General features: G+C 41.5%; 3 protein-coding genes across 3 annotated transcripts; all 3 read left to right on the forward strand.

Moving 5' to 3' along the window:
* Positions 1–2,790: 2,790 nt before the first annotated feature.
* LOC145876081 (uncharacterized) lies at positions 2,791–14,587 on the forward strand. Its single transcript, XM_082971866.1, has 2 exons — positions 2,791–3,291; positions 11,948–14,587. Exons 1-2 carry the CDS (start codon positions 2,991–2,993, stop codon positions 13,168–13,170), a joined length of 1,524 nt encoding a protein of 507 aa, XP_082827992.1. The 5' UTR covers positions 2,791–2,990; the 3' UTR covers positions 13,171–14,587.
* Positions 14,588–18,499: 3,912 nt separating this feature from the next.
* On the forward strand, positions 18,500–29,822 carry LOC145876066 (uncharacterized). Its single transcript, XM_082971838.1, has 2 exons — positions 18,500–18,524; positions 27,846–29,822. Exons 1-2 carry the CDS (start codon positions 18,500–18,502, stop codon positions 28,556–28,558), a joined length of 738 nt encoding a protein of 245 aa, XP_082827964.1. The 3' UTR covers positions 28,559–29,822.
* An 8,519-nt stretch (positions 29,823–38,341) lies between these two features.
* On the forward strand, positions 38,342–44,098 carry LOC145876067 (uncharacterized). Its single transcript, XM_082971840.1, has 2 exons — positions 38,342–38,346; positions 42,474–44,098. The coding sequence occupies exons 1-2, from the start codon at positions 38,342–38,344 to the stop codon at positions 43,435–43,437; spliced, it is 969 nt and encodes a 322-aa protein (XP_082827966.1). The 3' UTR covers positions 43,438–44,098.
* Positions 44,099–54,709: the final 10,611 nt, after the last annotated feature.

The following is a 54,709-nucleotide window of genomic DNA, read 5'->3' on the forward strand; positions in this document are numbered from 1 at the left end:
CCAGGTGGACATTGGGTTTGATTCAGACCCTGTCAGTGTACCAGGTGGACATTGGATTTGATTCAGGCCCTGCCAGTGTACCAGGTGGATGTTGGGTTGATTCAGACCCTGTCAGTGTACCAGGTGGACATTGGGTTTGATTCAGACCCTGCCAGTGTACCAGGTGGACATTGGGTTTGATTCAGACCCTGCCAGCATGGCCAGAAATGTATTCCAAGGTTAGTAACTTATAACCACAGAACCACCCCAGACCTTTCATGCATGACTAAAAACACCTAAGTATTAGATTTACTACCATGGTCTAGAATGTCACTGCATTAGACACCATTCACAATGCTGGCTGATGTACGAGTAAAACATGACATATTATTTCCTAACCATTCACAATGCTGGCTGATGTACGAGTAAAACATGACATATTATTTCCTAACCATTCACAATGCTGGCTGAGGTACGTGTAAAACATGACATATTATTTCCTAACCATTCACAATGCTGGCTGAGGTACTAGTAAAACATGACATATTATTTCCTAACCATTCACAATGCTGGCTGAGGTACGAGTAAAACATGACATATTATTTCCTAACCATTCACAATGCTGGCTGAGGTACGAGTAAAACATGAAATATTATTTCCTAATTGTAAAAAATGTCAAGGCTTTAGTTCAGTGGGCTTTTCCATTGTTGAGGAAAGCAGGGGAAGTGTTGTGAGTAACAGAACTGCCTACGGTGTGGGGGAAGGGACGCTGCTCACTGATTGGCTGTCGTGACAAGGGTCCCTCCAAAAATCTATCACTATTCCAACTCAAATTCTCCCCCAAATCTACCACTAATAGGCCAAGCCTCCACAGGCCCTGTCTTGTATTGACAAACAGAACAAATCATTTGACATTCAAATATGTCATTTTAAATAGCTCAATTCAATCCAGCTGGGCCTTTTAACACAGACAGTTGTTCCTGCTGTAGATGTTATGCCTTTGTACAGATCTAAGATCAGTTCTCCTCCACAATGCATATTCAGTACCGGTCAATTGTTTGGACACACCTCCAAATTCAATGTTTTTTCTTTATTTTATCTATTGTCTACATTGTAGAGTAATAGTGGAGACATCAAAACTATGAAATAACTCATATGGAATCATGTAGTAACCAAAAAAAAGTGTTAAACAAATCAAAATATATTATATATTTTATATTCTCCAAGTTTATCATTTTAAAAGGCTAATTGATCATTAGAAAACCCTTTTGCAATTATGTTAGCACAGCTGAAAACTGTTGTTCTGATTAAAGAAGCAATACAACTGTCCTTCTTTAAACTAGTTGAGTATCTGGAGCATCAGCATTTGTGGGTTCGGTTACAGGCTCAAAATGGCCAGAAACAAATAACTTTCTTTTGAAAAACGTTAGTCTATTATTTTTCTGAGAAATGAAGGCTATTCCATGCGAGAAATTGCTAAGAAACTGAAGATCTCGTACAAAGCTATGTACTACTCACTTCACAGAACAGCGCAAACTGGCTCTAACCAGAATAGAAGTAGGCCCCAGTGCACAACTGAGCAAGAGGACAAGTACGTTAGTGTCTAATTTGAGAAACAGACGCCTCAGAAGTTTTCAACTGGAAGCTTTATCAAATTGTACCTGCAAAACACCAGTCTAAACGTCAACAGTGAAGAGGCGACTCCGGGATGTTGGCTTTCTAGGCAGAGTTGCAAAGAAAAATCCATATCTCAGACCGTTTTAAAAAAGGAAAAGATTAAGATGGGCAAACTAACACAGACATTGGGCAGAGGAAGATTGGAAAAAAGTGTTATGGACAGACGAATCTAAGTTTGATGTGTTCGGATCACAAACAAGAACATTCGTGAGTTCCAGAAAAAATGAAAAGATGCTGGAGGAGTGCTTGACGCCTTCTGTCAAGCATGGTGGAGGCAATGTGATGGTCTGGGGGTGCTTTGGTGGTGGTAAAGTGGGAGATTTGTACAGGGTAAAAGGGATCTTGAAGAAGGAAGGCTATCACTCCATTTTGCAAAGCCATGCCATATCCTGTGGACGGCGACTAATTGGAGCCAATTTCCTCCTACAACAGGACAATGACCCAAAGCACAGCTCCATTTAGGGAAGAAGCATTCAGCTGGTATTCTGTCTATAATGGAGTGGTCAGCACAGTCACCGGATCTCAACCCTATTGAGCTGTTGTGGGAGCAGCTTGACCGTATGATACGTAAGAAGTACCCATCAATCCAATCCAATTTGTGGGAGGTGCTTCAGGAAACATGGGTTAGGGTTTGGCAGGGGTTTGGCCGTCATTGTAAATAAGAATTTGTCCTTAGCTGGCTTGCCTGTTTAAATAAAGGTTAAATACATTTTTTTTTAAATGTAACTTCATTACACCGTTACACTGGCATACAAACTCGGTAGCATAGAGTTGATAATACATATGACGTTGGGAAATAGTGCATTGTGGGTAGTTTAGAAGATTTCCCGAAATAAGTTAATCAATTTGTAATAATGCAAAAACATAGCTGTTTGTACTTATAGGTAACCATATCGTGACTACAACTAGGCTACTAAGTCTTTAACCACACTGTGTTGTTACACTGGCGAGTAAAAACTCATGCTTCCTACACTTTAACTTTTTGTCTGACAATAAAATAATCATTTTACTCAACTGCGTTACCCACTCCAGTCAGCAGATGGCGGTGTGGGAATTTAAGGTAATGCTGTTGGTGTGACGTATAATGTAGTGGACGGAACGCTTCTTTCAACAGTAGCAACAGTGATTCAGCCTCCTCGGTAGCTTGCTAGACAAAATAGCCGAACAATAAAGCTCTTTAGATGCTTTAGTGTATATTAGCCACTGTGTTTTAAACCCACTTCTGTCGTCTAGTTAGTTATCCGATTTAATTTCATATTTACGGTGTTGTTGTTATTAGTCAGCTAGCGGGCTGGTTAAGTTAGCATTAGCCTAGCTAGCTAACATCTCCGACCATGAGTTCACTAAGCTACTCTCCTGTTAAAGAAGATGAGGCCTGCTGGACGGAGAAAGAAGCTCTCGTCAAAGAGGAGGAGGAAGAGGAGGCTGTTTCAATACAAAACCAAGTAGAGGGTGAAGCTGTTACAGTGAAAGAAGAAGAGAAAGACATTACAGTGAAAGAAGAGGAAGACGTGTTAAGAGTGAAGGAGGAGGAAGATGCAGTTTTTGGAGTGAAGAAGGAAGGAGAGATTACTGTCACATTGAAAGATGAAGATGAAGATGAAGAGGAGGAGATAGGAGATCTGATTAACACCAGTAAGTACCGCCTTCAATTAGTTTTTAACTTTGGATATTCGGAGTTGGCTCGTCAATACCTCTTCAACGGAGGGCCCTGGGATGATGACTGATATGTCTAGAATCAGACGACGTAGAGACAAGCTACCCCTTGTTTTCTCCGTTCCGTTTCCAAAAAGTGACTTAACATATATATTTGAGGAGGGTCTATCTGCTGACCGCAGACTGGGGGGCCACGGCATGTAGTGTTTTTAATGTAGTGATGTTTTACTACACACCGTGACCCCCAATAGAGCCATGTGAGAGTTGGGTTGGCTACACCAAACATTATGGATATACTGACAAGATGTCTCTCCGTCCTGACAAGGGGAGTCGTTGTCCACAAAGCTGCACTGTGGGTTGTCTATCTCCCACCTATCCTGTCTTTGGATTGGTGGATACATCTTATTATTGTAATCTATTGTTTATATTCTATGAGGGTTGTTGACGTCAACCGCCTGTATTCAATGGAGAGAGATTCATGCTAGTAGCTTAGCATATGCATAGCAATCTGGAGACAACTCCAATAGTGTTTTTATCAAAGTTGTCGGTATGTCACGTGTCCACGTAACAACTTAATCATTACGAAACTTCTGTTAGATCAAGTAAACCTCACGTAGCAAATAAGCCATTCATTTTGTTGTTGACCAAATTCAACACTTTCCACATTGGGTTGATAATTGTTTCCACTTGGATACAACCTACTGTAGCCTACTGGCATGACCTAGAGAGGTACAACCTACTGTAACCTACTGGCATGACCTAGAGAGTTACAACATACTGTAGCCTACTGGCATGACCTAGAGAGACCCAACCTACTGGAGCCTACTGGCATGACCTAGAGAGTTACAACCTACTGGCATGACCTAGAGAGGTACAACCTACTGTAACCTACTGGCATGACCTAGAGAGGTACAACCTACTGTAACCTACTGGCATGACCTAGAGAGATACAACCTACTGTAACCTACTGGCATGACCTAGAGAGTTACAACCTACTGTAACCTACTGGCATGACCTAGAGAGATACAACCTACTGTAGCCTACTGGCATGACCTAGAGAGATACAACCTACTGGCATGACCTAGAGAGATACAACCTACTGTAACCTACTGGCATGACCTAGAGAGATACAACCTACTGGAGCCTACTGGCATGACCTAGAGAGTTACAACCTACTGGCATGACCTAGAGAGATACAACCTACTGTAACCTACTGGCATGACCTAGAGAGTTACAACCTACTGTAACCTACTGGCATGACCTAGAGAGATACAACCTACTGGCATGACCTAGAGAGTTACAACCTACTGTAACCTACTGGCATGACCTAGAGAGATACAACCTACTGTAACCTACTGGCATGACCTAGAGAGTTACAACCTACTGTATCCTACTGGCATGACCTAGAGAGATACAACCTACTGGCATGACCTAGAGAGATACAACCTACTGTAACCTACTGGCATGACCTAGAGAGATACAACCTACTGTAACCTACTGGCATGACCTAGAGAGATACAACCTACTGGCATGACCTAGAGAGTTACAACCTACTGTAACCTACTGGCATGACCTAGAGAGATACAACCTACTGTAACCTACTGGCATGACCTAGAGAGATACAACCTACTGGCATGACCTAGAGAGATACAACCTACTGTAACCTACTGGCATGACCTAGGGAGATACAACCTACTGTAGCCTACTGGCATGACCTAGAGAGATACAACCTACTGTAGCCTACTGGCATGACCTACAGAGATACAACCTACTGTAACCTACTGGCATGACCTAGAGAGATACAACCTACTGGCATGACCTAGAGAGTTACAACCTACTGTAACCTACTGGCATGACCTAGAGAGTTACAACCTACTGTAACCTACTGGCATGACCTAGAGAGTTACAACTTACTGTAGCCTACTGGCATGACCTAGAGAGATACAACCTACTGTAGCCTACTGGCATGACCTAGAGAGATACAACCTACTGTAGCCTACTGGCATGACCTAGAGAGATACAACCTACTGTAGCCTACTGGCATGATCTAGAGAGATACAACCTACTGTAACCTACTGGCATGACCTAGAGAGATACAACCTACTGACATGACCTAGAGAGATACAACCTACTGGCATGACCTACAGAGATACAACCTACTGTAGCCTATTGGCATGACCTAGAGAGTTACAACCTACTGTAACCTACTGGCATGACCTAGAGAGATACAACCTACTGGCATGACCTAGAGAGATACAACCTACTGTAACCTACTGGCATGACCTAGGGAGATACAACCTACTGTAGCCTACTGGCATGACCTAGAGAGATACAACCTACTGTAGCCTACTGGCATGACCTACAGAGATACAACCTACTGTAACCTACTGGCATGACCTAGAGAGATACAACCTACTGGCATGACCTAGAGAGTTACAACCTACTGTAACCTACTGGCATGACCTAGAGAGTTACAACCTACTGTAACCTACTGGCATGACCTAGAGAGTTACAACTTACTGTAGCCTACTGGCATGACCTAGAGAGATACAACCTACTGTAGCCTACTGGCATGACCTAGAGAGATACAACCTACTGTAGCCTACTGGCATGACCTAGAGAGATACAACCTACTGTAGCCTACTGGCATGATCTAGAGAGATACAACCTACTGTAACCTACTGGCATGACCTAGAGAGATACAACCTACTGACATGACCTAGAGAGATACAACCTACTGGCATGACCTACAGAGATACAACCTACTGTAGCCTATTGGCATGACCTAGAGAGTTACAACCTACTGTAACCTACTGGCATGACCTAGAGAGATACAACCTACTGGCATGACCTAGAGAGATACAACCTACTGGCATGACCTAGACAGTTACAACCTACTGTAACCTACTGGCATGATCTAGAGAGGTACAACCTACTGTAACCTACTGGCATGATCTAGAGAGGTACAACCTACTGTAACCTACTGGCATGACCTAGAGAGGTACAACCTACTGTAACCTACTGGCATGACCTAGAGAGGTACAACCTACTGTAACCTACTGGCATGACCTAGAGAGATACAACCTACTGTAACCTACTGGCATGACCTAGAGAGATACAACCTACTGTAACCTACTGGCATGACCTAGAGAGGTTCAACCTACTGTAACCTACTGGCATGACCTAGAGAGTTACAACCTACTGTAACCTACTGGCATGACCTAGAGAGATACAACCTACTGTAACCTACTGGCATGACCTAGAGAGGTTCAACCTACTGTAACCTACTGGCATGACCTAGAGAGATACAACCTACTGTAGCCTACTGGCATGACCTAGAGAGATACAACCTACTGTAGCCTACTGGCATGACCTAGAGAGTTACAACCTACTGTAACCTACTGGCATGACCTAGAGCGTTACAACCTACTGTAACCTACTGGCATGACCTAGAGAGATACAACCTACTGTAACCTACTGGCATGACCTAGAGAGATACAACCTACTGTATTCTTTCTACCAATTGATTGGTTGAAATTTTATGACGTGTATTTGTTCATATAGACACACCCCATGTGTTTAATAAAATCAACTGTATGTGCAGAACTTGAATTGAACTGATGCTTCAAGCATTTGATTAAATAATTAACACAAACAAATTACTTGAGGAAGCCAGAGGTCAATATAACCAGAAGAAAATAACCAATTCCCCACCTGCTGCTGGCCTTCGTTAATTCTGACGTTATGCTCCTGAAGTTTCCGGTAAAATAGGCAAACTTTTTCCATTTCCGTTTGAAGTGCCAATTTATCTTACCATTTCTACCGATCTGCGTGCCAGTTATGAACGAGTTACAACACCTGTTTGGCTCCTCCACTTCCTGGGTCGGTGAAGTGAGGTATTACATTTAAGGATTAAATCATTTAACCTCTATGGGCTAGGTGGGACGCTACGTAACAGCCACTGGCAGCCTGTGGCGCGATTTTCAAAACCTTAAAAATCCTATTACTTCAATTTCTCAAACATATGACTATTTTACAGCTATTTAAAGACAAGACTCTCGTTAATCTAACCACACTGTCCGATTTCAAAAAGGCTTTACAACGAAAGCAAAACATTAGATTATGTCAGCAGAGTACCAAGCCAGAAATAATCAGACACCCATTTTTCAAGCCAGCATATAATGTCACCAAAACCCAGAAGACAGCTAAATGCAGCACTCACCTTTGATGATCGTCATCAGATGACAACCCTAGGACATTATGTTATACAATACATGCATGTTTTGTTCAATCAAGTTCATATTTATATCAAAAACCAGCTTTTTACATTAGCATGTGACGTTCAGAACTAGCATACCCCCCGCAAACTTCCGGGGAATTCGCTAACATTTTACTAAATTACTCACGATAAACGTTCACAAAAAGCATAACAATTATTTTAATAATTATAGATACAGACCTCCTCTATGCACTCGATATGTCCGATTTTAAAATAGCTTTTTGGTGAAAGCACATTTTGCAATATTCTAAGTACATAGCCCAGGCATCACGGGCTCGCTATTTAGACACCCGGCAAGTTTAGCACTCACCATAATCATATTTACTATTATAAAAGTTTGATTACCTTTTGTTGTCTTCGTCAGAATGCACACCCAGGACTGCTACTTCAATAACAAATGTTGGTTTGGTCCAAAATAATCCATCGTTATATCCGAATAGCGGCGTTTTGTTCGTGCGTTCCAGACACTATCCGAAATAGTAAAGAAGTGTCGCGCGCTTGGCGCAATTCCTGACAATAAAATTCAAAGTATTCCATTGCCGTACGTCGAAGCATGTCAACCGCTGTTTAAAATCAATTTTTACGTCATTTTTCTCGTAGAAAAGCGATAATATTCCGACAGGGAATCTCCTTTTCGGCAAACAGAGGAAAAAATCCCAAAGGCGGGGGCGGTCGGGTCACGCGCATAAGCCCAGTGTCCCTTGATCGGCCACTTGAGAAAGGCGATAATGTGTTTCAGCCTGGGGCTGGAATGACGACATTCTGTTTTTTCCCGGGCTCTGAGCGCCTATGGACGACGTGGGAAGTGTCACGTTAGAGCAGAGATCCTTAGTAAATGATAGAGATGGAAAAGAAGTTCAAGAAATGGTCAGACAGGCCACTTCCTGTAAAGGAATCTCTCAGGTTTTGACCTGCCATTTGAGTTCTGTTATACTCACAGACACCATTCAAACAGTTTTAGAAAATGTAGGGTGTTTTCTATCCATATGTAATAAGTATATGCATATTCTAGTTACTGGGTAGGAGTGGTAACCAGATTAAATCGGGTATGTTTTTTATCCAGCCGTGTCAATACTGCCCCCTAGCCCTAACAGGTTAAGGAATATATCCGAGTCTCACGCTCATCACCTGTGGAATGCGGGGCTTCCAGCGAGGTGTGGATTTAATAGTATGTTGTACCTAGTTTCCCTCCTTCAGGGAACAGTAATTATAGTCACAAATCAAATCAAATGTATTTCTTACATCAGCTGATATCACAAAGTGCTGTACAGAAACCCAGCCTAAAACCTCAAACAGCAAGCAATGCAGGTGTAGAAGCACGGTGGCTAGCAAAAACTCCAGAGAAAGGCCAAAACCTAGGAAGAAACCTAGAGAGGAACCAGGCTATGAGGGGTGGCCAGTCCTCTTCTGGCTGTGCCGGGTGGAGATTATAACAGCACATGGCCAAGATGTTCAAATGTTCATAAATGACCAGCATGGTCAAATAATAATAATCATAGTAGTTGTCGAGGGTGCAACAAGTCAGTAACACAAGAGTAAGTGTCAGTTGGCTTTTTCATAGCCGATCTTTGAGAGTATCTCTACCGCTCCTGCTCTCTAGAGTGTTGAAAACAACAGGTCTTTGACAGGTAGCACCTCCGGTGAACAGGTCAGGGTTCCATAGCTGCAGGCAGAATAGTTTGAACTGGAGCAGCAGCACGGCCAGGTGAACTGGGGACAGCAAGGAGTCATCAAGCCAGGTAGTCCTGAGGCATGGTCCTAGGGCTCAGGTCCTCTGAGAATTAGAGAGAGCATATTTAAATTCACACAGGACACCGGAAAAGACAAGAGAAATACTCCAGATGTGACAGACTGACCCTAGCCCCCCGACACATAAACTACTGCAGCATAAATACTGGAGGCTGAGACAGGAGGGGTCAGGAGACACTGTGGCCCCATCTGATGAAACCCCCGGACAGGGCCAAACAGGTAGGATATTACCCCACCCACTTTGCCAAAGCGCAGCCTCCACACCACTGGAGGGATATCTCCAACCACCAACATACCATCCCGGGACAAGGCCGAGTATAGCCCACAAAGATCTCCGCCACGGCACAGCCCAAGGGGGGGCGCCAACCCAGACAGGAAGACAACGTCAGTGACTCAACCCACTCAAGTGACGCACCCCTCCCATGGACGGCATGGAAGAACACCAGTAAGCCAGTGGATTTAATAGTATGTTGTACCTAGTTTCCCTCCTTCAGGGAACAGTAGTTATAGTCATAACGTGTGGATTTAATAGTATGTTGTACCTAGTTTCCCTCCTTCAGGGAACAGTAGTTATAGTCATAACGTTATGCTTGTCATATGATGAACTTTAACTTAAATACTGGATCTTGCTGTCGGACAGTTGTTTTGTATATTCAGATCTCCGAAATGCTCTCTAACTACGTAACATTTAGTGTCTCCTTATGTTACGCTGGGAAAACAGTTTTCATGGGCACAGAAATCCTAAATCATTTCAGTTTACTAAATCCAATGGTTCTAACCGAGAGTCACCTTAACTTTATTGACAACTCCCAAATGGATACTGTCATTAATGCGGTTCTTCAATAATTACACATAATACTTAATACTGTAGCTGTTTAGTTACAGTCACATGTTCAACTATCATCAGCTGATCCAGGAAATCATTTTCTGCATGCCAGTCAAACGTAGTTCTTCATTCATTACACCGGTAAAGACAGTTATGCCGTGCTCCACGTTGGATCCAACATCCCAAACAAATCGATATTTATAATGTGTTATTGTCTACTTGATTTACAGTAGGGTCTCGTTAGTCCGTTTGGAAACGGAGATACTTAGCTCATAATGTGTAGAGAACTGTTCCTTGATGGATAGGCTATTGTACAACACACAGAGCTATTTTCCTTTATTCAGGACATTTAGAATGACAACACATTACAGAGTAGCCTAGTGGGATTATTCACAAAATTATCTGGTGATCAGGTTATGAATTGTCATGACAAAGACATTTTAGTCTCCTTGTTTCACCTAAAATATTAAATGATTTATAGTCCTAGGTCTATGTTGTTGTTAGGTGAAGTTATGGGTCCTACAGTAGGTCTATGTTATTGTTAGGTGAGATTATAGACCATTTTGGCATACACTTAGTGGACAAAACCTCATTGTCAGGCTGATGTCAGGCTGATGGAAAACTAGCCAATGAGCATTTTACTGGTTGAAGTCGTTTTTAAATATAAAGTAGTACATTTGACAATAACACAAATATTATATTAAATCAGGACATTCAAACGAGCCTTACAATTATAATCCAAAGTAGTGTCAAATGATAATAATAATAATCATAATCAACCTGGAAATGGAGGCTATTTTTGCTGTCAGCCTATGAGAACTCCCCTGAGTTTCCCCCACGGTGGTGAATTAGTGAATAGACACAGAGCTTAATGTGAGTTTCCTTGAGTAACACTCCTGATCTAGTGCTGTAATATTCAGAATACATTGTGAAAACTAATCTTTGCTCACCATTTGTTAAATATATTTTTTTTTTCACCCCTTTTTTCTCCCCAATTGGTACATAGTCTTGTCTCATTGCTGCAACTCCCATACGGACTCTGGAGAGGCGAAGGTCGAGAGCCATGCGTCCTCCGAAACACAACCCAACCTAGCCGCGCTACTTCTTGACACAATGCCCATCCAACCCGGAAGCCAGCAGCACCAATGTGTCGGAGGAAACACCGTACACCTGGCGACCTGGTCAGTGTGCACTGCGCCCGGCCCGACACATGAGTCGCTAGTGCGCGATGAGACAAGGATATCCCTGCCGGCCAAACCCTCCCCTAACCCGGACGACGCTGGGCCAATTGTGCGTCGCCCCATGGGCCTCCCGGTCGCGGCCGGCTGCAACAGAGCTTGGACTCGAACCCAGAATCTCTAATGGCACAGCTTAGGCCACTTGCTCACCATTTTTGCTCCAGGCAGATATACTACATCCATAACTAGCGGTTTCTGCATTAGCAGGGAGGTGTTTCTGCAATCAAATTGTGTGCGCATCGCCCTTGTCGCAATTTTAGCAAACACAGAAAGGTGCCTATATTTGAGAACAAAAGTCGCCTGGCACACTGCTTAGGAGTTCAACACCTTTTACTTATTTCTAGTTACTACTAATGTGAAAACAAGACTAAATATGACTATTGTTGCTCACTTGACTGTCTTAAGACAATTGTCAAGTCATTTTAACATTCATTACAGACGTCAATTGTTGTACACTATCATGGCTACGCTGTTGGCATCACCTTTTTCAGTGGATTTCTGCTGTTGTGAGCCTTTAACTATCTGTCTGACTTGTTCACACAGGAGAGAGACGTGACTATCATGGATCCTCTGGGGAGCCTCAACATCATGATGCTGAGGAGTCAGAGAAGAGTCTGTCCAGATTCTATCACCTCAAGAAACACCAGCAGAGACCCACAGGGAAGAAATCTATCTGCTGCTCTGACTGTGGAAAACATTGCAAATCTTCATCAGAACTTAAAATACACCAGCGAACACACACAGGAGAGAAATCTCACCACTGTTTTGATTGTGGGAAGAGTTACTCAAGTTTAAAAGCACTAAAAGTACACCTGAGAATTCACACTGGAGAGAAACAGTTCAGCTGTGATCAATGTGGTAAGAGTTTTACTCAGTCAAGCAACCTGTTATCACACCAGAGAACACACACAGGAGAGAAACCTTATAGCTGTGATCAATGTGGGAAGAGTTTTACTCGGCCAGACAGCCTGATAATACACCAGAGAACACACACAGGAGAGAAACCTTATAGCTGTGATCAATGTGGGAAGACTTATATTTCATCTTGCCATCTGACTAAACACCAGCGAGTACACACAGGAGAGAAATCTTTCCACTGTTCAGATTGTGGAAAAATATTCTCAACTTCACACAATATGAAGAAGCACCAGAAAACACACACAGGAGAGAAACCTTATAGCTGTAATCAATGTGGGAATAGTTTTACTCGGTCAGACGGCCTGATATTACACCAGAGAACACACACAGGAGAGAAACCTTATAGCTGTACTCAATGTGGGAAGAGTTTTTCTACGTCTAGCGATCTCACTATACACCAGAGAACACACACAGGAGAGAAACCATATAGCTGTACTCAATGTGGGAAGAGTTTTTCTACGTCTAGCTATCTCACTAAACACCAGAGAACTCATACAGGAGAGAAACCATATAGCTGTACTCAATGTGGGAAGAGTTTTTCTACGTCTAGCTATCTCACTATACACCAGAGAACACACACAGGAGAGAAACCTTATAGCTGTACTCAATGTGGGAAGAGTTTTTCTACGTCTAGCTATCTCACTATACACCAGAGAACACACACAGGAGAGAAACAATATAGCTGTAGTCAATGTGGGACAAGATTTTCTTGGCTAACCAGCCTAGTATCACATCAGAGAACACACACAGGAGAGAAATCTCCTAGCTGTGATCAATGTGGGAAGAGATACTCTGATAACAGATCTCTGATTAAACATCAGAAAATACATGAAGGAGTTGTTTCATGATATCAATGAAATTATGTCACAATGTAGAATGTTTTAACATTGTAGTAGGAGTATTTTAATGATGTCACAATGTAGAATGTTTGAACATTGTAGTAGGAGTATTTTAATGATGTCACAATGTAGAACCCTAAATATTTGCCTAAATATTATATTATATTTGTTCTATTGATTTTAGTTTCAGGGGGAAAATCCAGACTCTGAAATGGAAGAGTACTATTTATGTGATTTAACAAAAAGTGACTAACAAAAAAAGAGCTGTGTTACACTTACCACGTTGGTGACGCACTTGAATCAAAATGCAACACTTCAAAATGTAGCTAGCTGCTTTCTACAAATTGTCCTCTAACCAGGGATGTACACATTATTCCCAGATTCCGTGTGCTTTTTGAGCTGTTCGTTTTAACAGGACGTGCAACTTCATCGCCCTCCTGTCACACAAATGATTTTAACATGATATCGATGAGTTATGACAAATAAGTGTTGTGTTCCTTTGTTTAGCGACCCCTACATTTAAATGCATCACTCCAAAATGTAGCTGACTGTCTTCTGCAGGTTGTCCTCTAACCAGTGAGGTAAAATATATCTCCCATTTCCATGTGTTTTTTTAGTTGTGTTAGTTTCAACAGCACGAACAACCTGATTTCCCCCTAATCGATATCAGTGATTTATTGCTACTTGTCAAAACAACAGTGTTTTTGGTGCTTGTGCAGTTTATAAGGTGCTTGTTTAAGTAATATGATTATTGTGGCAGATGTTTGTGTATATAGCACATGTTATGTTTAGGTTTTCAATATATCCCAACTGTTTCTGCTTATTGGTTATTGATTAGGACACGTTAAAACTGTGTTTTGACATTGGGGATATCCCACCTAGCAACATGTCATTGATAAGACGTTGAAAATATGACTATGCAAACAAATATTTCATATTTACATTTCATGATCAGATTTAGTAATCGATTTATTGATGATATTTATTCATGCAACCAACTGACAATTTTTGGTACAATTATATTGACATTGTTGCCCTGCTTTTAAAATATCAGGGTTCATTCTCAGATGTGCCAACCCAAATGTACTAGAACATGACATTGGGGACTGGGCCCCGATCCAACAACATGCCTATCTAGTGAACACTGAAAAGAGAGAGAAGCTCTGCAATGAGGTGGAAAGTTACTACGGATATTAAGGAGTTTCCTCTTGAAATCAGACATGTCTGTGGTGAGGACAACTTGGTTGCTGATTGTCTCAAGGGTGGGCAGTTAAAAAGTTTTGTGTTTAGCTAGTGCGTTGCCATGGATCACAATGTATTTTGACTGCACGTTTTTCCGTATTGGAGATGAGTTTTGTTTGGGCTCGTTCCAAGGGGACGAGAGTTCTAGAAGCTAGTGAGTTTTAGGAAGACGAGAGTTCTAGAAGCTAGTGAGTTTTAGGAAGACGAGAGTTCTAGAAGCTAGTGAGTTTTAGGAAGACGAGAGTTCTAGAAGCTAGTGAGTTTTAGGAAGACGAGAGTTCTAGAAGCTAGTGGGATTTAGGAAGACGAGAGTTCTAGAAGCTAGTGAGTTTTAGGAAGACGAGAGTTCTAGAAGCTAGTGAGTTTTAGGAAGACGAGAGTTCTAGAAGCTACGAGAGTTCTAGAAGCTAGTGAGTTTTAGGATTCTATAGAAAGAAAAAGGAGAAACAAATAATCCTATTGTATATTATTATTTAGAAATACGTGTTTTTTTCTTGATTTTAATTGTTGACAGCCAGTAGACACCATGTTTATATTGTAGAAGGTGAAGCATTGTAATTGATTATAATGTGAAATGGAAGTTTTTTTCTGTTGGTGTATTGTTACACCATGTAGCAGCAGTATGGAGGTACAGTGGGGCACAAAATTGTTAACACCCTTGATAAAGATGAGCGAAAACGACTCTATAAAAAAAAAATCAAATTCTGAGCTATATTGTGTAAAAAATACAGGGAAATGATTTTATTTTATACTAATACAATAGCTCAGAGAAAGAGATTTAGTTTAACATGTAATTCTCAAAATGTAGGGGTCTGAATTATTGCCACCCATGTTTTCAATACTCCAGCACCCTCCCCTTGGGAGGATAACGACACTGAAATGTTTAATGAGATTACAGTACACATTGGGTGGTATCTTAGACCATTCCTCCATAAAGAATCTCTCCAGGTCCTTGATTTATTTTGTCTGTCTTATGGACTGCCCTGTTCAATTCAAACCACAGGTTTTCAATGGAGTTCAAGTCCGAAGACTGAGATGGCCATTGAAAATGTTGATTTTGTGCCCAATTAACCATTTCTTCATGGATGTTGATGTGTCTTGCTGGAAGATCCTCTTATGGCCAAGTCTCAGCCTCCTAGCACAGAGGTAACCAGGTTTTGGGCTAAAATATCCTGGTAGTGGGTAAAGTTAATTTATTTATTTCATACAGTAATTTTTGCTCATCATTATCAAGGGTACCAATAACTAGGTGCTTATTTTGATATCTAGTTATTTGACTGAATCAGAAATACAGATGTGGAGTAGATGTAGAGTTTGCTTTAAATTCTCATACAAAATCTGAACTAATCAAACACTTGTTGCTCTTTGTACTTGTTGATATAATATTCATATTTAATGGAGAGAAAAAAAACGTTTCCCTAAACTGCTTTATAATATTATAATTCAATGAAGAATAAAAATAGTTTTCCCTCCTCAACTGCGTTTCCTCCCTCCAGACAGCAGATGGCGATATGTGTCTTTCAGGCGATGTTTCTAGTGTGACGTATAATCTAGTGGACGGAACTCTTCTTCAACAACTGCAGCCACCTCGGTAGCTCGCTAGGCGACAAAGTCTGAACATTCAAGCTGTTTGGACAATGTCGTGGTTTAATTGCCACTGTGATTTAAACATACTTATGTGGAAACAACTAGCTACCCCATTTAATTTAATATTTACGTTGTAAGTCAACTAGCTGGCTGGTTAAGTTAGCACTAGTCTAGTCGCTAATGCTAACTAGCTATTATCTCTAAGTAACATCTCCGACCATGAGCTACTCTCCTCCTGTTAAAGAAGCGGAGGTCTGCTGGACGGAGAAAGAAGCTCTGGTGAAAGAGGAGGAGGAGAAGGAGGAAGAGGAGGCTGTTACAATACAAAAACAAGTAGAGGGTGAGGCTGTTACCGTGAAAGAAGAAGAAGAGAAAGACGTTTCAGTGAAAGAAGAGGAGGAAGATGCAGTTTTTGGAGTGGAGGATGAAGTGAAAGAAGATGAAGACGTTTTTGGAATGAAGGATGAAGAGGGGGAGATTACTGTCACATTAGAGGAGGACGAAGAAGAGAAGACTGGAGAACTGATTAACACCAGTAAATACAGTGAGTACTATCTAATAAAACAGGGACATTGATCTGATTAACACCAGTAAATACAGTGAGTACTATCTAATAAAACAGGGACATTGATCTGATTAACAACAGTAAATACAGTGAGTACTATCTAATAAAACAGGGACATTGATCTGATTAATACCAGTAAATACAGTGAGTACTATCTAATAAAACAGGAACATTGATCTGGTTAACACCAGTAAATACAGTGAGTACTATCTAATAAAACAGGGACATTGATCTGGTTAACACCAGTAAATACAGTGAGTACTATCTAATAAAACAGGGACATTGATCTGATTAACACCAGTAAATACAGTGAGTACCATCTTATAAAACAGGGACATTGATCTGATTAACACCAGTAAATACAGTGAGTACTATCTAATAAAACAGGGACATTGATCTGATTAACACCAGTAAATACAGTGAGTACTATCTAATAAAACAGGGACATTGATCTGATTAACACCAGTAAATACAGTGAGTACTATCTAATAAAACAGGGACATTGATCTGATTAACACCAGTAAATACAGTGAGTACTATCTAATAAAACAGGGACATTGATCTGATTAACACCAGTAAATACAGTGAGTACTATCTAATAAAACAGGGACATTGATCTGATTAACACCAGTAAATACAGTGAGTACTATCTAATAAAACAGGGACATTGATCTGATTAACACCAGTAAATACAGTGAGTACTATCTTATAAAACAGGGACATTGATCTGATTAACACAAGTAAATACAGTGAGTACTATCTTATAAAACAGGGACATTGATCTTTTATTTTATTTATTTTTTATTTCACCTTTATTTAACCAGTCTGTTGGGTCCATACTGTGTTGATTAACGTTGGGTTCTGGTCCCTGAGTAGAGGGTCAGGAAACCCTGTTCTAATGGGTCTGTTGGGTCCATACTGTGTTGATTAACGTTGGGTTCTGGTCCCTGAGTAGAGGGTCAGGAAACCCTGTTCTAATGGGTCTGTTGGGTCCATACTGTGTTGATTAACGTTGGGTTCTGGTCCCTGAGTAGAGGGTCAGGAAACCCTGTTCTGATGGGTCTGTTGGGTCCATACTGTGTTGATTAACGTTGGGTTCTGGTCCCTGAGTAGAGGGTCAGGAAACCCTGTTCTGATGGGTCTGTTGGGTCCATACTGTGTTGATTAACGTTGGGTTCTGGTCCCTGAGTAGAGGGTCAGGAAACCCTGTTCTGATGGGTCTGTTGGGTCCATACTGTGTTGATTAACGTTGGGTTCTGGTCCCTGAGTAGAGGGTCAGGAAACCCTGTTCTGATGGGTCTGTTGGGTCCATACTGTGTTGATTAACATTGGGTTCTGGTCCCTGAGTAGAGGGTCAGGAAACCCTGTTCTGATGGGTCTGTTGGGTCCATACTGTGTTGATTAACGTTGGGTTCGTTCGACATGGCGGCCGACTTTTTTATTTTTTAAAGTTGAGTCAACTGACTGATCACCTTGCATCGTGTGTATAACTGCTCGATATTATTTGTACATCAGTCAGTCGCAATTTACCCATGGTACATCAGTTTTGATGCTCTCAAACACGGCCGTTCATCCAGACATAAATCTATCGTTGTAGAACATCTGACATGTAGAAGAAGGAATCCCATCCGAAGGCTGTATTTATCAAGCGTCTCAGTAGGAAGGCTGGTCTCAGATCAGTTTTAGATGGACAGGTGGGATCTGTTCCTAGGTCAGAGCTCCTACTCTTATCAAGCGTCTCAGTAGGAAGGCTGGTCTCAGATCAGTTTTAGATGGACAGGTGGGATCTGTTCCTAGGTCAGAGCTCCTACTCTTATCAACCGTCTCAGTAGGAAGGCTGGTCTCAGATCAGTTTTAGATGGACAGGTGGGATCTGTTCCTAGGTCAGAGCTCCTACTCTTATCAAGCGTCTCAGTAGGAAGGCTGGTCTCAGATCAGTTTTAGATGGACAGGTGGGATCTGTTCCTAGGTCAGAGCTCCTACTCTGATGAGACATTATATTTATTTCACCTTTATTTAACCAGGTAGGCTAGTTGAGAACAAGTCCTTTATTAAACCAGGTAGGCTAGTTGAGAACAAGTCCTTTAATTAACCAGGTTGGCTAGTTGAGAACAAGTCCTTTAATTAGCCAGGTAGGCTAGTTGAAAACAAGTCCTTTAATTAACCAGGTAGGCTAGTTGAGAACAAGTCATTTATTTAACCAGGTAGACTAGTTGAGAACAAGTTCTCATTTACAATTGCGACCTGGCCAAGATAAAGCAAAGCAGTTCGACAACATACAACAACACAGAGTTACACATGGAGTAAAACAAACATACAGTAGAAAAAGAAGTCTATATACAATGTGAGCAAATGAGGTGAGATAAGGGAGGTAAGGCAAAAAATGCCATGGTGGTGAAGTAAATACAATATAGCAAGTAAAACACTGGAATGGTAGATTTGTAGTGGAAGAAAGTGCAAAGTAGAAATAGAAATAATGGGGTGCAAAGGAGCAAAATAAATAAATTAATACAGTAGGGGAAGCGGTAGTTGTTTGGGCTAAATTATAGATGGGCTATGTACAGGTGCAGTGATCTGTGAGCTGCTCTAACAGCTGGTGCTTAACCTGTTGGGGATATTTGCACAGCCGGATAAAAAACGTACCCGATTTAATCTGGTTACTACTCCTGCCTAGTAACTAGAATATGCATATAATTGTTTGATTTGGATAGAAAACACCCTAAAGTTTCTAAAACTGTTTGAATGGTGTCTGTGAGTATAACAGAACTCATTTGGCAGGCCAAAACCTGAGAAGATTCTGTACAGGAAGTACCCTGTCTGATCATTTCTTGGCCTTCTTGATCATCTCTATCCAAAACAGGGGATCTCTGCTGTTACGTGACACTTCCTACGGCTCCCATAGGCACTCAGAAGGCGGCAAAAAGCTGAATGGTGGCTTTGCAGGCCCTGGCTGAAAAACATTAGCGCATTTTGATAGTGGTCGATCAGAGAACAGAGACTGGAGGCGCGTGCACGAGGCGACCCCATGTTTTTATTATTTCGTCTTTGAACGAAAACAACGACTCCCGGTCGGAATACTATCGCTTTTTTACGAGAAAAATAGCATAAAAATTTATTTTAAACAGCGGTTGACATGCTTCGAAGTACGGTAATGGAATATTTAGATTTTTTTTGTCACGAAACGCGTCGGCCGTGTAACCCTTCATCACCCTTGGATAGTGTCTTGAACGCACGAACAAAACGCCGCTATTTGGATATAACTATGGATTATTTTGAACCAAACCAACATTTGTTATTGAAGTAGAAGTCCTGGGAGTGCATTCTGACGAAGAACAGCAAAGGTAATCACATTTTTCTAATTGTAAATCTGAGTTTGGTGAGGGCCAAACTTGGTGGGTGTCAAAATAGCTAGCCCGTGACGGCGAGCTATCTACTCAGAATATTGCAAAATGTGCTTTTGCCGAAAAGCTATTTTAAAATCGGACATAGCGATTGCATAAAGGAGTTTTGTATCTATAATTCTTAAAATAATTGTTATGTTTTTTGTGAACGTTTATCGTGAGTAATTGAGTAAATTCTCCGGAAGTTTGCGGTGGGTATGCTAGTTCTGAACGTCACATGCTAATGTAAAAAGCTGTTTTTTGATATAAATATGAACTTGATTGAACAAAACATGCATGTATTGTATAACATAATGTCCTAGGAGTGTCACCTGATGAAGATCATCAAAGGTTAGTGCTGCATTTAGCTGTGGTTTGGGTTCATGTGACATTATATGCTAGCTTGAAAAATGGGTGTCTAATTATTTCTGGCTGGGTACTCTGCTGACATAATCTAATGTTTTGCTTTCGCTGTAAAGCCTTTTTGAAATCGGACAGTGTGGTTAGATTAACGAGAGTCTTGTCTTTAAATTGGTGTAAAATAGTCATATGTTTGAGAAATTGAAGTAATAGCATTTCTAAGGTATTTGAATAACGCGCCACGGGATTCCACTGGCTGTTGAGTAGGTGGGACGATTTTGTCCCACATACCCTAGAGAGGTTAACGGGATTGGTTGGACAACAACCAGTGAGATAGCACGGCGTGAAATTCCCCCCAAAAATTTCTCTAAATTTAAATTCAAGTATTATACGGCATTTTAAAGATACTCTACACGTTAATCCAACCACATTGTCCGATTTCAAAAAGGCTTTACGGTGAAAGCAAAACATTAGATTATTGTAGGATAGCACCTTAGCAACAAAAAAAAGCCATTTTCCAAGCACGGATAGCCATCACAAAACCAGATATACAGCTAAAATTAAGCACTAACCTTTGACAATCTTCATCAGATGACACTCCTAGGACATCATGTTACACAATACATGCATTTTTTGTTCGATCAAGTTCATATTTATATCCAAAAACCCAATTTTTACATTGGCGCTTGACGTTCAGAAAATGTTTTCTCCCCATAACTATCGGTGAATGGGCACATTAATTTACAGAAGAACTCATAAACGTTGACAAAATGTATAACAATTTTGTGGTAGTGCTTTGCTGCAGGAGGGACTGGTGCACTTCACAAAATAGATGGCATCATGAGGGAGGAAAATCATGTGGATATATTGAAGCAACATCTCAAGACATCAGTCAGGAAGTTAAATCTTGGTCGAAAATGATTCATCCAGATGGACAATGACCCCAAGCATACTTCCAAAGTTGAGGCAAAATGGCTTAAGGACAACAAAGTCAAGGTATTGGAGTGACCATCACAAAGTCCTGACCTCAACCCTATAGAAAATTTGTGGGCAGAACTGAAAAAGTGTGTGCGAGCTATAAGGCCTACATCCTGACTCGGTTACACCAGCTCTGTCAGGAGGAATGGGCCAAAATTCACCCAACTTATTGTGGGAAGCTTGTGGAAGGCTACCCAAAACGTTTGACCCAAGTTAAACAATTTAAAGGCAATGCTACCAAATACTAATTGAATGTATTTCCTACTTCTCACCCACTGGGAATGTGATGAAAGAAATAAAACCTGAAATAAATAATTCTCTACTATTATTCTGACATTACACATTCTTAAAATAAAGTGGTGAACCTAACTGAGCTAAGACAGGGAATATTTACTAGGATTAAATGTCAGGAATTGTGAAAGATGTAGTTTAAATGTATTTGGCTAAGGTTTATGAAAACTTACGACTTCAAATGTATATTGCAATATATTTCAATCTCTTTTTCCATTTTTAAATTAAATATTACTTCTGGCAACCCGCCTCACCCAATGTGATACGGATCTGCTATTTTTTTAGACCTTATAGCTAGAACCTCCATCAGAAGCTAGCCATCAGAAGCTAACCAGCTAATTAGCTACTAGCTATTTAGTCCTTGTTAGCCACTGCTAGCGGACCATTACACCGGATAATCGCAGCTAGCTAGCTGCTACCGAGTGGCCCAGCCCATCTCCCGGCCTGCTCAGTGGACTCTATGATCACTCGGCTACACAGCTGATGCCTCCTAGACTCTTCACTAACACAACTAGAAGCCACTACATCACCGGATTCCTGCCGTAAGCTCTGGACCTTTGCACCGGAGTGGCTATAGTGGCTAACACCCTTGTCCCGAAGCTAGCACCAGTTAGCATCAAGCCAGGCGCGTCTCCCGGCTAGCATAGTAACGACTACCTAACGGCTTCTCTGGTTCATATATTGCTGTTCACTGGACCCTATGATCACTTGGCTACATAGCTGATGCCTGCTGTACTGTTAAACAAAACGGAGTTCCGTGATTAATTATCTGTCGGCCCCAGCCTCGAACTCAGGCCCTGTGTGTAGTTAACTGACTCTCTCTGCCCATTCATCGCCATTTTACCTGTTGTTGTTGTCTTAGCTGATTAACTGTTGTCTTACCCGTTGTTGTCTTAGCTAGCTCTCCCAATCAACACCTGTGATTGCTTTATGCCTCGCTTTGTCTCTCTAATGTCAATATGCCTTGTATACTTTTGTTTTATTTTACTGCGGAGCCCCTAGTCCCACTCAACATGCCTCGGAGAACTCTTTTGTCCCACCTCCCACACATGCGGTGACCTCACCTAGCATAACTGGTGCCTCCAGAGATGCAACCTCTCTTATCATCACTCAACGCCTAGGTTTACCTCCACTGTACCCGCACCCTACCATACCCCTGTCTGTACATTATGCCTTGAATCTATCCTACCACGCCCAGAATTCTGCTCCTTTTATTCTCTGTTCACAACGCATTAGATGACCAGTTCAGATAGCCTTTAGCCGTACCCTCATCCTACTCCTCTGTTCCTCGGGTGATGTAGAGGTTAACCCAGGCCCTGTGTGTCCCCAGGCGCTCTCATTTGTTGACTTCTGTAATCGAACAAGCCTTGGTTTCATGCATGTTAACATCAGAGCCTCCTCCCTAAGTTTGTTTTACTCACTGCTTTAGCACACTCCACCAACCTTGATGTCTTTGCCGTGTCTGAATCCTGGCTTTGGAAAGCCACCAAAAATTCTGAAATTTCCATCCCCAGCTACAACATTTTCCGTGAAGATAGAACTGCCAAAGGGGGAGGAGTTGCAATCTACTGCAGAGATGGCCTGCGGAGTTCTATCATACTTTCCAGGTCTATGCCCAAACAGTTCGAGCTTCTAATTAAAAAAATTAATCTCTCCAGAAATAAGTCTCACTGTTGCCGCCTGTTAACAGACCCCCCTCAGCTCCCAGCTGTACCCTGGACACCATATGTGAATTGGTTGGCCCCCATCTATCTTCAGAGTTCGTTCTGTTAGGTGACCTAAACTGGGATATCCTTAACACCCCGGCCATCCTACAATCCAAGCTAGATGCCCTCAATCTCACACAGATTATCAAAGAACCTACCAGGTACAACCTTAAATCTGTAAACATGGGCAGCCTCATAGATATTATCCTGACCAACTTGCCCTCCAAATACACCTCTGCTGTTTTCAATCAGTATCTCAGTGATCAATGCCTCATTGCCTGCATCCGTTATGGGTCCGCGGTCAAACGACCACCCCTCATCACTGTCAAACGCTCCCTAAAGCACTTCTGCAAGCAGGCGTTTCTAATCAACCTGGCCCTGGTCTCCTGGAAGGATATTGACCTCATCCCGTCAGTAGAGGATGCCTGCTTGTTCTTTAATTATAATTTCCTCACCACCTTAAATAAGCATGCCCCTTTCAAAAAATGTAGAACTAAGAACAGATATAGCCCTTGGTTCACTCCAGACCTGACTGCCCTCGACCAGCACAAAAACATCCTGTGGCGTACTGCACTAACAGCTCCCCACCCCCCGCAGTTACTTCCCCAAGCCTCCCCAGCTTCTCCTTCACCCAAATTCAGATAGCTGATGTTCTGAAAGAGTTGCAAAACTTGGACCCGTACAAATCAGCTGGGCTTTACAATCTGGACCCTCTCTTTCAAAAATTATCCACCGCCATTGTGGCAACCCCTATTACTAGTCTGTTCAACCTCTCTTTCGTATCGTCCGAGATTCCTAAAGATTGGAACGCTTCCGTGTTCATCCCCCTCTTCAAAGGGGGTGACACTCTAGACCCAAACTGTTACTGACCTATATCCATCATGCCCTGCCTTTCTAAAGTCTTCGAAAGTCAAGTTAACAAACAGAACACTGACCATTTTGAATCCCACCGTACCTTCTCCGCTGTGCAATCCAGTTTCCGAGCTGGTCACAGGTGCACCTCAGCCACGCTCAAGGTACTAAACGATATCATAACCGCCATCGATAAAAGACAGTACTGTGCAGCCGTCTTCATCAACCTGGCCAAGGCTTTCGACTCTGTCAATCACCGTATTCTTATCGGCAGACTCAATAGCCTTGGTTTCTCAAATGACTGACTTGCCTGGTTCACCAACTACTTCTCAGACAGAGTTCAGTGTGTCAAATCGGAGGGCCTGTTGTCCGGACCTCTGGCAGTCTCTATGGGGGTACCACAGGGTTCAATTCTCAGACCGACTCTTTTCTCTGTATATACCAACGATGTTGCTCTTGCTGCAGGTGATTCTTTGATCCACCTCTACGCAGAAGACACCATTCTGTTTACATCTGGCCCTTCTTTGGACACTGTGTTTGCAAACCTCCAAACGAGCTTCAATGCCGTACAACACTCCTTCCATGGCCTCCAACTGCTCTTAAACGCTAGTAGAACTAAATGTATGCTCTTCAACCGATCGCTGCCCGCACCCGCCCGTCCAGCATCACTACTCTGGACGTTTCTGACTTAGAATATGTGGACAACTATAAATACCTAGGTGTCTTGCTAGACTGTAAACTCTCCTTCCAGGCTAATATTAAGCATTTCCAATCCAAAATTTTATCTAGAATCGGCTTCCTATTTCGCAACAAAGCCTCTTTCACTTACGCTGCCAAACATACCCTCGTAAAACTGACTATCCTACCGATCCTTGACTTTGGCGATGTCATTTTCAAAATAGCCTCCAACACTCTACTCAGCAAACTGGATGCAGTCTATCACAGTGCCATCCGTTTTGTCACCAAAGCCCCATATACCACCCACCACTGGGACCTGTATGCTCTCGTCGGCTGGCCCTCGCTACATATTCGTCGCCAAACCCACTGGCTCCAGGTCATCTATAAGACTTTGCTAGGCCGCCTTAACTCAGCTCACTGGTCACCATAGCAACACCCACCCGTAGCACGCGCTCCAGAAGGTATATCTCACTGGTCGTCCCCAAAGCTAACACCTCCTTTGGCCGCATTTCCTTCCAGTTCTCTGCTGCCAATGACTGGAACGAATTGCAAAAATCGCTAAAGTTGGAGACTTATATCTCCCTCATTAACTTTAAGCATCAGCTATCTGAGCAGCTTACCGATCGCTGCAGCTGTACACAGCCCATCTGTAAATAGCCCATCAAACTGCCTACCTCATCCCCATGTTTTTATTTACTTTTTCTGCTCTTTTGCACACCAGTATTTCTACTTGCACATCATCATCTGCACATCCATCACTTCAGTGTTAATTTGTTAACCTGTTGGGGGTAGGGGGCAGTATTTACACGGCCGGATAAAAAAACGTACCCGATTTAATCTGGTTATTACTACTGCCCAGAAACTAGAATATGCATATAATTATTGGCTTTGGATAGAAAACACCCTAAAGTTTCTAAAACTGTTTGAATGGTGTCTGTGAGTATAACAGAACACATATGGCAGGCAAAAACCTGAGAAGATTCTGTACAGGAAGTGGCCTGTCTGACCATTCCTTGAGCTTCTTGACTCTGTTTATTGAAGACTGAGGATCTTTGCTGTGACGTGACACTTCCTACGGCTCCCATAGGCTTTCAGAAGGCGGGAAAAAGCTGAATGATGTAATTCCAGCCACTGGCTGAAAAACATTAGCGCTTTTGGCAAGTGCTCTATCAGAGGACAATCTGACTGAGGCGTGTGCACGAGGCGACCCCATGTTTTATTTTCTTTCGTCTTTGAACCTAAACACGCTTTCCCGGTTGGAATATTATCACTTTTTTACGAGAAAAATGGCATAAAAATTGATTTTAAACAGCGGTTGACATGTTTCGAAGTACGGTAATGGAATATTTTGAATTTTTTTGTCACGAAATGCGTCGTGCGCGTCACCCTTCTTTACCATTCGGATAGTGTCTTGAACGCATGAACAAAACAGAGGATATTTGGACATAACTATGGATTATTTTGAACCAAACCAACATTTGTTATTGAAGTAGAAGTCCTGGGAGTGCATTCTGACGAAGAACACCAAAGGTAATAACATTTTTCTTATAGTAAATCTGATTTTGGTGAGTGCTAAACTTGGTGGGTGTCTAAATAGCTAGCCCTGTGATGCCGGGCTATCTACTGAGAATATTGCAAAATGTGCTTTCACCAAAAAGCTATTTTAAAATCGGAGATAGCGAGTGCATATCTATAATTCTTAAAATAATTGTTATGTTTTTTGTGAGTAATTTAGTAAATTCACCAGAAGTTTGCTAGTTCTGAACGTCACATGCTAATGTAAAAAGCTGGTTTTTGATATAAATATGAACTTGATTGAACAAAACATGCATGTATTGTATAACATAATGTCCTAGGGTTGTCATCTGATGAAGATAATCAAAGGTTAGTGCTGCATTTAGCTGTGGTTTGGGTTTATGTGACATTATATGCTTGCTTGAAAATGGGTGTCTGATTATTTCTGGCTGGGTACTCTGCTGACATAATCTAATGTTTTGCTTTCGTTGTAAAGCCTTTTTGAAATCGGACAGTGTGGTTAGATTAACGAGAGTCTTGTCTTTAAAATGGTGTAAAATAGTCATATGTTTGAGAAATTGAAGTAATAGCATTTCTAAGGTATTTGAATAACGCGCCACGGGATTCAACTGGCTGTTGAGTAGGTGGGACGATTTCGTCCCGCCGACCCTAGAGAGGTTAAATTGTAATTACTTCGCTACTATGGCCTATTTATTGCTTTTCCTCCGTACTCCAGATTTTTCTATTGTGTTATTGACTGTACTTTTGTTTATCCCACGTGTAACTCTGTTGTTTTTTCGTCGCAGTGCTTTGCTTTATCTTGGCCAGGTCGCAGTTGTAAATGAGAACTTGTTCTCGACTGGCCTACCTGGTTAAATAAAAAATAAAATCTTAACTTTATTGACAACACCCAAATGGATACTGTCATTAACACGATTCTTTAATAATTACACACAATTCATAATACTGTAGCAAATATTATATTAAACATTACATTCAAACGAGCCTTACAATTATAATCCAAAGTAGTGTGAAATGAACTCATCATCAACCTGGAAATGGAGGTTACTCCCCCGACTTTCCCCCATTCACATTCAGAATACATTGTGAAAAACTAAAATCTTTGCTCACCATTTTTGCTCCTGACAGATATACTACATCCATAACTATCGGTTTCTTCATTAGCAGGGAGGAGTTTCTGCAATCAAATTGCCCTCGTGCTGCAATTTTAGCAAACACAGAAAGGGGCCTATATTGGAGACCAAAAGTTGTCTGGCACACTGCTTAGAGTTTCAACAACATGAATAACTTATTTCTAGCCTACAATCATCTATGTTACTACTAATGTGAAAACAAGACAAAATATGACTATTCTTGCTCATTTTAAGACAATTGTCAAATAATTTTAACATTCATGACAGACGTCAATTGTTGTACAACATCATGGCTACGCTGTTGGCATCACCTTTTACAGTGGATTACCGCTGTTGTGGGCCTTTAATCATCTGTCTGACTTTATTGTTCACACAGGAGAGAAACTTCACTATCGTGGATCCTCTGGGGAGCCTCAACAACCTCATGATGCTGAAGAGGCAGAGAAGAGTCTCTCCAGATCAGAACACCTCAATAATCACCTGCAAAGACCCACAGGGAAGAGAACTCACTGCTGCTCTGATTGTGGGAAGAGATTCACCTCATCAGGCATTAAAATTCATCAGAGAACACACACAGGAGAGAAACCTTACAGCTGTGATCAATGTGGGAAGAGTTTTACTACATCTGGCTCTCTGAATCTACACCAGAGAACACACACAGGAGAGAAACCTTATAGCTGTGATCAATGTGGGAAGAGTTTTGGTCAATCTTGCCATCTGACTCAACACCAGAGAATACACACAGGAGAGAAACCTTATAGCTGTGATCAATGTGGGAAGAGTTTTGGCCAATCTTGCCATCTGACTCAACACCAGAGAATACACACAGGAGAGAAACCTTATAGCTGTGAACAATGTGGGAAGAGTTTTGGTCAATCTAGAGAGCTGACAGTGCACCAGAGAATACACACAGGAGAGAAACCTTATAGCTGTGGTCAATGTGGGAAGAGTTTTGGTCAATCTAGCCAGCTGACATTACACCAGAGAACACACACAGGAGAGAAACCTTATAGCTGTGGTCAATGTGGGAAGAGTTTTTGTCAATCTGGCAATCTGACAGTGCACCAGAGAACACACACAGGGGAGTAATCTTATAGCTGTGATCAATGTGGGAAGAGTTTTGGTCAATCTAGCCAGCTGACATTACACCAGAGAACACACTGTATTGTATATATACAATAAATGTATTGGAGATGAGTTTTGTTTGGGCTCGTTCCAAGGGGACGAGAGTTCTAGAAGCTAGTGAGTTTTAGGATTCTATAAAAAAGTATGATTGTATATTATTATTTAGAAATACGTGTTTTTTCTTGTTGACAGCCAGTAGACACCATGTTTATATTGTAGAAGGTGAAGCTTTGTAGATGATTACGTGAAATGGAAGTTGTAGAGATACTCTGAATGATCGGCTATGAAAAGCCAACTGACATTTACTCCTGAGGTGCTGACCTGTTGCACCCTCGACAACCACTGTGATTATTATTATTTGACCCTGCTGGTCATCTATGAACATTTGAACATCTTGGCCATGTTCAGTTATCTCCATCCGGCACAGCCAGAAGAGGACTGGCCACCCCTCATAGCCTGGTTTATTCCTTGGTTTTGGCCTTTCTAGGGAGTTTTTCCTAGCCACCGTGCTTAGACGCCTGCATTGCTTGCTGTTTGGGGTTTTAGGCTGGGTTTCTGTACAGCACATTGAGATATCAGCTGATGTAAGAAGGGCTTTATAAATACATTTGATTGATTGATTGTACAACTGAATACATTCAACTGAAATGTGTCTTGGGTGCACTGATTGGTGTCACCTCGTTAGTCAGTATGTGTTACACCTGTGCTGGCTTGTCCATCTCGTTAGTGGGAAGGTGTTTCACCTGAGCTGGTCCAGGTTCTATTTAAGAGTGTCTGGCCCAGTGCTCCAGTTGTCTTGATACATGTGGAGAGTCAACACCTTTAGTTGCTCCACCTTTTTGGTTTACTTCCTGTCTTTAAGTTTGGTGTGGGTTTTTCTTTTGTTTGCCTCTTCTTGGGCAGATTTAGTGGGTCTCATGGTGGGTGTCTTTTAGGTCCCAGTTGTTGTTACTAGTCAACTTTCAGTGGACACCCCATAGTGTCTTTCAGAGCCCCTCCTAAAAAACAAGTTATATTTTGGGTTGGATATTGCATCATATTGTTGATATTTTAATCAATGGCATTTCCTTAGAATGCTCATTAGTCTTTCAGTTGTTATTATTGTTTTTTATCCTCATATTTGTGTACTAAATATTTCTGATTATTTTCATAGTTTTTTCCTGTGAAGCCATTGTGTTGCATCCATGTCTGACATGTGCTGTATAAATAAAGCTTGATTTGATTTGAACATATTGTAAAACAAATGAACCCAATGACTGACCAATCAACAGACTCTTGGTCCCTCTTAATATCCCCCTTGTCCCTTTCCCAATGTCATGAACTAGACCAGGTACTGTTACAGCTGCTCTCTCCTCCTCAATGTCATGAACTAGACCAGGTACTGTGTTACAGCTGCTCTCTCCTCCTCAATGTCATGAACTAGACCAGGTACTGTGTTACAGCTGCTCTCTCCTCCTCAATTTCATGAACTAGACCAGGTACTGTGTTACAGCTGCTCTCTCCTCCTCAATGTCATGAACTAGACCAGGTACTGTGTTACAGCTGCTCTCTCCTCCTCAATGTCATGAACTAGACCAGGTACTGTGTTACAGCTGCTCTCTCCTCCTCAATGCCATGAACTAGACCAGGTACTGTGTTACAGCTGCTCTCTCCTCCTCAATGTCATGAACTAGACCAGGTACTGTGTTACAGCTGCTCTCTCCTCCTCAATGTCATGAACTAGACCAGGTACTGTGTTACAGCTGCTCTCTCCTCAATGCCATGAACTAGACCAGGTACTGTTAGAGCTGCTCTCTCCTCCTCAATGCCATGAACTAGACCAGGTACTGTGTTACAGCTGCTCTCTCCTCCTCAATGTCATGAACTAGACCAGACCAGGTACTGTGTTACAGCTGCTCTCTCCTCAATGCCATGAACTAGACCAGGTACTGTGTTACAGCTGCTCTCTCCTCCTCAATGTCATGAACTAGACCAGGTACTGTTACAGCTGCTCTCTCCTCCTCAATGTCATGAACTAGACCAGGTACTGTGTTACAGCTGCTCTCTCCTCCTCAATGTCATGAACTAGACCAGGTACTGTTACAGCTGCTCTCTCCTCAATGCCATGAACTAGACCAGGTACTGTGTTACAGCTGCTCTCTCCTCCTCAATGTCATGAACTAGACCAGGTACTGTGTTACAGCTGCTCTCTCCTCCTCAATGTCATGAACTAGACCAGGTACTGTGTTACAGCTGCTCTCTCCTCCTCAATGCCATGAACTAGACCAGGTACTGTGTTACAGCTGCTCTCTCCTCCTCAATGTCATGAACTAGACCAGGTACTGTGTTACAGCTGCTCTCTCCTCCTCAATGTCATGAACTTGACCAGGTACTGTTACAGCTGCTCTCTCCTCCTCAATGTCATGAACTAGACCAGGTACTGTGTTACAGCTGCTCTCTCCTCCTCAATGTCATGAACTAGACCAGGTACTGTGTTACAGCTGCTCTCTCCTCCTCAATGTCATGAACTAGACCAGGTACTGTGTTACAGCTGCTCTCTCCTCCTCAATGCCATGAACTAGACCAGGTACTGTGTTACAGCTGCTCTCTCCTCCTCAATGTCATGAACTAGACCAGGTACTGTGTTACAGCTGCTCTCCCCTCCTCAATGTCATGAACTAGACCAGGTACTGTTACAGCTGCTCTCTCCTCCTCAATGCCATGAACTAGACCAGGTGCTGTGTTACAGCTGCTCTCTCTCCTCAATGCCATGAACTAGACCAGGTACTGTGTTACAGCTGCTCTCTCCTCCTCAATGTCATGAACTAGACCAGGTACTGTGTTACAGCTGCTCTCTCCTCCTCAATGTCATGAACTAGACCAGGTACTGTGTTACAGCTGCTCTCTCCTCCTCAATGTCATGAACTAGACCAGGTACTGTGTTACAGCTGCTCTCTCCTCCTCAATGTCATGAACTAGACCAGGTACTGTGTTACAGCTGCTCTCTCCTCCTCAATGCCATGAACTAGACCAGGTACTGTGTTACAGCTGCTCTCTCCTCCTCAATGTCATGAACTAGACCAGGTACTGTGTTACAGCTGCTCTCTCCTCCTCAATGTCATGAACTTGACCAGGTACTGTTACAGCTGCTCTCTCCTCCTCAATGTCATGAACTAGACCAGGTACTGTGTTACAGCTGCTCTCTCCTCCTCAATGTCATGAACTAGACCAGGTACTGTGTTACAGCTGCTCTCTCCTCCTCAATGTCATGAACTAGACCAGGTACTGTGTTACAGCTGCTCTCTCCTCCTCAATGCCATGAACTAGACCAGGTACTGTGTTACAGCTGCTCTCTCCTCCTCAATGTCATGAACTAGACCAGGTACTGTGTTACAGCTGCTCTCCCCTCCTCAATGTCATGAACTAGACCAGGTACTGTTACAGCTGCTCTCTCCTCCTCAATGCCATGAACTAGACCAGGTGCTGTGTTACAGCTGCTCTCTCTCCTCAATGCCATGAACTAGACCAGGTACTGTGTTACAGCTGCTCTCTCCTCCTCAATGTCATGAACTAGACCAGGTACTGTGTTACAGCTGCTCTCTCCTCCTCAATGTCATGAACTAGACCAGGTACTGTGTTACAGCTGCTCTCTCCTCCTCAATGTCATGAACTAGACCAGGTACTGTGTTACAGCTGCTCTCTCCTCCTCAATGCCATGAACTAGACCAGGTACTGTGTTACAGCTGCTCTCCTCCTCAATGTCATGAACTAGACCAGGTACTGTGTTACAGCTGCTCTCTCCTCCTCAATGCCATGAACTAGACCAGGTACTGTGTTACAGCTGCTCTCTCCTCCTCAATGCCATGAACTAGACCAGGTACTGTTACAGCTGCTCTCTCCTCCTCAATGTCATGAACTAGACCAGGTACTGTGTTACAGCTGCTCTCTCCTCCAAAGTGAAGGGGTCTGAATACTTCACGAATGCATTGTAAACCGCTGGCAGAGTTTTCTACCATTGGCAGTTTTGTACACAGTCATGTGATACGTGGCATAGAAAAGTCCAATCTTAGGAGAGTACATGGGAGGCACTATACTGTGTGTCTGCAGGTGTCTATCTGATCAAAACCACTGATACAGGAGCCCCTCCACCCTCTGGTGGGATGGATCATGTCTACAGAGAAACCTAGATTCAAATACTTAGATTTGTGTGTATTGGGTCTATGTTGTGAAATTGTTAGATATTACTTGTTAGATATTACTGCACTGTCGGAGCTAGAAACACAAGCATTTCACTACACCCACAATAACATCTGCTAAACATGTGTATGTGACCAATAAAATGTGATTTTGATTTGAAATAAACGTCCTATTTATCAAAGGTGCTTTTGGCTGGGGTCAAAATGACTCCAAAGGATTTGAATTTGTTAAAAGTCCATATTGATACAGAAACACTAAACCATGATTTAGATTTATTAAGAACAAGTTGATTGACAAAGTCATGAAAAATTGGTAGAATTTAATAAAATACATTTTGGCTATGATAAAAGATATGCCTCTGGGGTCAAAATGATCCATGTCAGAAGTATGGTTCAATGCAAATATGTAGTGGGTGTAAAGTTTGTTTTAAATTCTCAATCATTAAACACGAATCAATCAACACATGCTTCTCTTTGAACGACTTAATATAATATTAAACTTTTCTGAAATAAATGAAAAATAAACGTTTGGTTCCTCAACTGCGTTGCCCAGTCCAGTCAGCAGATGGCGATGTGCGTCTTTTAGGTTCAGGCGATGCTGCCAGTGTGACGTATAATCTAGTGGACGGGACGCTCCTTCAACAACAACAGCTAGTCAGACACCTCGGTAGCTTTCTAGCAAACATAGCTACAACATTCACGCTCTTTACACTGGTTTGGTGTATATTAGTCGCTGTGTATTAAACACACTTCTGTTGTATGTACTTGTTGGCCCATGTAATTATATATTTACGTTGTTTGTCAGCTAGCTGGTTTGCTAAGTTAGCTTAGAACTAGGCTAGTCGCTAATGCTAGCTAGCTAACATCCCCGACCATGAGTTCACTAAGCTACTCTCCTCCTGCTAAAGAAGCGGAGGTCTGCTGGATGGAGAAAGAAGCTCTAGTGAAAAAGGAGGAAGAGGATATCACACCACAAAGACAAGTAGAGGGTGAGGCTGTTACAGTGAAAGAAGAAGAGAAAGACGTTTCAGTGAAAGAAGAGAAAGACGCATTCAGAGTGAAAGAGGAGGAGGATGTTACAGTAAAAGAGGAGGAAGAGAAAGAGGAGGATGCAGTTTATGGAGTGAAAGAGGAGGAGGGGGAAATGACTGTCACATTGAAAGAGGAGAAGGAGGTAGAAGAGGAGGTTGGAGATCTGTTTAACACCAGTAAGTACCGTCTCTGCAGTCGTTGAACCAATATGCAGTAAAGGGGTTCTACACTTTAATGTTGTTCTGTAGGAATGGCTGAAGCTTCACTGTAACGTGTAGAACATCAAGAGTGGACCATCAACAAAACGTTAACAATTGATCAAATGCATCCAATGACAATGCCTGAAATACTGTAGTCCTCAATATCTCCTATTAGATTAGCCCAAGATGTTCTCTTAAAGGGGCAATCAGCAGTTGTTACATCCATTTAGGGACTTATACATTAATGATATGTACCCATCTGTTTCTTGAATAAATCACTTATAAATGCCTCATGAGCTTAGTTCAACTGTCGAACCCCATCAGAACCCAAAATATAAGCTTTTTTTACTCTTTTTTTACTATGTTTGTCAGTAAATATAAACAAACACTGTATATCCTCAAAACATGGTTAAAACTATAATGTTGATATCATGGATGGTTACATTTCTCCAGCTCCATCCCTCAGCTTTTTACTGAAACGGGCAGGGAGTACGCTTTGTTATTGTTTCTACTGCTGATTGCTGCCCCCGTTACTCCTCAAGGTCCAAGGACTGTATGTTATTTTCAGAGGTAGACTGGCTCTGTTCAGGTAAAATAGCCAAATATTCCATCAAAATGTGAATTGATTCTCAATTGCAATACGTTTCTAGAAACATAAATTGCTGTACTTTCATATCACATCAAAATAATTTCACATATACTTTCATATCAATTCAGAATAATTTCACACAATATTTAAATATCACATCAAAATAATTTCACATAATACTTTCCGGACTAGTGTCCCAGTCCCTGCTGCTGAAAAACATCCCCACAGCATGATGCTGCCACCACCATGCTTCACCGTAGGGATGGTGCCAGGTTTCCTCCAGATGTGACTCTTGGCAGTCAGGCCAATGAGTTAAATCTTGGTTTCATTAAGCCAGAGAATCTTGTTTCTCATGGTCTTAGAGTCCTTAAGGTGCCTTTTGTCAAACTCCAAGCAGGCTGTCATATGCTTTATACTGAGGAGTGGCTTCTGTCTGGCCTCTCTACCATAAAGGTCTGATTGGTGGAGTGCTGCAGAGATGGTTGTCCTTCTGGAAGGTTCTCCCATCTCCACAGAGGAACTCTGGAGCTCTGTCAGAGTGACCATCAGGTTTGTGGTCACCTCCCTGACCAAGGCCCTTCTTCCCCAATCGCTCAGTTTGGCCGGGTGACCAGCTCTAGGAACAGTATTCCATTTAAGAATGATGGAGGTCACTGTGTTCTTGGGGACCTTCAATGCTGCAGAATTTGTTTTTGGTACCGTTCCCCAGATCTGTGCCTCGACACAAGCTTGTCCTGGAGCTCTACGGACAGTTCCTTCGACCTCATGGCTTGGTTTTTGCTCTGACATGCACTGTCAACTCTGGGACCTTATATAGACAGGTGTGTGCCTTCCAAATCATATCCAATCAATTGAATTTCCCACAGGTGGACTCCGAACAAGTTGTAGATACATCTCAAGGATGATTAATGGAAACAAGATGCACCTGAAAGCAATTTCGAGTCTCATAGCAAAGGGTCTGAATACTTCAGTAAATAAGGTATTTCTGTTTTTTACCTGTTTTCACTTTGTCATTATGGGCTATTGATGACACCCCTCTGAAACAAGATAGCCTAACCATCAGAAAAACCTCTTCCTTAGCCTACTCCTCCTGCTGCTGCTGGCCTTCGTACATTCTGATGTTCTGCTCCTAAAGTTTCTGGTAATAGGCTACACCAGCAGTCGTTATGCTCCTATAGTTTCTGGTAATAGGCTACACCAGCAGTCGTTAAGCTATAGTTTCTGGTAATAGTCTACACCAGCAGTCGTTATGCTCCTATAGTTTCTGGTAATAGGCTACACCAGCAGTCGTTATGCTCCTATAGTTTCTGGTAATAGGCTACACCAGCAGTCGTTAAGCTATAGTTTCTGGTAATAGTCTACACCAGCAGTCGTTATGCTCCTATAGTTTCTGGTAATAGTCTACACCAGCAGTCGTTATGCTCCTATAGTTTCTGGTAATAGTCTACACCAGCAGTCGTTATGCTCCTATAGTTTCTGGTAATAGGCTACACCAGCAGTCGTTATCATCAAATCAGATTTATTTATATAGCCCTTTGTACATCAGCTGAAATCTCAAAGTGCTGTACAGAAACCCAGCCTAAAACCCCAAACAGCAAGCAATGCATGTGAAAGAAGCACGGTGGCTAGGAAAAACTCCCTAGGAAAAACTCCCTAGAAAGGCCAAAAACCTAGGAAGAAACCTAGAGAGGAACCAGGCTATGAGGGGTGGCCAGTCCTCTTCTGGCTGTGCCGGGTGGATATTATAACAGAACATGGTCAAGATGTTAAAATGTTCATAAATGACCAGCATGGTCAAATAATAATAATCATAGTAGTTGCCGAGGGTGCAACAAGCACGTCCGGTGAACAGGTCAGGGTTCCATAGCCGCAGGCAGAACAGTTGAAACTGGAGCAGCAGCATGGCCAGGTGGACTGGGGACAGCAAGGAGTCATCATGCCAGGTAGTCCTGAGGCATGGTCCTAGGGCTCAGGTCCTCCGAGAGAAAGAAAGAAAGAGAGAAAGAGAGAATTAGAGAGAGCATATTTACATTCACACAGGACACCGGATAAGACAAGAGAATACTCCAGATGTAACAGACTGACCCTAGCCCCCCGACACATAAACTACTGCAGCATAAGTACTGGAGGCTGAGACAGGAGGGATCAGAAGACACTGTGGCCCCATCCGATGATACCCCCGGACAGGGCCAAACAGGCAGGATATAACCCCACCCACTTTGCCAAAGCACAGCCCCCACACCACTAGAGGGATGTCTACAACCACCAACTTACCGTCCGAAGACAAGGCCGAGTATAGCCCACAAAGCTCCTATAGTTTCTGGTAATAGGCTACACCAGCAGTTGTTATGCTCCTATAGTTTCTGGTAATAGGCTACACCAGCAGTTGTTATGCTCCTATAGTTTCTGGTAATAGACTACACCAGCAGTCGTTATGCTCCTATAGTTTCTGGTAATAGGCTACACCAGCAGTCGTTATGCTCCTATAGTTTCTGGTAATAGGCTACACCAGCAGTCGTTATGCTCCTATAGTTTCTGGTAATAGGCTACACCAGCAGTCATTATGCTCCTATAGTTTCTGGTAATAGGCTACACCAGCAGTCGTTGTGCTCCAATAGTTTCTGGTAATAGACTACACCAGCAGTCGTTATGCTCCTATAGTTTCTGGTAATAGGCTACACCAGCAGTCGTTGTGCTCCAATAGTTTCTGGTAATAGACTACACCAGCAGTCGTTATGCTCCTATAGTTTCTGGTAATAGGCTACACCAGCAGTCGTTGTGCTCCAATAGTTTCTGGTAATAGGCTACACCAGCAGTCGTTATGCTCCTATAGTTTCTGGTAATAGACTACAGTCGTTATGCTCCTATAGTTTCTGGTAATAGGCTACACCAGCAGTCGTTGTGCTCCAATAGTTTCTGGTAATAGGCTACACCAGCAGTCGTTGTGCTCCTATAGTTTCTGGTAATAGCCTACACCAGCAGTCGTTATGCTCCTATAGTTTCTGGTAATAGACTACACCAGCAGTCAGCAACCTTTTCCATTTGGTGCCAATTTATCTGACCATTTCTACTGATCTGGTGCCAGTTATGATTTTCATATTTTCATTTTCATGGAACAGTTTCATTTTAATTCCTAATAGTATCTCAAAATCATTGTCTGTGATTAATCTACATTCTATCTAAATCTAAATATAAATTATACAAATCTAAAAGTAACTTTTATTGCCAACTATGTAAAAATAGCCAACAAATAAAAACATTGCAGACTGCAGTTAGAAAATATCCTGATCAAAATAAATACCTTATAAATCACATTGGCTGCACATGGCCTGTCTACAATGATTTTGAAACATTGTATCTACTATCAACTGGGTAGCCTGAAACTGAAGAAGGCAAGCTTGCAACATTGTATAAAATATTCTGGGCCCACAGAGTTTCCTGCGCCAGTGAGTTTGGGACAGACACAGCTGTAGGCTATTAGACTAATCCTACTTCTATATGCGTATTCAGGTGTGCGTCCTTACTCAACATTGACAGGAGTGTTTCAAACAAAAGACAATTAATAAATTGACAGAACTGACGCATCTTGCGGGGTCAGGTCTGGGTGGTCTGCCAGGGGGCGTTTCATTTAGTATCTGTTTGGGTCAGTTGGGGAATGATTGTATTGTCCCATAGTATGTTGTACCGAAGTTGACCAACTGAAAGGGAGTGTAACTTTATGACTATAATTACTGTTCCCTGAAGGAGGGAAATGAGGTACAACACCTGTTTGGCTCCACCCCTTCCTGGGTCTTTGAAGAGCGATATTAAATTGAATATGACCTAAGGCTCATATTTCTGTGTTTATTATATTATAATTAAGTCTATGATTTGATATTTGATAGAGCAGTCTGACTGAGCTGTGACTGAGTGGTGGTAGGCAGCAGCAGGCTCGTAAGCATTCATTCAAACAGCACTTTCCTGCGTTTGCCAGCAGCTCTTAGCAATGCTTGAAGCACAGCGCTGTTTATGACATCAAGCCTATCAACTCCTGAGATTAGGCTGGCAATACTAAAGTGCCTATAAGAACATCCAATAGTCAAAGGTGTATAAAATACAAATGGTATAGAGAGAAATAGTCCTATAATTCCTATAATAACTGCAACCTAAAACTTCTTACCTGGGAATATTGAAGACTCATGTTAAAAGGAACCACCAGCTTCCATATGTTCTCATGTTCTGAGCGAGGAACTTAAACGTTAGCTTTTTTACATGGCACATATTGCACTTTTACTTTCTTCTCCAACACTGTGTTTTTGCTTTATTTAAACCAAATGGAACATGTTTCATTATTTATTTAAACCAACTGGAACATGTTTCATTATTTATTTGAGACTAAATTGATTTTATTGATGTATTATATTAAGTTCAAATAAATGTGTTAATTCAGTATTGTTGTAATTGTCATTATTACAAATATATATATTTAAAATCGGCCGATTTAATCGGTATGTTTTTTTGGGGGGGGGGGGGTCATCCAATAATCGGTATCGGCGTTGAAAAATCATAATCGGTCGACCTCTACTATGTTATTGTTTGTTAAACACTTACTGTTCAAACCCTCATTGTCAGGCTGATGGAAAAGCTAGCCAAGGAGCATTTTACTGGTTGAAGTGTTTTTTTAAGTATAAATCAGTTGATTTGCGACAATAACACAAACATATTAAGCAGGAGATTCAAACGAGCCTTACAATTATAATCCAAAGTAATGTGAAATGCACTTATAATCAACCTTTAAATGGAGGCTATTTTTGCTGTCAGCCTCTGAGAACTCCCCTGGGTTTTCCCCACGGTGGTGAATTAGTGAATAGACACAGAGCTTAATGTGAGTTTCCTTGAGTAGCACTCCTGATCTTGTCCTGATAGTGCGCTGTAATATTCAGAATACATTGTGAAAAACTAAAATCTTTGCGCACTATTTTTTGCTCCAGGCAGATATACTACATCCATAACTAGTGGTTTCCTCATTACCAGATATACTACATCCATAACTAGTGGTTTCCTCATTAGCAGATATACTACATCCATAACTAGTGGTTTCCTCATTAGCAGATATACTACATCCATAACTAGTGGTTTCCTCATTACCAGATATACTACATCCATAACTAGTGGTTTCCTCATTACCAGATATACTACATCCATAACTAGTGGTTTCCTCATTACCAGATACACTACATCCATAACTAGTGGTTTCCTCATTAGCAGATATACTACATCCATAACTAGTGGTTTCCTCATTAGCAGATATACTACATCCATAACTAGTGGTTTCCTCATTACCAGATATACTACATCCATAACTAGTGGTTTCCTCATTACCAGATATACTACATCCATAACTAGTGGTTTCCTCATTACCAGATATACTACATCCATAACTAGTGGTTTCCTCATTAGCAGATATACTACATCCATAACTAGTGGTTTCCTCATTAGCAGATATACTACATCCATAACTAGTGGTTTCCTCATTACCAGATATACTACATCCATAACTAGTGGTTTCCTCATTAGCAGATATACTACATCCATAACTAGTGGTTTCCTCATTACCAGATATACTACATCCATAACTAGTGGTTTCCTCATTACCAGATATACTACATCCATAACTAGTGGTTTCCTCATTACCAGATATACTACATCCATAACTAGTGGTTTCCTCATTACCAGATATACTACATCCATAACTAGTGGTTTCCTCATTACCAGATATACTACATCCATAACTAGTGGTTTCCTCATTACCAGATATACTACATCCATAACTAGTGGTTTCCTCATTACCAGATATACTACATCCATAACTAGTGGTTTCCTCATTACCAGATATACTACATCCATAACTAGTGGTTTCCTCATTACCAGATATACTACATCCATAACTAGTGGTTTCCTCATTACCAGATATACTACATCCATAACTAGTGGTTTCCTCATTACCAGATATACTACATCCATAACTAGTGGTTTCCTCATTACCAGATATACTACATCCATAACTAGTGGTTTCCTCATTAGCAGATATACTACATCCATAACTAGTGGTTTCCTCATTACCAGATATACTACATCCATAACTAGTGGTTTCCTCATTAGCAGATATACTACATCCATAACTAGTGGTTTCCTCATTAGCAGATATACTACATCCATAACTAGTGGTTTCCTCATTACCAGATATACTACATCCATAACTAGTGGTTTCCTCATTACCAGATATACTACATCCATAACTAGTGGTTTCCTCATTACCAGATATACTACATCCATAACTAGTGGTTTCCTCATTAGCAGATATACTACATCCATAACTAGTGGTTTCCTCATTACCAGATATACTACATCCATAACTAGTGGTTTCCTCATTACCAGATATACTACATCCATAACTAGTGGTTTCCTCATTAGCAGATATACTACATCCATAACTAGTGGTTTCCTCATTACCAGATATACTACATCCATAACTAGTGGTTTCCTCATTACCAGATATACTACATCCATAACTAGTGGTTTCCTCATTACCAGATATACTACATCCATAACTAGTGGTTTCCTCATTACCAGATATACTACATCCATAACTAGTGGTTTCCTCATTACCAGATATACTACATCCATAACTAGTGGTTTCCTCATTACCAGATATACTACATCCATAACTAGTGGTTTCCTCATTACCAGATATACTACATCCATAACTAGTGGTTTCCTCATTACCAGATATACTACATCCATAACTAGTGGTTTCCTCATTACCAGATATACTACATCCATAACTAGTGGTTTCCTCATTACCAGATATACTACATCCATAACTAGTGGTTTCCTCATTACCAGATATACTACATCCATAACTAGTGGTTTCCTCATTACCAGATATACTACATCCATAACTAGTGGTTTCCTCATTAGCAGATATACTACATCCATAACTAGTGGTTTCCTCATTACCAGATATACTACATCCATAACTAGTGGTTTCCTCATTACCAGATATACTACATCCATAACTAGTGGTTTCCTCATTACCAGATATACTACATCCATAACTAGTGGTTTCCTCATTACCAGATATACTACATCCATAACTAGTGGTTTCCTCATTACCAGATATACTACATCCATAACTAGTGGTTTCCTCATTACCAGATATACTACATCCATAACTAGTGGTTTCCTCATTACCAGATATACTACATCCATAACTAGTGGTTTCCTCATTACCAGATATACTACATCCATAACTAGTGGTTTCCTCATTACCAGATATACTACATCCATAACTAGTGGTTTCCTCATTACCAGATATACTACATCCATAACTAGTGGTTTCCTCATTACCAGATATACTACATCCATAACTAGTGGTTTCCTCATTACCAGATATACTACATCCATAACTAGTGGTTTCCTCATTACCAGATATACTACATCCATAACTAGTGGTTTCCTCATTACCAGATATACTACATCCATAACTAGTGGTTTCCTCATTACCAGATATACTACATCCATAACAAGTGGTTTCCTCATTAGCAGGGAGGAGTTTCTGCAACCATATTGTGTGTGCATTGCCCTCGTGCTGCAATTTTAGCAAACACAGAAAGGGGCCAATATTGGAGACCAAAGTCGTCTGGCACACTGCTTAGAGTTTCAACAACATGAATAACTTATTTCTAGCCTACAATCATCGATGTTACTACTAATGTGAAAACAAGACAAAATATGACTATTCTTGCTCATTTTAAGACAAATGTCAAGTAATCATTACATTCATTACAGATGTCAATTGTTGTACAACATCATGGCTACGCTGTTGGCATCACCTTTTACAGTGTATTTTCGCTGTTGTGGGCCTTTAATCATCTGTCTGTCTTTGTTGTTCACACAGGAGAGAGACGTGACTATCGTGGATCCTCTGGGGAGTCTCAACAACATCATGATGCTGAAGAGGCAGAGAAGAGTCTCTCCAGATCAGAACTCCTCAATAAACGCCTGCAGAGACCCACAGGGAAGAGAACTCACTGCTGCTCTGACTGTGGGAAGAGATTCACCTCCTCATTAGGCATTAAAATTCATCAGAGAATCCACACAGGAGAGAAACCTTATAGCTGTGGTCAATGTGGGAAGAGTTTTGGTCGGTCTGGAAAGCTGATTTTACACCAGAGAACACACACAGGAGAGAAACCTTTTAGCTGTGATCAATGTGGGAAGAGTTTTACTTCATCTGATCATCTGACAGTACACCAGAGAATACACACAGGAGAGAAACCTTATAGCTGTGATCAATGTGGGAAGAGTTTCACTACATCAAGCATTCTGACTGTACACCAGAGAATACACACAGGAGAGAAACCTTATAGCTGTGGTCAATGTGGGAAGAGTTTTGGTCAATCTGGAGAACTGACTTTACACCAGAGAATACACACAGGAGAGAAACCTTTTAGCTGTGATCAATGTGGGAAGAGTTTTACTACATCTGATAATCTGACAGTACACCAGAGAACACACACAGGAGAGAAACCTTATAGCTGTGGTAAATGTTGGAAGAGTTTTGGTCAATCTGGACATCTGACAGTGCACCAGAGAATACACACAGGAGAGAAACCTTATAGCTGTGATCAATGTGGGAAGAGATTTGGTCAATCTGGCCATCTGACATCACACAAGAGAACACACACAGGAGAGAAATCTTATAGCTGTGATCAATGTGGGAAGAGTTTTGCTGATTCTGGCTCTCTGACTCAACACCAGAGAACACACACAGGAGAGAAATCTCATAGCTGTGACCAGAGATAATCTGATAAAAGATCTCTGATCAAATATCAGAAAATACATACATGAAGGAGTTGTTTCATGATATCAATGAATTAATGTCACAATGTAGAATGTTTTAACATTGTAGAAGGAGTATTTTAATGATGTCACAATGTAGAACCCTAAACGTTTGTCCCCTGTTCTATTGATTTCAACATGATATGGATATTAGCCTCAGGGGGAAAATCCAGGCTCTGAAATGGAAGAGTTACTATTTATGAGATTTAACTAAAAGTGACAAACACAAAAAGAGTTGTGTTACACTTACCATGTTGGTGACCCACTGGAATCAAAATGCACCGCTTCAAAATGTATCTGGCTGTTTTCTACAAGTTGTCCTCTAACCAGGGATGTACACATTATTCCCAGATTCCATGTGGTTTTTAGCTGTTAGTTTTAACAGGACGTGCAACCTCATCTCCCTCCTGTCACACAAATGATTTTAGCATGATATCGATGAATAAGTGTTGTGTTCCTTTGTTTAGCGACCCCTAAATTTAAATGCATCACTCCAAAATGTAGCTGACTGTCTTCTGCAGGTTGTCCTCTAACCAGTGAGGTAAAATATATCTCCCATTTCCATGTGTTTTTTTAGTTGTGTTAGTTTCAACAGCATGTACAACCTGATTTCCCCCCTAATCGATATCAGTGATTTATTGCTACTTGTCATAACAACAGTGTTTCTGGTGCTTGTGCAGTTTATAAGAAGCTTGTTTAATAAAAATACAAGTAATATGATTATTGTGGCAGATGTTTGTGTATATAGCACATTTTATGTTTAGATTTTCAATTCATCCCAAACTGTTTCTGCATTTTGGTTATTGATTTGGACACGCCCACCAGACATTATTTCCTAAAGGACTTAATGATGAAATGCATGGAAAATATCCCACCCAGCAAAATGTAATTGAAAAGATGTTGAAAATAAGACTATGCCCAACATCCAATACACATTCAGTTTTAGTTGAAAGTGAAAGTTGAGAAGATGTAGTTTTTTTCATTGACTTGAAAACAACTTAAATTCAACGTCCTTGCAGCCTATACACATTGACTCAGTATAATAAATTGGTCTATAATCAATTGTATTAACAATCCTACATCACTCCAGCATTTATTGACAACATTCAAATTCTAATTGTCTTTATTCCACTACTGAAGAAGCATGACTCAAATCACCTCATATTTCAAACATTCAGCCTGACAAAAGATACGTGTTTTATTTTTCCATGCCTCACCATTAAGTTAATTATTGCCAATACATATTAACAAAGGGGTGTACATTTGGTTTGATATTTCATATTTACAATTAATGTAACATTTAGTAATCAATGATTTATGCAACCAACTGACAATTTTTGGGTACAATTATATTGACGTAATATCAGGGATAATTTTATAATGTAATTTTATAATATCAGGGATCATTCTCAGATGTGCCAACCCAAATGTACTAGAGCATGACATTGGGGACTGGGCCCCGTTCCAACAACATGCCTATCTAGTGAACCCTGAAAAGAGAGAGAAGCTCCGCAGTGAGGTGTGGAAAGTTACTATGGATATTGCAGGAGTTTCCTCTTGAAATCAGACATGTCTGTGGTGAGGACAACTTGGTTGCTGATTGTCTCAAGGGTGGGCAGTTAAAAAGTTTTGTGTTTTGTGTTTAGCCAGTGCGTTACCATGGATCACATATTATTTTGACACGTTTTTCCGTGTTGGAGATGAGTTTTATCTCTTATTCTTTTCTGTATGTTTTTGAAACTGCACTGTTGGTTAGGGGCTCGTAAGTCAGCATTTCACTGTTAGGTCTGTTGTATTCGGCGCAGTACAATTTGATTTGAGTTTTGTTATACGGCATGTTTTTCCGTATTTGAGATGATTTTTGTTTGGGCTCGTTCCAAGGGGACGAGAGTTCTAGAAGCTAGTGAGTTTTAGGAAGACGAGAGTTCTAGAAGCTAGTGAGTTTTAGGAAGACGAGAGTTCTAGAAGCTAGTGAGTTTTAGGAAGACGAGAGTTCTAGAAGCTAGTGAGTTTTAGGAAGACGAGAGTTCTAGAAGCTAGTGAGTATTAGGAAGACGAGAGTTCTAGAAGCTAGTGACTTTTAGGATTCTATAGACAGAAAAAGGAGAAAAAAATAGTACGATTGTATATTATTATTTGGAAATACGTGTTTTTTCTTGTTTTTAATTGTTGACAGCCAGTAGACACCATGATTATATTGTAGAAGGTGAAGCATTGTAGTTGATTATAATGTGAAATGGAAGTTGTTTTCTGTTGATGGTGAGCAAACTTGTCCAACAAAATATAGGATATATTTGTTGTCTTAAGGGGGAAGGTGTTACAGGCTTTGGTTTTTCCATTTATGTTTTGAGGTTGGACATTAGCACGTGGGAAAGGGGGATACCAAGTCAGTTGTACAACTGAATACATTCAACTGAAATGTGTCTTGGGTGCACTGATTGGTGTCACCTCGTTAGTCAGTATGTGTTACACCTGTGCTGGCTTGTCCATCTCGTTAGTGGGAAGGTGTTTCACCTGAGCTGGTCCAGGTTCTATTTAAGAGTGTCTGGCCCAGTGCTCCAGTTGTCTTGATACATGTGGAGAGTCAACACCTTTAGTTGCTCCACCTTTTTGGTTTGCTTCCTGTCTTTAAGTTTGGTGTGGGTTTTTCTTTTGTTTTCCTCTTCTTGGGCAGATTTAGTGGGTCTCATGGTGGGTGTCTTTTAGGTCCCAGTTGTTGTTACTAGTCAACTTCCAGTGGACACCCCCATAGTGTCTTTCAGAGCCCCTCCTAAAAAACAAGTTATATTTTGGGTTGGATATTGCATCATATTGTTGATATTTTAATCAATGGCATTTCCTTACAATGCTCATTAGTCTTTCAGTTGTTAGTCTTCTGTTTTTTATCCTCATATTTGTGTACTAAATGTTTATTTTCATAGTTTTTTCCTGTGAAGCCATTGTGTTGCATCCATGTCTGACATGTGCTGTATAAATAAAGCTTGATTTGATTTGAACACATTGTAAAACAAATTTACCCAATGACTGACCAATCAACAAACTATTGGTCCACCTTAGTATGAAAAACCGTATCAATCACTCTTTTCCAGCCTGCTGAAGGCGTGGTGGAGTGGTAAACACCACCCCCGGCTCTACCAGGGGCTTGAGGTGGTCTCCCACAGCTCTGCTTATGTCATGTTCTGTGGCCTTGCTGTTCCATTTCTTGACTGTCCCTGCAACACAGAAATAAACACATTTAGTCATATTATATAAAACACTCAAAGTAATGGATATGGAGCATCTAGGGCCTCAGTTACACCTGGCACCTAAATGTGACTTCTGATCACTCCAAGCTGCATTAGGTTCAGATCTACCAGGATGGGCATTTGACATAGTCTGGATGCAGTCCGGCCATTGAATATGCATAAGCAATGTAAAGATATGCTGGGAAAAGTACATTTTACACAAATGACCTTCATAAATCAAATGTTGTTGGTCACATACAGGTGTTCAGCAGATGTTATTGCGGGTGTAGCGAAATGCTTGTCCACAACAAATACCTAATACACACAAATCTAAGTAAAGGAATGGAATTAGGAATATATAAATATATGGATAAACAATGTCAGAGCAGCATAGACTGAGATACAGTTTATACATAGAGATGAGAAATGATATGTAAACATTATTAAAGGGACTAGTGTTCCATTTATTAAAGTGGCCAATGATGTCAAGTCTATATGTAGGCTGCAGCCTCTCTGTGCTATTTAACAGTCTGATGGCCTTGAGATAGAAGCTGTTTTTCAGTCTTTCGGTCTCAGCTTTGATGCACCTGTACTGATATCGCCTTCTGAATGATAGCGGGTGAACAGGCAGTGGCTCAGGTGGCTCGGGTAATAACAAAAAACATGTATGTATGCCTAAGGGGAAATTCACTTTCATACAGCTTAAAGGGGTGAGAAATTACACCGATATCAGTGGACAATTTGCACTAATGTAAATAAATATAGATGATGGAACATATTCCCTTTTGCTGATGTGATGAACCGCTAAGGGGACATAAATATTTACCATCTAAACCATGTGTGACCTCTCACCTCTCTGGCTGTAGAAGTGTTCTGCCTAACCAGTCCCTCAACAGCTCTCTGACTGAGCTCCACCCTCACTGGGTCTTCAGAGGAGAGGAAGGCTGAGGAGGGATGGAAGGATGAATGGATCAGTCACTCAATAAAGTGTAGAGCTGCTGTCTATGCTGTCTGACAAAATCACAATTTTAGTAGTTCGTTAAAGTAAATAACGCTTTATGACTGCTGAATACCAACTATTAAATCACTTAGGGTTTAGGGTAGGGATGTCCCAAGGATCCCAGATAGCATTGACCATTGTGCATTCTTCTGTCTCTTTTACATAGCAGGTGATGGGTTCTGACTTCTGAACTTGAAAATATTAAATATCCTTATTATGTGAAATTGAATGAAACAATGTATGTTGATGCTGATATGATGTACAATATTCCATGATGTTTCTATATGATAACAATAGAGTAATATATTTAATATGTCATATACTATTTTTTAACAGTTTCACTAATTAATTTTAATTAACTTAATCATTATGATTCAACATCAGTTCACCTTCTCTCCTCATACTGTATTGGAGCAGCAGCAGCTGACTGCCCAGTTCAACATCAGTTCACCGTCTCACCTCATACTGTATTGGAGCAGCAGCAGCTGACTGCCCGGTTCAACATCAGTTCACCGTCTCACCTCATACTGTATTGGAGCAGCAGCAGCTGACTGCCCAGTTCAACATCAGTTCACCGTCTCACCTCATACTGTATTGGAGCAGCAGCAGCTGACTGCCCAGTTCAACATCAGTTCACCGTCTCACCTCATACTGTATTGGAGCAGCAGCAGCTGACTGCCCAGTTCAACATCAGTTCACCGTCTCACCTCATACTGTATTGGAGCAGCAGCAGCTGACTGCCCAGTTCAACATCAGTTCACCGTCTCACCTCATACTGTATTGGAGCAGCAGCAGCTGACTGCCCAGTTCAACATCAGTTCACCGTCTCACCTCATACTGTATTGGAGCAGCAGCAGCTGACTGCCCAGTTCAACATCAGTTCACCGTCTCACCTCATACTGTATTGGAGCAGCAGCAGCTGACTGCCCGGTTCAACATCAGTTCACCGTCTCATCTCATACTGTATTGGAGCAGCAGCAGCTGACTGCCCAGTTCAACATCAGTTCACCGTCTCACCTCATACTGTATTGGAGCAGCAGCAGCTGACTTGATCGTTGATACTAATCATCATGTTTGAATCTGAGAGTAAATAGAGCCGACTACACTCTAAAAATGACGGGTTCAACTGGAGTTGTTCTCAGATCCCCTAAGAACCGTAGGGTTCTTGGTCAATGAAAAACAGCCACAAAAGGTTCTTCAAAGAACTTGTTAGAAGGTGGGTTCATCGAGGAACCTCCATTGTTGCTGGACTGTGTTTTAGTACTATATCTCTTTACACAATGATGAAAATAATCATGGCCTCTAAACCTTCAAGCTGCATACTGGACCCTATTCCAACTAAACTACTGAAAGAGCTGCTTTCTGTGCTTGGCCCTCCTATGTTGAACATAATAAACGGCTCTCTATCCACCGGATGTGTACCAAACTCACTAAAAGTGGCAGTAATAAAGCCTCTCTTGAAAAAGCCAAATCTTGACCCAGAAATTATAAAAAACTATCGGCCTATATCGAATCTTCCATTCCTCTCAAAAATTTTAGAAAAAGCTGTTGCGCAGCAACTCACTGCCTTCCTGAAGACAAACAATGTATATGAAACGCTTCAGTCTGGTTTTAGACCCCATCATAGCACTGAGACTGCACTTGTGAAGGTGGTAAATGACATTTTAATTAGATCTTAGTGCTGCTTTTGATACCATCGATCACCACATTCTTTTGGAGAGATTGGAAACCCAAAATGGTCTACATGGACAAGTTCTGGCCTGGTTTAGGTCTTATCTGTCGGAAAGATATCAATTTGTCTCTGTGAATGGTTTGTCCTCTGACAAATCAACTGTAAATTTCGGTGTTCCTCAAGGTTCTGTTTTAGGACCACTATTGTTTTCACTATATATTTTACCTCTTGGGGATGTCATTCAAAAACATAATGTTAAATTTCACTGCTATGCGGATGACACACAGCTGTACATTTCAATGAAACATGGTGAAGCCCCAAAATTGCCCTCGCTAAAAGCCTGTGTCTCAGACATAAGGAAGTGGATGGCTGCAAACTTTCTACTCTTAAACTCGGACAAAACAGAGATGCTGTTCTAGGTCCCAAGAAACAAAGAGATCTTCTGTTGAATCTGACAATTAATCTGGATGGTTGTACAGTCGTCTCAAATAAAACTGTGAAGGACCTCGGCGTTACTCTGGACCCTGATCTCTCTTTTGAAGAACATATCAAGACTGTTTCAAGGACAGCTTTTTTCCATCTACGTAACATTGCAAAAATCAGAAACTTTCTGTCCAAAAATGACGCAGAAAAATTAATCCATGCCTTTGTTACTTCTAGGTTGGACTACTGCAATGCTCTACTTTCCGGCTACCCGGATAAAGCACTAAATAAACTTCAGTTAGTGCTAAATACGGCTGCTAGAATCCTGACTAGAACCCAAAAAATTGATCATATTACTCCAGTGCTAGCCTCCCTACACTGGCTTCCTGTTAAGGCAAGGGCTGATTTCAAGGTTTTACTGCTAACCTACAAAGCATTACATGGGCTTGCTCCTACCTATCTTTCCGATTTGGTCCTGCCGTACATACCTACACGTACGCTGCGGCCTCCTAATTGTTCCTAGAATTTCTAAGCAAACAGCTGGAGGCAGGGCTTTCTCCTGTAGAGCTCCATTTTTATGGAATAGTCTGCCTATCCATGTGAGACGCAGACTCAGTCTCAACTTTTAAGTCTTTACTGAAGACACATCTCTTCAGTAGGTCCTATGATTAAGTGTAGTCTGGCCCAGGGGTGTGAAGGTGAACGGAAAGGCTGGAGCAACGAACCGCCCTTGCTGTCTCAGCCTGGCCGGTTTCCCCTCTTTCCACTGGGATTCTCTGCCTCTACCCCTATTACGGGGGCTGAGTCACTGGCTTACTGGTGTTCTTCCATGCCGTCCCTGGGAGGGGTGCGTCACTTGAGTGGGTTGAGTCACTGACGTGGTCTTCCTGTCTGGGTTGGCGCCCCCCTTTGGGCTGTGCCGTGGCGGAGATCTTTGTGGGCTATACTCGGCCTTGTCCCGGGATGGTATGTTGGTGGTTGGAGATATCACTCCAGTGGTGTGGAGGCTGTGCTTTGGCAAAGTGGGTGGGGTTATATCCTGCCTGTTTGGCCCTGTCTGGGGGTGTCATCGGATGGGGCCACAGTGTCTTCTGACCCCTCCTGTCTCAGCCTCCAGTATTTATGCTGCAGTAGTTTATGTGTCGGGGTGCTAGGGTCAGTGTGTCACATCTGGAGTATTTCTCTTGTCTTTTCTGGTGTCCTGTGTGAATTTAAGTATGCTCTGTCTAATTCTCTCTTTCGCTTTCTTTCTTTCTTTCTTTCTCTCTCTTGGAGGACCTGAGCCCTAGGACCATGCCTCAGGACTACCTGGCTTGATGACTCCTTGCTGTCCCCAGTTTACCTGGCCGTGCTGCTGCTCCAGTTCCAACTGTTCTGCCTGCAGCTATGGAACCCTGACCTGTTCACCGGACATACTACCTGTCCCAGACCTGTTGTCCCAGACCTGCTGGAACGCTGACCTATTCACCGGACGTGCTACCTGTCACAGACCTGCTGTTTTCAACTCTCTAGAGACAGCAGAAGCTGTAGAGATACTCTCAAAGATCGGCTATGAAAAAGCCAACTGACACTTACTCTTGTGTTACTGACTTGTTGCTCCCTCGACAACTACTATGATTATTATTATTTGACAATGCTGGTCATTTATGAACATTTGAACATCTAGGCCATGTGCTGTTATAATCTCCACCCAGCACAGCCAGAAGAGGACTGGCCACCCCTCATAGCCTGGTTCCTCTCTAGGTTTCTTCCTAGGTTTTGGCATTTCTAGGGAGTTTTTCCTAGCCACCGTGCTTCTACACCTGCATTGCTTGCTGTTTGGGGTTTTAGGCTGGGTTTCTGTACAGCACTTTGAGATATCAGCTGATGTAAGAAGGGCTTTATAAATACATTTGATTTGATTTGACTTCTTCCGGGAACGTCGCAATTACAACTGAAAACGATGGTGACAAGTTTGGATGCGACAACAGTTAAAAAGGTTAAGTTGTGTTGATGTTTGGCTCTGAATATGTCTCGAAATAATGTATTATAATAATATAACATACTAATAATGAATAACAAAGACAATGATGGTTTTCTGTGAATATCTTCCATAACGTTACTATAGTTAATTATCGTAAATATTAGAAAGCCGGGTTTAACCGTTGGCGTTGTATGAGCTACAGTACAGTACCGTTAGCTAGCTAGCTAACGTTATGTCCTAACTAGGCACAACTAGGTTTGGATTATTTCCTCAACTATATTCTTTCCCATATATTCTATATCGTTTCCATAAAGCCAACATGGCTTTACACTCTCATTAATGTAAGTTTCCAATCTAGAGCAGTTCTCACTTTTGTGATAATAAACTAGCTAACTTAACTAACTAACTAACTAACTAACTAACTAACTAACTAACTAACTAACTAACTAACTAAGGACAGTGACCTGTCCAGACGAGATGTTACAACGAACTGAATCGTCAATGGAGGTCTTCCTCTTTATATAGCCTGCTACAGCATGCAATACTATTAACTCACAAGGGGGCATAACGTTACATGGACAATACTATCCCATTCTGGAAACGTTACATGTACAATACTATCCCATTTTGGAAACGTTACATGTACAATACTATGCCATTTTGGAAACGTTACATGTACAATACTATCCCATTTTGGAAACGTTACATGTCCGCCCCCTTGTGGAGGGAAATTAATATCTTAGATGGTAGCTGTAGATGGGATTCAAATGCATAATGGTATTAATACAGTGTCTAGACTACCTCTTTTGTATAAATGCTCTTCAGAATCCAAACACAGTATTGCCACGCAGCAAAATGTTGTGTATAATCTTTCAAGTCAGCCTGATAAAATATTGAACAATTTGTGTACAAAGATATCTTGAAATGTGATATTAGGGCTGTATGGCAGTACTGTTACTGTATGGCAGTACTGTATTGGCTAGTGCTTTCTCCAATATGTTATTCTATTTTACATTACATTATTTGTCGATGCCTATAATCTTTCAATATTTATTTAATATATATATATATATATATATTAATGCTTGTAAGACTATTCTTTGACACATTTTCTCTTCCTTTGAAACTCTTATAGGACAGAACATGGACACAATGCAATTGGGATCAAGAAGAAGGTACAGATATGTTGTAGGACAGCTGCATTTGAAGTGTACATTTAACCTACATAGCAGTCAATACAAACTGACATCTATTAGCATACAAATGTGTGCAAATGATCTTTTCAGATCTTCTCAGAAATGAATCAAGTCCATGGAATGGATATAGACAAAAATATAATTCAAGGACTATCAGAGGTAGAGAGGCGAGGCAGGGGTGAGGACATCATCCTGCTATTCTGACAGTCCCTGAAGGACAATACAGAAGAGGTATTTGCTCTTATTCCTTCCCTTTCTCTAATGTATTTTGTAATAAAATTAGCAAGTGTAGTAAGATCATTGCTTTACTTTACTAGGACTGGAGACCACAGCAGTGATTCTGCTCTTGCCCTACCTCTTCAATGAGGACCCGAGTGGCCTTTATGTCCGTGACAAGGTATGCCTATGCACCAATCATCTGTTTCTTCATAAACATAGGGGTGCATGCTTATATAAAACTACAGCTGAACATTTGTTATGTTCTTTGTTAATTGTATGTGTATTAATCATTTCTTACTTTTGTTGACACAGATTTCACCGCTCTTCACTCCTTTACTGCACATCGGTGGAAATCCATTTCACCATGAGAGTGAAATCCCGCTGGCCTTTGATGGGGAGAACATCCACACCCTCGAGGACGTCCCCATGGGACTTGGAGCTCTGCTACGGCTGGATTTTTATTTTCCCTTAAATTTCCCAAAATGTCAGAAAAACACTTATGTTGTTAAGTGACTGTGTTCTGGGGATCAGAGAAGTTGGGGTGAAGTTACCAGGGCCGGTCATAAAGATGGAAAACTTCCTAACATAACTAAGTGGATATGATATACATTTACATTTACGTCATTTAGCAGACGCTCTTATCCAGAGCGACTTACAAATTGGTGCATTCACCTTATGATATCCAGTGGAACAACCACTTTACAATAGTGCATCTAAATCTTTTAAGGGGGGGGGGGGGTTAGAAGGATTACTTAATCCTATCCTAGGTATTCCTTAAAGAGGTGGGGTTTCAGGTGTCTCCAGAAGGTGGTGATTGACTCCGCTGTCCTGGCGTCGTGAGGGAGCTTGTTCCACCATTGGGGTGCCAGAGCAGCGAACAGTTTTGACTGGGCTGAGCGGGAACTGTGCTTCCTCAGAGGTAGGGAGGCCAGCAGGCCAGAGGTGGATGAACGCAGTGCCCTTGTTTGGGTGTAGGGCCTGATCAGAGCCTGAAGGTATGGAGGTGCCGTTCCCTTCACAGCTTCGTAGGCAAGCACCATGGTCTTGTAGCGGATGCGAGCTTCAACTGGAAGCCAGTGGAGAGAGCGGAGGAGCGGGGTGACGTGAGAGAACTTGGGAAGGTTGAACACCAGACGGGCTGCAGCGTTCTGGATGAGTTGTAGGGGTTTAATGGCACAGGCAGGGAGCCCAGCCAACAGCGAGTTGCAGTAATCCAGACGGGAGATGACAAGTGCCTGATTAGGACCTGCGCCGCTTCCTGTGTGAGGCAGGGTCGTACTCTGCGAATGTTGTAGAGCATGAACCTACAGGATCGGGTCACCGCCTTGATGTTAGTAGAGAACGACAGGGTATACACACTAAAGCTGAAAAATCTGTATTTAGCATCAAGTCTACAATATTGTTAGTTTACCTATGATTCATCTTTAATGTTGTTTTTATTGTACATCATTATTTTATATATTTTAAATGTCATGAAAAGCACTATACAAAGAAATGTATTATTTATTATGGTCTGACATGTCTGCAGAAATGTTGCAA

Source organism: Salmo salar, unplaced genomic scaffold, assembly GCF_965601325.2.
Source record: "Salmo salar unplaced genomic scaffold, fSalSal1 ptg000432l, whole genome shotgun sequence".
Classification (NCBI taxonomy): Eukaryota; Metazoa; Chordata; class Actinopteri; order Salmoniformes; family Salmonidae; genus Salmo; species Salmo salar.

Bases quoted from the DNA above. Each gene is read 5' to 3' on its own strand.
- LOC145876081 (XM_082971866.1), top strand. From the start codon at position 2,991: ATGAGTTCACTAAGCTACTCTCCTGTTAAAGAAGATGAGGCCTGCTGG. The intron at 3,292-11,947 runs GTAAGTACCGCC...TTGTTCACACAG, and splicing joins AGGAGATCTGATTAACACCA to GAGAGAGACGTGACTATCAT.
- LOC145876066 (XM_082971838.1), top strand. From the start codon at position 18,500: ATGGACAGGTGGGATCTGTTCCTAG. The intron at 18,525-27,845 runs GTCAGAGCTCCT...TTGTTCACACAG, and splicing joins CAGGTGGGATCTGTTCCTAG to GAGAGAAACTTCACTATCGT.